The sequence below is a fragment of the Rhododendron vialii genome, chromosome 10a, assembly GCF_030253575.1.
Source record: "Rhododendron vialii isolate Sample 1 chromosome 10a, ASM3025357v1".
Lineage (NCBI taxonomy): Eukaryota > Viridiplantae > Streptophyta > Magnoliopsida > Ericales > Ericaceae > Rhododendron > Rhododendron vialii.
In genome coordinates, this window is record NC_080566.1 from 35,097,898 (window position 1) to 35,169,986 (window position 72,089).

Below are 72,089 nucleotides of genomic sequence, written 5' to 3' on the forward strand. Positions count from 1 at the left end.
CCCCCCAACTTGAACTATTCAATGTCCACATTGAAAGCATGAAAAATAAAGATAGGACATAAACATAAAAGAGAGGATTGATATCACCTCGAAAAAGAGGGGCTAAGCAGAGTAAACTATAGAGAGAGGGAGACCCCCCAACTTGGATCGAACAACCTGCAAAATGTTAGCCTCCAAGACAGCAAGAAAAATAACTAAAAGAAATAAATAAAGCAAGAAATAAAAGGAAAACAAAAAAAAATTCACTTTCTTCACGCGAAAGACACGGGTATTACTTTTCTCCCCATTTCTCAAGCGAGAAACGGGTGGCTATACCAGACCAAAAAAAAAAAAAAATTCATATACGAACAGCCAAACGCAGGTACCGAATATATGTATTATGCCAACGAGAGCTAAGACAAAGAACATAGCATTCCATTTTACACCTTTTATCAAGAATTGAACTCGGCCATGCCACAAGATAAGATACTTTGAGTAGCGCATTTGCTGAATTCGTTTTAGAAATTTAAGTACCACCAAGTGTACAGCCAAAACTATATCAATTTTCAAAGCGTTGACAAAGTCCACAGGATATGAATGACAAACTAAATTAAATTCATCAACACCAAGAAAATCAATTTGCTCCACATTTAAAAACTCTTGCAAAAGTGGAGATTCAGTAGCAGGAGTGGCACAATCTAGAGCTGAGAGTACTTGATTATTCAGTGCAACTATTGGTAATGACTCCTCAAAAGGCATATAACCTGGTGCAACTATAGGCAATGACTCCTCAAAAGGCATATAGCCTTCACTAATAACAAGCAGCTCTATTTCCTCTTTTTCTCTCGTATCAGAATCTTTAGGAAATGGCTCTATTTCCTTTTTTTCCCTTGCATCAAAATTAATATCCTCAGGAAGCGGCTCTATTTTCACTTTTTCTCTAGCATCAGAATTGGTATCTTCGGGAAGCGGCTCTATTTCCTCTTTTTCCCTATCATCAAAATTGGTACCCTCAGAACTTTCAGTCAATTTATAAAATTGGAGCTTTTGGGTTAATTCATCTAAGAAATCCCAAGCATCTTCAGGGTTTTTATCCAGGAATTCGTCAGTGGAACTAAAATCCACCTCGCATGGCTTAAGGTTTAAACCACGACAAAAGATAACCAGAAGACTGCCAAGTTCACAATTAAAACTCGACCAAGAGAATATAACAAATTTAAATCGCTCCCAATACTGTGACAAAGACTCATCATTATGTTGAGAGAAATCTGATAGTTCTTGTAAAAGCATATGAGTCTCATATGAGGGATTGAAATGATTGAAAAATTGTATTACAATCTCACCCCATGTCAATTTTGGACTCAAACAATCAAACCAATCTAGAGCACTATCACGCAAAGATGCTGGGAATACATGTAACATAGCCACTTCATTGTTAGCAAAAGCTTCCTCAAGGTCATGAATATGCGAAAAAGAATTTTCTGAGGCCAAACTATAAAATATAGGCAGTGACACTGAATAATCAAATTGGTTTGTATAACCTCCATACCACCTTGCAAAATGGGCCATTATTTTTTTTGCTTTTCAACAATTAAAAATAAAAAATAAAAAATAAAAAATAAAAAACTAAAAAGAAAACAAATAAAAAATAACAACCCGAATTCTTTAACACACGTTACCGTCCCCGGCAACGGCGCCAAAAATGCTTGACCGATTTCTAGACCTAAAATAATGGGTTGCCCCAAGCGTAAGGCTGAGACCGACGTAGCACAATATCCGGTAAGACCGGAGTCGAATCCACAAAGACGGTGATGTGTGCTGACTAAAAACTCGGGTTGTTAGAATTTAAACGGGCTCTTAGGTAGCCACCCTTTGACGATTGATTGAGATTAACTAAAACCTACTAATTGATTGAACTTTTCAAATAATTAAAAGAAGGTATGGTCGTAGGGTTCATAGCACTTGTAACTAGTTCGGATTAACCTGCTCTGTTTGAAGTTCTTAAAAACGTTTAATTTTAGATTGAACAAGATACCCCGCAAGATGCGACACCCTATGGTCGCCGTATACCCATGCGCAGCGAAGAATGAGTTTTGGACCCCCATTCTCCCGTTCACATGAGCTCCGACGATGCCCGGGTTCGTCCGCGGGAAGTATTTTCCAATCTAAAATCATTTTTTCATTGTTCGAAAATAAGAGCAGTGCCCGGACTAGCCACGATGTGCTAATCATCCCGCGACCCTACCTAAACGACTACTCACTAATCATTGAACAAGAAACACAATAAACCCTAACTTGAAACATGCTTATATTACTTGAGATGAAAAATAAACGAGAGATCAATACTAAACAAATACAAACGAATAACTTTAATAAAGAACATAAATTAAAACGAATTACCGAAATACAAGTAGTTGAACAAAACTTGTAAACTTGGAAGGAAGAAATCTCAGAAGAAAAACTATTGGAATCAAAAGTATCGCAGCCTCCGTTCTCTATTTCGTTCGAGGGAAAAAGTGATGGTAGCCCCCGATCCCCTTTTTCTTTCAAAAGCTGCCGCAGTCAAGACCTTTTTCCAAAAGCTGCTGCCGACTTCAGTAGGTTTTTTAAACTTTTATATGAATTGGCAAGTTAAATCACACAAAGACCCTTGGACTTCATGAAATAACAAATCAATAATCCATCTTTAAACACTTTGCATTTTGATCCCAAGTTTCTTGCATCTTCCGCTTTAATCCAAAATCTCGAACAACGAGCTCGAACAATCTATAAACAACAAAAGAACACAATAAATATTAATTAACAAAAATAAATGAATAACAAATGTAGTTTGGAGGGCCAAAATATGTATATTTTGGCACTTATCAGACGGCCAACTGAGAAATTTAGTTAACTGGCTACTTAACATAACTACGGCTTTTTAACTGGAGGCCAAACTAAAGGCTAGGTTTAGGGATAACTAACACCCATAACACAAGGATAAGCTCAATTCTTCTCTTTTGAACAAAGGAGTTAAACATGGCTAAGACTCTTTTGGTCCAGCTTGACAAACACGAAGAGGGACATAGCTCAAAGCATCAAATGTGGCAAATTGCTTAGCCCTTGCCTACATTTGATCAAGGAGATTAACACCTCTAAGTTTTGATACATAAAATTGGTCCTTGGTCATGTTTAAATTAGAAAACGAAATTTTATAAGAGAAGATTCAGCCACACCCTCAGTTACGGGATGTTAACCATCCTGCAACCTAGCCCCACTACACTACTCACTCATATTCAAAGGAGAAACAAAATGAACAAGGATGAACATAAAGGAAATACTAAACATTGATTAAACTTGAAATAAATACAAGATCCTTGAAGAGGAGGGAATTCCTTACAACTTTAATGAAGGCAAAATGCTTCGAAATTGAACGGATTTTACTTAAAATCACTCCTTAAGACATGAATGAGGTGAGAGGATGGAGCTCCATTAATGGAGGTAGAGAGAGAAAGTGCAAAAAGTAAAAGTGCCCTACATTCGGACTAAAGTTGGTATATATACCCCATTTACAAAAGATTTACAAAAATGCCATTAAAATGCCCGCGCAGGAGTGAGGGATCGATCCCTGACAAGAGGGGGATCGATCCCTGAGGCACTGGATTTGGCTGCTGGATTGGGGGATCGATCCCTGGTCAAAGGGGGATTGATCCCGGTGCTCTCTGGACTTGGCAGCCTCTTTGTGCATGCTTTTGGTCCACGGGCTGCTCCAAGTCTTCCTCCATTACCTTGGACACTTTGTTTGGAACTCGAAATGACCTCTTGAGGCTCCTCAAGAACATCTAGCACATCCGGACTCCTCCGGAGATTATTGGAAGCCGCGAAAAAATCCATAATTACACCAATTATCTGTCGAACAACAAAAAACACCCTTGCGCGTAATATCAAACAAAAACGGACGAATATGCATGCAAGAGTGACAAAACGGAAGGGGAAAAGCCTATCAATTTACACTATTCAAGGCTTATCACACCCCCCAACTTGGTTGATCGCTTATAATGGCCCGGGGCGTTCTGAACCGTGACAAAATATGCTCCTTGAGAAAATCAAGCACCACTGCGTGATCGTTGGTGCGTGTAGCCGCGGCTTTAACCCATTTGGACACGTAGTCCACCGCCAAGAGAATATAAAAGAACCCATAAGAATTTGGGCCCATAAAGTCAATTCCCCAACAATCAAACACTTCCACGACTAGGATATTGGTGAGGGGCATCATGTTCCTCCAAGTCACCGCACCTAGTTTTTGGCATTGCTCACAAGCCCGGCAAAATGCATAAGCATCCTTGTGAAGATTTGGCCAACAGAATCCACATTGGAGAATTTTGGCGGTGGTCTTTTTATGAGAGAAATGGCCACCACATGCCTCGGTATGGCAAAATGAGAGAATCTCCCGTTGATCGTCATCGGGCACACACCGCCGGATAATTTGGTCCGAACAATATTTGAAAAGATAAGGATCATCAAAGAAGAATCTTTTCACCTCACTAAGAAAAAGCCTCCGGTCTTGTGGGGTCCAATGGTCTGGAATTCACCCGGTGACAAGATAGTTGACGATGTCAGCGTACCACGGGCAACTTGAAATGGCAAAAAGTTGTTCATCCGGAAATGAGTCAACAATTGGGAGCTTAGAGAATTGATCCTTGAACTCAAGATGGGACAAATGATCCGCCACCACGTTCTCAACCCCCTTCTTATCCTTGATCGTGATATTGAACTCTTGGAGCAATAAGATCCATCGAATGAGACGTGCTTTCGTATCTTGCTTCGTGAAAAGGTACTTCAAAGCGGCATGATCGGTGTAGACAATAATAGGGGACCCCACCAAATATGACCGGAATTTGTCTAAGGCAAAGACGATGGCAAGCAACTCTTTTTCCGTGGTGTAGTAATTCATTTGAGCTTCATTTAGAGTCTTGCTTGCATAATATATGACGTACGGATTTTTGTCCTTTCTTTGCCCGAGAACCGCCCCAACCGCATAATCACTAGCGTCGCACATGAGTTCAAATGGCAAATTTCAATCCGGTGTTTGCACAATGAGAGGAGAAGTGAGGCTGGACTTCAACTTTTTAAATGCCTCCTCATAGGCCGGAGTCCACTCAAATGGGTGTCCTTGGAAAGGAGATGGCACAATGGTCGAGATATTGCACTGAAGTCTTTGATAAAGCGCCGGTAGAAACCGGCATGACCGAGAAAAGAGCGGACGTCCTTGACACATTTAGGGGTCAGGAGGGTGGCAATAAGATCAATCTTGGCCTTGTCGACTTCGATCCCCTTTGATGATACAATGTGGCCCAAAACGATACCATGAGTTACCATGAAATGGCATTTCTCCCAATTGAGCACCAAGTTTTTCTCCTCACACCTCGCCAAAACCTTCTCTAAATTTTCCAAGCAAGCGTCAAATGAATCACCGAACACTGAGAAATCATCCATAAATACCTCGACGATCTTCTCAATCATATCGCTAAATATGCCCATCATACACCATGAGAAGGTTCCGGGTGCATTACACAAGCCGAATGGCATGCGTCGATAAGCAAACGTCCCAAATGGACAAGTGAACGTCATTTTCTCTTGATCGGGTAAGGCGACCTCAATCTGATTGTACCCCAAATATCCGTCTAGAAAGCAATAATAAGCATGTCCCGCCACCCGCTCCAAAATTTGATCAATGAAAGGAAGTGCGAAATGGTCCTTCCGGGTGCTAGCATTAAGCTTCCAATAATCGATGCACACACGCCATCCGGTAATGACTCGAGTAGGGACCAATTCATTGTTGGCGTTGGGTACCACTGTGACACCGGATTTCTTGGGAACTACTTGAATGGGGCTAACCCACTTACTGTCGGCAATAGGATAAATAATTCTCACATTCAAGAGTTTCAAAACCTCCGCCTTTACCACATCTTTCATTATAGGATTCAACCGGCGTTGGGGTTGGCAAGAAGGTTTGACATCATCTTCGAGGGCAATGTGGTGGGAACAAATTGAAGCATCTATCCCTTTAATATCCGCGATAGACCAACCAATGGCTTTGGTATGCCGCTTTAAAATTTCAAGGAGTTGGGATTCTTGCGAGCCGTTGAGAGAGGAGGAGATCACTACCGGATAGGTTTCATTCTCGCCTAAAAAGGCATATTTCAATGTTTCCGGAAGGACCTTCAACTCAAGCTTGGTGGTTGAATGCTCGAGGGAACGGTCTTGCACTCAAGAGGAGGCAACTCTTCAAATTTCGGAGACCATACGTCCGTCCCACAAACATCTTCAATGTCAAGCAAAGAACACAAATACTCCACCTCCGGTGAGTCTAGAAATGTCGCCTCTTCGGTGGTAAGACATACTTCCAATGGGTCCTTGTACAAAATAGTGTCCACATGCTCTTGGACCAAAGAATCGATAAGATTGACTTTATGGATGCACTCATCGTCCCCCATTTGGCTCCTAATATTGAACACATTCACCTCCATTTTCATGTTACCAAAGGTAAGGTTAAGCAAACCACTACGGCAATGGATAACGGCATCAACTGTGGCTAGGAATGGACTCCCAAGAATGACCGAAGTTGACGTTGATGCTTGTGAGGTAGGTACCGGGCAAGTATCCAATACGACGAAATCCACGGGATAGATAAAATTGTCTACTTGCACAAGTACATCTTCCACCATTCCTCGTGGAACTCGAACGAATGCTTCTATCGGCCAATTGAAGTGTCACTGGTGTTGGCCTCATCTCCCCCAATCCAAGTTGTTCATAAACAGAATACGGAAGCAAATTCACACTAGCCCCCAAATCGAGGAGGGCTTTCTCAATCTTCTTATCGCCAATGGTGATGGAGATGGTTGGACAACCCGGATCTTTATACTTAGGAACCACGTTGGTTTGAATAATAGAGCTCACTTGTTCCGTCAAGAAAACCTTCCTTTGAATATTCAACTTACGCTTTTGAGTGCATAAGTCTTTGAGAAAGTTGGCATAAGTGAGAATTTGCTTGACGGCATCCACCAACGGGATATTGATTCTCACTTGCTTGAAAAGCTCATAGATCTCGAAGTTGGTATTGGCATGGGCCGGCGCCTTCAATCTTTGGGGAAAAGGGGCCGAAATTTGGAAGATGGGGGCCTTCGGCTCTTCTGCTTGAGATTTTTCCGGATGTTCACCAACGGGAGAGGGCTCCAAGGTTGGTGAGTCAATAGGAGGATCCGGAGCTTGCAAGACACTTGGTGTAACCCGTGACTTGATAGACTTTGGAGGAATGACCTTATCAATCTCCTTGCCACTCCACAATGTTGTAATAGACTTGGCTTGCTCGGGACTAAGCACCGAAGAGCTCGCCACATGGTTCCTTGCGGATTCACTTGGGGTTGAGTCGGAAGTTTCCCTTTTTCTTGTTGGAGCATCCCCACTGTATTGGTCAACTTTGCCATTTGATTTTGATCTCCCCGAGCGTTTGAGTGGTTTGCTCATTGAGGGACGTTTGGCTTTGCATGAAAGATGACATAATATCCTCCATTGATCGCTTTTGAGGTTGGAATTGATTTGGCCCTTGAGGAGGTCCGGGAGGTGCAAATCCCGGAGGTTGTTGATGTTAAGAGAATCTCGACACTCCTTGAGATTGAGGAGGCCGAAAAGCTTGGTGTCGTTGTGGTGGTGGAACTTGTAGAGGTCCGGGAGGTTGAGAATCGCTCCACCAGAAATTAGGATGCATCTTCCACCTCAGATTGAAAGTTTGAGAATACGGGTCAAACCGTTGATTAATGACATTGACCTCCGCTTGCCCGGTTCCTTGAAGAATATCCTTAATGACAGGGAGCATTTGGCAATCTCCCGTAGCATGACCTGCAATTTCACACAACACACAAATTTCCTCCGCCTTGGCCACAGAGGCCATCCCAGCAACTTTGTTGAGTTGTAAAGTTTCAATTTGGCGGGAAAGCTGGGCGACCTTATGAGCTAACTCATTTTGCTCATTCAATTGAAATTTACTGGAATTGCTCGGAATCGGATTAACCACGTTCTTTTCAGAAGGGTCTAAGCAATCCCAGCTTTGAGTTTTTTCAGATAACTCCTCAAAATAGTGTCACGCCGCATCAGGTGTTTTAGCCATGACTCCACCCACACACATGCTATCTATAAGAAGTCGAGTGCTTGGAAAGCATCCCTTAACAAATACTCGACTCTTTGAAAAATCGGTAAGCCATGATGTGGGATGGAGTTAAGCAAATCATTGTATCTCTCCCAATATTGATAAAAAGATTCCCCCTCTCTTTGTTTAAAAGTTTGAATTTGATTCATGAGTTCCTTTGTGAGATGTGGGGGAAAAAATTTCATGTAAAAAGCTTTTGACAAATCCGCCCAATTTGCCAAGAATTGGGGCCTCATGTTATTCAACCAAATCTTGGCTTTGTCTTTCACGGAAAATGGGAAGACTTTGCGGATTCAAGCTGTGCCGGCGTGGACACTATTGTGGAAACCAATTCCTCGAATGCCCGCATATGAGTGTACGGGCATTCTTTATCTTTTCCATAAAAAGATGGCATCATGTTAATGTGATGCATTTTAACGGTGAAAGTATTCGCCTCGGTTGCGGCGGGAATGACTATAATGGGCCGCGGAGTAGTACGGGCCGGATTTAGATAGTCGCTCATAGTCCTTTCGGGTACAACCGGCAACATCTCGCCTTCACCGTTTCCAGCCATTCATTCTCGATGAGGAGTTCTTATAGAAAAAGGAGTTCTTTGGGGTGGTGGTGCCCTTGCTCGAACCCGACGAGGAGTTTTGGGTCGAGGAGGAGAAAAGATCTGTGAAGTCTTTTAGAATTCGGGCACCGAAAGGCACCACGATGACCACCACGCATACACTTTAAAAAAAATAAACTTTCTCGAGAATTCATGGACAACAAGGATAAAGTAAACAGACAAGAGGGCTATGCCGCCACCTCCTAACAACAGCTCCGAGGGGCTATGCCGCCGCCTCGATAAGAAAAGACAATGAAAGAAAAAGGTAATCTGTACTTACTCTAGCTTCGTTAAACCTCACGTTTGAGAAACTCAAGTTAGAGGTATCCGCTAGATTAAGTACAAATCACGCAAAGTAAAAATTAATGAGATACTTACAATGGGCTGGCGAACCTCCAAAATAAGCTATAAAAGAAAGCGCTCCCCGACAACGGCGCCAAAAATGCTTGCGACCATAATGTGTGTTAGAATAAGAACACCCCAAGCGTAGGGCTAGGTCGGTTGAAAGCATGATAATACCCGGAATTCCAGGATCGAATCCACAGGGAGCACATCCATACTTTGTTTTAGAGATTAGCTTGCGTAGATGTTTTAGCGTTAGGACCGCCAACCAAACTTCGGCGTTGAGACGGCCAACTGAGAAATTTAGTTAACTGGCTACTTAACCTAACTACGGCTTTTTAACTGGAGGCCAAACTAAAGGCTAGGTTTAGGGATAACTAACACCCATAATGCAAGGATAAACTCAATTCTTCTCTTTTGAACAAAGGAGTTAAACATGGCTAAGACTCTTTTGGTCCAGCTTGACAAACACGAAGAGGGACATAGCTCAAAGCATCAAATGTGGCAAATTGCTTAGCCCTTGCCTACATTTGATCAAGGAGATTAACACCTCTAAGTTTTGATACATAAAATTGGTCCTTGGTCATGTTTAAACTAGAAAACGAAATTTTATAAGAGAAGAATCAGCCACACCCTCAGTTACGGGATGTTAACCATCCTGCAACCTAGCCCCACTATACTACTCACTCATATTCAAAGGAGAAACGAAATGAACAAGGATAAACATAAAGGAAATACTAAACATTGATTAAACTTGAAATAAATACAAGATCCTTGAAGAGGAGAGAATTCCTTACAACTTTAATGAAGGCGAAATGCTTCGAAATTGAACGGATCGTACTTAAAATCACTCCTTAAGACATGAATGAGGTGAGAGGATGGAGCTCCATTAATAGAGGTAGAGAGAGAAAGTGCAAAAAGTAAAAGTGCCCTACATTCGGACTAAAGTTGGTATATATACCCCATTTACAAAAGATTTACAAAAATGCCATTAAAATGCCCGCGCAGGAGTGAGGGATCGATCCCTGACAAGAGGGCGATCGATCCCTGAGGCACTGGATTTGGCTGCTGGATTCGGGGATCGATCCCTGGTCAGAGGGGGATCGATCCCGGTGCTCTCTGGACTTGGCAGCCTCTCTGCTGCATGCTTTTGGTCCACGGTCTGCTCCAAGTCTTCCTCCATTGCCTTGGACACTTTGTTTGGAACTCGAAATGACCTCTTGAGGTTCCTCAAGAACATCTAGCACATCCGGACTCCTCCGAGGATTATTGGAAGCCGCGGAAAAACCCATAATTACACCAATTATCTGTCGAACAACAAAAAACACCCTTGCGCGTAATATCAAACAAAAACGGACGAATATGCATGCAAGAGTGACAAAACGGAAAGGGATAAGCCTATTCCGAAGGAGGAGAGCTTCAGTGGATGGAGGAGAAGGCCCTTTTAAAGCTAGAGGAACAGAGCAAGAGACTGAACTGGAGCACAGTCAAGCGTAAATGGAGAGGTGAGAGAGAGAAGGAGAAGAAGTAGTGGGGAGAGAGAAGAATCTATTCCTACTTTGGTTAGTTCCCGGTGGTTTTCATTCCATTTTTATATGCGAGATGACGGTGAAAATCTCACTTTTTTACCACCAACTTTTTTAGTCATATCGTGTATTTATTGTTGATCTGAATCAGTTATCTTGTAAATCTCATATAGTAGTGTGTTCATGCAAAAAATAAACTTGATCAGACATTGATAGGAGTATCAAAAAATTGATTTTTTTTTTTATAAAATAGATAGTTTATCTTTATTATTATTGACAAAAATTAGATGTCCATTTTATAAACCAAAATCCAAATTTTGATATATCTATCAACTTCCGATTATGATGTAAAATATGTGGAGGCCCAATTCCATAATCAGCTGGACCAAGCTAAGCCCTGAAAGTCCAAATGTTGTTTAATTTCAGATTACCCAAATTGGCTAAATTTGGACAAGCTCGGAATAGGCCCAAACTTGGTGGGCTGACTTATTTTCGCGCTCCGGTCAATACTCATTAACCCTAAGTTAATGATCGATGGTGCTTTTCGGCCTAATTCCTTCGTTTAGGCCTTTACAAACTACTATGTATGGATCCCACATGTATGTAAGAGATTGTGTAAGTTGTTATGTTTAGATTATTGTGTGAATAGCATTGTTGCGTCGACATAGATTGGTCTTACATGACATCAGCATTAGTAGTTTGTGTGGAGCTCACATGTATGTGAGAAGTTGTATTTAATGTTGTGTTTGAATTGTTATGTGGGTATCATTTTTGAAAGAAATAGATAAGAAACTTCTTCGTTCTATATCAGTATGACAATCACTTTGTTTGGTTTACATTTTAGAAAATTATTTTTGATATAATGAGTGATAATGAGTGGAGAGAGATAGAGAGAGATTTATTAGAAATTGTGCAAAGAGTAAAAAGTTACTCTAAAAAATAAGAACCAAGCGGAGTGAATATGTTCTTAAATTTTCTTTTGTAAATTACCAAAACCACCCCCAAGGTTTTTGTCAAATACAGTCGCGTCCTAGCTGAAATCTTGGAAATTACAAGTACCCCCTTGTCTGCAAACGGCCTTAACAGAACAAGTGAAATTCCACATTTTTTTTTGATAAATGTGAAATACACATATTTGACCTTGTTACCTTCCTAAATTACAACTTCTTTGTACTTTGGATGTATTGATCATGTTGTTTTCAACACCGATGGAAGACTTAGAATTCTCTGAAAAATGGGTGTGCTAGCTATTGTTGTTGCAAAAATGAGAAACTTGTCCTAAAATGGGTTGGCTCCCAACAACTCTTTTTTATCCAAGTGGTTCTTTCTGAGCAATGCTACATACATTCCTACCGATCTTACATATGTGTCAACTCTACACATTTAATTGAGGGATGAACCACACACATATGCAAAAAAAGAGTGGTCGAGGAGTGACCGGTAAGCGTGTCCGTAGTATTATTGATTCTTTTGCAACAGCCAAGCTCGGGTGTTGCCCGTTGAAGTTGCTTTTCTTGTGGGGTCTGATAGATTTCGTGACTTTCGTCAAATCCCTAGAGGATGCAAGAACAGGTAACTTGAAATGTACAGTAGTTTTTCTACATAACACTAATCATCTCACAAGTTTACAATTATTTGACAATGGCATATTTGGTTCTCTTAAGCATTACTCTCACCGTCCCCTTTTAAGTGTCCTGCTTCGTAATTTCAACTTATTAAAAAGCCATCATCATTATATTTTTCACATCAACTTTTTCCTCCACTTTCCCTACTTATCCATCATCATTACACTTTTACTCACTTACTTTTTAAAATGGAATCTACTTTTAGGGACAAAATAGATAATTCACCAACTTTTACCCACTAACTTTATAAAATGGACACTTATTAAGGGACAGCCCAAAATGGAATACCGAACTATAAATAAGGGACGGAGGGAGTACATGATTTTGGATGACCAATTGACCATAAGATACTGCAAATAGATAGTAAATGTAAAGCTACACAGAATAAAACGTTGTATCGAAAAAGGTACAGAAGCCAAACGTGTCCCATAGAAATGTCACTAGATTTAGACTTGCAAAGCTACTTAAGAATAAAACATTGTTCTAACTCAATATTTGATGTCTCCGTTCAGTCTCTGAACAGAGACATAATTTATATATTTCTGTCGACAACTCCACTGCATCCTTGACGAGCCAATTTAAATTCGGGGCAATCGTTCCGATACCAATCACAGTGCGACTTCTTAGCTCCATCCTCGCTCATGCACTGCATCATTCAAGAAGACAAGGGAAAAGCTAAAACAAAAGGATCAGAAATTTTGAACCACCACATAGCTACATTACACTACGGGGAAAAACCCAATGCTCATCTACACAATTCAAAAAAATCTCTCACAAACCTGAAGCCTTTGGCTGGTAAGGACATTTTATATCTCAATAAAATAAATATCCACCCCAAAGTGCACAAGTTTAATGGAGGAATGCTTCAGGCATATTATGTGACCTAGTAGAACTTTAAGGCCAGCAATGCTTTATACTAGCACATAATATTAGGCAACTAATAAACAATACATGAGTAAAAATGAGTGTTGTGAAGAATACGATGCTAGGATAAGATTAGGAATGCCTACGTATGCAAAATATGAAAATACCACCAACAGAAGATAGGTGGAGAGAACAACTACATCCTATAAGTATATATGCACTATACAGGCCAGCAGATTGGTTGTCGTATGTGCACATACTAAATGGTTTTAGTATATGCACTGTATAGGCTGGAGAAAAGAATGGAAAGATGAGAGCTCCCCAGAAACACTACCTACGATAATCACCACACACACAGAAGATCTGCAGATGCAGGAGGGGATAGGCTTGTAAACTGCAATGTAGCCACTGTTTATGTGGAAAAGTAAGCAATTGAGAATGAGAAGTGTAGCAGGCCGAGCGAGATTGCTCGTGCCGTTCCGGATATGATCCTGTGGTCCAATTTAGCCCATGACATTTTACCTTTGACATTTGGCATGCCGACGGTCTCATAGCTGATGGTTCTGTCAACTACGATTCGTTTAGTCGGCTCGGTCTCCGGTCCCCTTTACGGACGGGAAACATATTCGGTCAAAGACCCTCTGACGGTCACACACCACGCTCAGTACTAAACGAGCGTGGCCATCACTCCAGTTTACCCGCGTGGGAACAGCAACCTTGGCCGTGGTGACGTTCGTGACGTCATTGGAGCGGTTATCAAGACAAGGATAGGGGCACGTGAAGGTGACAGCTCATCCTACAAACGGTTGCAAAACCCTAAATGTGACGCAAGGGTGACATCAGTCGACGCGTGTTGAGCATTGATGCAATCTTGGAGACCAAGCTTTGGGGTTCTCTATAAATATCCCATTATGCCTCATTGGAAAAGGTACGTACAAGAAAACCCCCTAAAATCCTAGTTCTTGTTTCTTCACTTCTCTCTGCAAGTGTACTGATTCTTGCACCGGAGGGCCATTCCGGAAAGCCTCCAGTGTGGTCTTTAGTCGTACTTCATTTTGCAGGGCAAGGATAAGGCTAGGAACAAGTCTCAAAATCTAGATCCAAAGGAGCGAACCATCTTGATCGGAGCCCCACAAGAGGGATGTTGAGTGGCTTCGTCAATAATTTAGAGGATTTGGTTGGTGAGTGATGCCTTCATACCAAACAAAGAAGTCCCAGATTCAATATGAAGTTTGGTTTCGTTAGGTTTGGGAGCACGGACAAGGCTCAAATGGCTATTCAACAGGTTCAGGGACTTCTAAAAAGGAATTTTTAAGGTAGACGGTGACACGTGCAAGATTTCCTTTTTCTAACAAATCAAACAAATCACCTCTGATAAACGGACAAAGCGATGGAACTTTTACAAACATTGTTTAAGGTGAGGTTAGCTACAGACCCTAGATGATTGGATCTAAATGGATTGGAGTGAGGTGGTTGGAAGCGAGTGCAGTTGGCAAAGTTATCCAATATTGTGGTGTAGATGAATCCAACAAGATCCGTGGGTGGTTGTGACATTCTATTCACTATGGAGTCGAAAGAATATATGGAGTCCTTTTTGGCTGAGAACAAAAAGTGCTGATCTTTACAGTTCTCGTCAGGTTAAATATGAAATAAGCAGATGACTAGGCTGTTTAGACGGAGTTGGATTTCTTGCTTCGGGGTACCTCTAAATGCTTGGCATTGCCAAACTTTTCTGAGTATCCGTAGTCTATGGGGTGAAGTTGGCAAACTTGATGAAATCATGTCTAGGAGGATTGCCTACGATGAAGTAAGCATGTTTATAATACCTGAGCACGTATTAATGAGACAGAAAAGTTGAAGGTTAAGGGGAATGCCTACACTTCGAAAATTGTGGAAATAACTCCTGCATATTCATCACAGGAGAAGAAGGTGACTAAGAAAACCAAAAACCGAAGGGCCAAAATCAAATACTAAGTGACAGTGAAGATGTTAATGCAGCTTTTATGGTCAGTATGGATGCCGATTCAGAAATCTCTGTGCAGGAGAATGTTAAAGAAGAAGATGATGACGTAGAACTTTGTTCGAATAGAGAAACATGTGTGGACAATGGCATGAGGTGGATACTGGTTTTCACAGTCAAGATGTTGAGGCAACTGAATCAGTTATTGGGTAGACAATTTCGGTAGAAAACCGGAATACCATCAATGGAGCTATGGTAATTGCTACATTTGAGGACCACAATATGCAACCTAATTCCAATGAAGATGAGAAATCTAACAGTAATAAGGCTGGGGTGATTATTTAACTCGATTTCGAAAAAGCTTACGAGTCTATGACAAGCTTAACTGGAAGTCTGGAACTATATGGAATCTAATAGAGCAATTCGGTTTTGGAGTAAAATTGTGTCAATTGATCAAGGCATGGTGTCAGTTGCTGAATGGGCCATACTCTCCACATCTCCTTTCCTCAAAGGGATTGGAGCTGAGGGTTTTAATATCTGATGGAAAAGAAATGTTGAAATGCTTAATTGAATCAATTGTCGTGAGGATGTGTTGGTATTTCATTGCTGTATTTACCATTCACAGATGACACCACTCTCTTTGTAAAGCTGGTTGGATGAGATTCAAAATAAAAAGAGAATTCTACGTTACTTTGAAACCATATCTGATGTGAGTATTAATTTCCAGAAAAGTAAAATCTGTGGTGTGAGTTGGATCTCATATTTAAAGAGAAGAAACTCAACCAAGGAGATTTTGCCACGCAAATTGGGTATTTTCCATCATAGAATAGGATTTGCTGGTCAGTGTCAATCCAAACTCAATCAGTTGCTGGAAACTGTCAACTATGGGATCACAAAAGAAGCTTCTTATCTTTTGGTGGTATATAATCCCTAATTCTAGTCCTATTCGTAGAATTTTCATATTCTGTCTTGTTCAAAATACCTTAAATTGAGGCTAGTGAAATTGAAGGACTTCAAAGGAGGCTTCATCAGATATCTAGAAGGCATGAAGAATTGGAAGAGAACAAGTGAGTTGCTCTTCCGAAAATGTTTTCTATCTTATGATACTGTGAATATAGGTGGAAGGCTAAGCATCTTATGAAAATATTGTCTTCCAACATCGTCTGTTTCACGGTCCCAAAAAGCAGTAAAAGGGGTGATATCGGTGATACGGCCCGGTAAAAGTAGGAACGTCGAAAATACTGGTATGTGTCAGCCGCTAAGTCTGATTCTTAATTCATAAAGCACTTTTGATCCATATGCACACCAGACAACAAATAACTTTGCAAAATGATTCACATTAAAAATCTATTTACACCATAGTCCTAAAGCCTTAAGCTACAAACTTCGAGCATAAAATTCCTAATAACTCAAAGTCGAGCATAAAAGCAAGAGACAGATATTAAGTCACATAAGCAATTTGTGGTAGTTTGTGAGAGATAAAACAATTCACCTGATTGTATAGGTCATAAGCCACGCTGCACAGTCTACGGTTTTTGGCAAATCTGTGGTTTAAGTACTCAGTGGTATTAGCAAAACCTGCAGCAGTTGCTTCCCTCTGGATAGATTCTTCCAACTCTACAATAAATGGCAATAACCAGCACAACTAAATCACACAAAGACTTTTTAACAAGAAAACACGATAGAAGTTTTTAATAAACACCAGCACCAAATCAAAAAGGGTATACTTACCCTTGAGTCTTTCAACTTCGTTTTGATGACCTGGGACTGCATACACGATGCATAAGAAAAGATGAGCGTAAATAATGAAATTATGATATCTATTAATTTCGACTGGTCCCTCATTTAGTTTGTCATGCATCAACTGGATAAATGTTAATGAAAACGCAAAATCTTTATTGCAGCTTAGGGAGTTCACCTGCACATAAACAAGCTTTTCCATATTAAGTTGTGAATCAAAAACAAAACTAAGCCAATCAGGTTAGGGAGTCCACCCCAACCAATGTTTGCTACAGATTTCATGAAAATAAGAACTACCTTAATTCTTTTTAGTGGAAAAGTTACATTTACAACTCCGCCTGTTTCTACTTGTCTTATCTTCTACACAAGAGGTCCCAAGCCCAGAAAAGGAGGAGGGTTGTGCATTACGTAGCTAAAAATACCCCTTATGGCATGAATCCGATTATGACTATTACTTATGCTAGGGTGTTCCCCTCCATGCAACACGTTGTGCCTGCCTCGGGGTGCTTTGAGAGAATACAGGGGGCACTGCACCTGCCTCGAGGTGCTTTGGAAAAATTGCTAGGGGCATTGCATCAGCGCCTCAGTGTAGCTATAAATCAGCAAGTGTTCTTGCTTCTACCTGGACATCAGCAAGTAAAATTGTAGGCTTAGGCGAGCTAACTGTAACATAGGGTCGTTGACCGTTAAAATCATGGAGTTAGTATAGCTAGCTTACAGAAGACTAAGTGGGTTGCAGAGAGAGCTAAGGAATAGAGAATACCAGATTCAAGCCTTATTCTTATGTACTCGGATTGGTAACCAAGCAATGTGAAGAATTAGGAGAAGACCAATGCCTATACTGGAGCATGCAAGATGAAAAAAAGTGTTTACTTAGAATGAAACTCATTTTGTAGCAAACTAGATCAACAATCGTGAGCATAAAATTAAGCACCATCTTAAACTCAAGTGGAATGTCTTCCAGAATTCGACAAGGATAGTTCACTAATAACCAAACCAAACCAAATAGAGCCTTAAGTCCCCATCAATTGGGGCTGCTACATGAATCTAATTTTCCATTCAACTCTGTCGAGAACATTGTGTTTCGAGATTTTCACCAAATCTAAATTCCTTGGAACTACTACCTCTAATGTCAATTTTAGTCCATCACCTCTAATGTCAATTTTATCTTCAACTGCAATCATATCACTTCTCTTTACTACAGCATCGTTTGATCGCAACGTGTACAAACCACCTTAATCTATTTTCTCTCATTGTATCTTCAATCAGTGCTACTCCTACCATTTCGCGAATGATCTCGTTTCAAGTTCGATCTCCCAAAGTCTTATCACACATCCATCTCAACATTCTCATTCCAGCTATCTTTCTTAGTAGGTATCTTGTAGATTCTTAGAAGCCCAACACTCTATGCCGTATAACATGGCAGGCCTTATAGTAGTACGATAGATTTTTTTCTTAACTTAGTGGGTATCTTACGGTCTCACAACATTCCGGAAGCACTCCGCTACTTGATCCAACCAACTTGCACTCTGTGTTACATCATCCCCAATCTCTCCATCCTTACTAACAATTGAGCCAAGATACATATTTCACAAATAGAGGAATAAAAAAGGCTATGACGTCCAATCTTTGAAACTTCAGCACCAAATTACATCCTCTTGTTAATTTTAGAGGCAAAAAGTGACACCTAAGGCCATCCACAGTGGTATAATCAAAAAAGGATAACCAAAAGTTGACACATCAAAGAGGTCAAAGAGAATCTGAAGTAGTACCTATGCACTTCCTCCCGGAAGACAAAGCAATTAAAGTTGCAGCACTTCTTGCAGCCATGAAGATAGAGAACACAACAGTAGACTAAGCACAACGGATTAGAAACATAAAAAAACAACTAAAGTTGCTGAAAAGTGACCATTACTTCCATTAGGTGAAAAGTTCCTTAAGGGTTTATTCAGATACATTATACATGAATCATTACTCAGTCACCAAACAAGGAAAAATGTAAATAGAACCAGGGGTGCGATTGAGCACTATTGTGAGGAGGAAAAATAAATTTCACACTTAGTGTTTGAATTTAAACCAAAAGAATCAGCAGAAGATGTTGCTAACAAAGTTAAAAGCCAAGTTATGTGGATCCCCCATATTGGACTAAGCATCCATGTCGACAAGACACAAGTGGGATATGTACACATTTTAAAGCCAAACACCGGTTTCTATGCATTTATCACTTATATGGGCCACATGGGCTATTATTCGCAAACGTATATCACTCCCTCCGTCCCAATTTGTTTGCTTGGTATTCTATTTCGTGGATGTTCTAAATTGTTAGCTATCCTTGAAAAATCAACAAAAAAGCGTGTAAATTTCCACAAACCTGTATAAACGATTAAAAGTAGTTTTAAAAGTAGAGGAAAAGGGGTAAGTGAAAATCTCATTAAACTTTCTAGGGAGACAGCATCAATTGCACGTCCCCGTAAAATTGAGTTTCCCGTAGAGAGCAAATACACCACAATCCAAACACAGCCCTTCACTTTACATTGTTGTGTATGTAACATTACTGAAACACTAGGGACGGAGGGAGTATATCTTTTCATGGCTCGGGCTGTTATGGTGTGGATTAAGCGTTGAGATATACAACTTGCTGAGGTTTGTAAGACTTGCAAAGATAGAGCCTCCACGCAAACAGATATACGGAGAGAAACGCCAATGACGAATCCAATTAATCATAAATACATCATTGAAAAAATAATCAATGCGTGTGTTTCCTTGGTGGCGGATATACATACGAGTGTGATTGTTATTCGCAAGGTAAGATGAAAACCGTCCGGAACTTAAAACCTCAGCTATTCCGGGCAGTGGTTTCAGATGACGCGACGGTGGAAAATAGAAATTCGGGAAAACATGTTAAGAGAGAGAGAGAGAGAGAGAGAGAGAAGGAAACAATTACTGACCCCAGCGGCGACCAGAAGAACGAGACATGATCCTTGATCAACGAGCAAAGTTGTCAATTTCGGATCGACAAGTGTGTTTGTTATTTAATTATTACTAGAGACTGGGCACACACGATGCGTGTGCGAATTGGATTTTTACAATATTTGTGAAAATTTGATCAAAGAATAAGTAAAAAACATTTTTATAAAAACGTTGTGAAAATCCGACTTGCACACTCATCGCGTGTGCCCAGCCTCTAGTCTCTTTTATTTTTCAATTCAAAATTTTACCATGTTGCCCGAAATTTTGACCCAACTTCACTAACTCAGTTCCAAACCAAACACACTCTCGAGTTAACTCACTTTCACCTCCCACCGTCTATGCCGCCGACCACCATCACCATTGACTCCGGCGACCACTCTTTGCACTTGTCCAACAAAATTAAAATCACTTATTTTTTCCAACTAATCTTCCCCAAAAGCAGTTTGCTATAATACAAAACAGTATGCTATGAAACATTGAAATTAGATGCAAGTTTCTCATGCTGATGCAGAAAAAGTTTTTCATTCTTCACTGCATAGTCACAATAATATCACGGAATCAACGAATCGACAATAATAAAAGTAAGGGCAATCGATCAATCACGAATATTCTCAATTATCGGATTGCAACGAATATCGAATTGTCAATGATAGATTGGCTCAAGAGGATTTCAAAAAAAGGAATCACATGCTTAACCACTCACCTCGATCGAAACGAATAGATCACCAAAATACAATGCTCACATACTCTACTAATCTGAATCACAATGAAGGTAAAATGCATAAGTATAAGTACTCACATTAAAGACTATCAGATAAAATGCTACTGTACGCTACTACTAATATGTCTACTAACAATTATGTACTTTATAAGTTTACCTTCCAATAAGTCATGACCCTACGAAGCCCATCACCCACGCGCACACAGCACCACCACTTCTCACAGCACATGCACACGCCACACATGCTCTCTCTCTCTCAAACAAAACCCACTTATTCACTTTCTAAAGAAACAAAACCCATATAATAGAAAGACTTTTTGCTGAACCATGTTAGTTGCCACATAGCATTTGACTACTGCTTTTGTGTGTGTGTGTGTGTGTGTGAGAGTTGTGTGTGTGTGAGAGAGAGAGAGAATACCTTAATTGGAACAGAGCTGTTTTGCATTGGAACTGCCGAAAGAGTGGTGAAATGAATGAGAGGGAACTGCTGGAGACTTGAAGGAAAAAGGGTGGTAACTGTTTTTTGAGAGTTTTTTTTGTGTGGTAAAATGTCTAATATATTCCCAAAATTAACTATTTTGTTTTTTGTGATTTTTTTCTTTAGAGGGTATTTTAGGAAAGAAAAATACATGACAAAGGGCGGAGACACCAAAGGGTGCTCTCCCTTTATATATTAGAATAGATACCCAGGGAAACGTCGGATAGGACTGAGAATCCTACGAAAGTACGAAATCCTACCAAAGACGGAACAAAAATGAGTCATTCAGTACTCCCGGAGCACCACGTGGCATGTGTCCTAGGTGGTGCTCCTGGCCAATAAGCACGTCAATCTTTGTCCAGCCAACCGCCCAACAAAAAAGGATGACTATGTGCTACCCGTAAAATATTTCTCTACATAATTGATTAGGAACACCACGTGTACAAGCCCCATGATAGTTCAGTACTATTGAATAATTACATTGCATGAGTTTGGATTAGAAAGTTAACTTACTTAATTTTGTCTTTATTTAAAATTTGGGTGAATTTCAAAAAAACCCCCTCCATCTACCATCAAAAATCAAGGACCCCCTCCATCTACCAAATGAAACAAGGATCCTCCTCCATCTTTTTTTAATTTGCAATGTCCCACTTTTTGAAAATTACCGTTAACGGAGAATTACCGTCAACTTACTTAATTTTGTCTTTATTTAACAGTTTTTTTTTATTACTATCACCCTTTCTACCTTTATGCCAGCATGCTTTCTTAGATTTTAAATTATATAGAAACTAGTTGGTTTAGTTTGGGATGACTTCAGTGTCGTGCAAAGCACAAGTACGTCTTCCATTTGTTTTAGGTATGATGGGTTGCAATCTTAGCTAATTTAGACGGTATCTTTATTGTGCTTGAAATCATGCACAATAGGTCCAGCCCAATTACCCAAATTTGTTCGCCAAATTTCATGTTACAATCAATCTCAACGATTCCTGAATCGTCCCATTCAAGTTTAGACTTAGGAGTATGATTCATGCCTTTTGGTAATTTGATAACCTTATAAGCTCTTTTTTCCTATATACTAGTTATTTTCCTCCTAATGTGGAAGAATTTCTGTAGCCTTTAAGCTTCAGATATTGTAGTACTTCCACCTCCTCAATGTTGTAGGAGACCAGGAAATGTATAATGCTCTCACGTTGGAAAAGGAAAATTGAATTTTAGTTGTCTATGAACCCCCTTCAATGTGTATTTTGCACAACGCATTTTTTTCTTTCTGGAATATTGTTTCCTTTCAAGTGAGCCATTGCATACAGACTTGCGATAATACAAACATAGCTTAGACCTGCACCTCTTGACTTGAAGGGAAGCAGCAGGCCTACCTTACCACGTGCCACCAATCACAAATTTGCTCTATTATGTATCACTAAGATTATGCATGTATACATATTTGTTTCTCCCTATCTTAGTGTTATCGAATCTCACCATTCACTATTCAAAAGATGAATTCTGATTTACAATTTGCATTGGGATTTAACTACGATGCTAGGTAGTAGGTAGTACTATGTATTGTGTGTTCCTTTATGAATGCCATTGTGAGTTTTTTTTTCCCACCTATTGTAGTTGTTGTTTATTCTTGGGGTTAAGGTGCTTAGTGTTGGTCACATGTTGAGCCTTGGCATAGCATATGATTAACTTTGGAGGACTGAAATTAATTTCAACCGACATGCAAATTGTCTTTAAGCAGTATGTGTATGGGTCATTTTCAATTGGAATGATCATTATGCGTCACGGACTGCATTTCTGTCAACCATTGTTGGGCTCAGGCTGGTAGAGTGGTATGCTATGAAGCACGGATACGCCTAAACCAGTCACGTACAGGTATCGGATACTTCCCAGATACGGATACGCACCCGATATGCCCCGATACGTATCGGATACGGCAAATAAGTATCCTGTAATTAAATTAAATGTTTTAATTTTCGGATACGCGAGAGATACGGCCGGATACTTTTGTGATACGGTGACAGTCACAGAGAGAGAGAGAGAGAGAGAATCAGAGACGAGAGAGAGAGAGAGAGAGAGAGAGAGAGAGAGAGAGAGAGAGAGAGAGAACCAGACGACGACGGCGGCAGCTAAATCGACGACTGATTTTTGTACCCCTTTCGATCGACGAAGACGGCAGCTAGATCAGATGTAGATCGTTTTTTGCTGGGTTTCTCTATTGTTCTGTGCTTATGTATATAGAATACAAAAATTACACCATAGCCCCTTAAGTTATTTTTGTTTTGATCATACCCCTTAAGTTCTTTATCACGACACTAAAGTCCCTTAATTTCTAAAAATTACAGTTTTATATCTCCCAGACTCCTAGTTTTATATTTATCTCCCAGTTTTACCCCTAACAAATATGAACATTACATCATTTTGACTTATTATGCCTAGTAGGAGACTAATAATTATGAATATATATAATTTGCACAGCCGTATCTCCGACGTATCCGTATCCTAGTTTTTTAGGTTTTGCCATATCGCCGTATCTGTATCGTGTCGTATCTGTATCTGTGCTTCATAGGTGGTATGTGTTAGCCACGGGGTTGAGCATGGGAGTATAGCTGCTTTTTTCGTCCAAAAGACAGTAATGTTTGAATGAAGGCGTTATGCTAGATATGATTGTCAATTCCTCTCCATATTATCAAGTAGTTTTTGTTTTTCCATTGATATTGGGCAAGGATTGTGGCTCTGAAAAGCAAGATATGTATTGATAGAATGAAAACAGCTGTTCAAGCAAATTTTCTAATCTAAATTGTTTCATGGATGTTAGGAGGGCGGGTTTTCCCATGATATTCCGACCACTCTGCATAGAAGTAAAGCAGATTGCCCAGTCCCAGAGGTTTGTATTTTCTGATTTCCTCTTAATGCGAATTTATAAGATGTTATACCACCTATTTAATTTTGATCATTTCACTATTGCAGGAAATGGTTACTGTCAGTGTTGATGGTTCTGTGCTAGATCGAATTGCTAAAATTATGTCATATCTCCGCCTTGGATCGTCTGGGAAGGTTCTCAAGAAAAAGAAGAAAGAAAAAGAAGTGAAAGGTACACTCTTTTCTTTAGCAAACACTTGTTGGCAGCTGTCACTTGGTTTTTAGTTTTTACTTGATTCCCGAATTGACTATTTTAATCCAAATCTGCAAGACTTTTGAAATCAATTTAAGCTTGTGTTGTAAAGCATGACGAGATCATTTAGACTCTGGTGTTAAGGAGTTTGTGAGAGTGTTGACTAGAGGAATATAAGTGCACCTGGCAAGTCAGTACGTGTAACCACCCGGTTTTTCAAAACTATGACACCACCAGCTGGCAATGCAAAATCACATAATACATATAATCATTACAATCATTGGAAAATATCTCAAATGTATTCTTCTCAGATGCAAGTTTTCCATGGCATGTATGTTACCATAATGCTATCATGTCAGCCGCAGTTTATACCAGATCGGGTGTTTTTCTTTCCCATAGAGACTGAGTGGTTTCTTCGATGCTGGATTTTTCATGCTGTCTTATTCTGCTTTCTGCAGCTGTGCTTTTCTCTGGGGTTGCTATTTGATTCTGGTTTCATGATGAGGGTAGTGTGTGTTTTTCCTGACCTCTGTAGTTTCCTTCGATGTTAAAATCATACAGGAAAGATAGCAGCTGTCGACAATTTATATGATGAGGATGTGAGACTGCCAAAGCCTGATGTTGAACTTTCTAAGTACAAAATTGATAGAGAAAAGCTCCCTCCACCTCCGCCACCTCTGAAAAAGGGACACCCTGATTCAAAAGAGAAGCAAGGCCCTGCCGTTCCCAGAGCTGAAGAGGATGACATATTTGTGGGGGATGGCATTGATTATTCTATTCCCAGTAAAGATATGAGCCAAAGCCCTATTTCAGAAGACATGGAAGAATCTCCTCGGAATAAGGAAAGAGTTGCCTACTTCAATGAACCTGCTTATGGTCCAGTCCCACCCACCGAGCCTTCCCATGATTGGCAACAAATGGTAAGTTGATTCTGAGCATGCTATTCTGTGCAATCTTGCTTTGAAGGTAACCTGTTTGTCTTGTTGTAGTATCAACTAAAATGTGAGGAGAAGTAACAGAAGCTACTAAGTGCTTGGTTGGCTACCGCCAGTGATTTGTCAATTTTTTCTTTGAACTTATCTATTTTTACCTATTTGTTTAGGGTGCTTATGATCCTATGCAAGGACAGGCCTTAGCTGGTGGATACCAGGGAGAGTGGCATGATTATCAATATGCTGATCAGCAGGCTTATCCTGAGCAATACCTCCAGTAGAACATTGAGAACTATAATGTGCAAACTGGTTTAAACATCCAACAGGACCCACCCCTCATGACTCAAGAAGAGAAGGATCGAGGTTTGGGTTCAGTGTTCAAGCGCGATTGATCAGAGGCTCCAGCAACTGAGAGAGAGAGATTCACGGGGAGAAGGATCCTAACTTCATATCCGACAGTTATTCTGAATGCTATCCTGGGTATCAAGAGTACAATCGTGAGGTTGTGGACAGCGATGATGAAGCTGATTTGTCAAAAATGGACATGGGTGGACGGGTAGGTGATCTTTTGTATTCTTTAATTGTTTATCTACACATAGATGATTTTGTCTAAATGAGTTTCTTTCATGGTTTCACATGAAAAAACACATGCTTGCTAGCCTTGTCATCCTCTTTTCACTTTAAGATGAATGCCTTTGCTTTAATATTAAGAAGCTAGTGTCCAAGCTTTTTTTCTGTGGTAATCTACCTAACTAAAAAATCTTTCTGTAATGGTGTCTTTAACTTTTATTGAGACCATTTAAATGATGGTTGCACAAAGGTGATGGATATATATTTGGTGCAGGCAAAGGGTCGACTTCATCGATGGGATTTTGAAACTGAAGAGGAATGGGCAAAATACAATGAGCAGAAGGAAGCAATGCCCAAGGCTGCATTCCAGTTTGGCGTGAAGATGCAAGATTGTCGGAAGACGCGAAAACAAAATAAAGACCAGAAGCTTACAAATGAACTGCACAAGATTAGCAAGATACTAACAAGGAAGAAGATGGAGAAGGAGACGGGTGAGATAGATGATGGGGGTGTCTATGACGATGAATCACATCCTGGGAAGAAGATTCGAATTTAGAGAGTTAAAAGTATTTTTCTGTTAAGTATTTGAAAGGTGGCGGTGCATTCAATCATGATTCACAAACATTTTGTGTCTTTCTTTTCTTTTCCTTTCCTTTCCTCTCCTCTCCTCTCGTGGTACTATGTTAAGTGAATCCTGGAAATTATGGTGCTTTTTTTTTATAAGAAAAACTTAAATCTCCTTGCGACTGGAACCATATGAAGCTAGATTTTGGTAAGTGGTAATACATCAACTATGAGCATGCTCAGAGTTAAAAAAACAAAATAGAGAAAAGATATGATACGAATCTCTGCTAGTTCTTATTCTTCCTTTTGTCCCCTTGATAAGTCGTCAAAAAGATCAGAACTTGCGTTTGCTTTTGAAGTTGGAAAAGAGATTAATTTTTGACAATTTCTTGATAAGTTTTTCTTTTAAAAATAAAACACGCAATTAAGCATAGTCTAGATCATTTTGGGTGCTATAGCTTACTAATAGTTTTTTTTTTTCCGGGTACTTCGGAATATTATTTTATAAAACTAAACAAACAAGAGTTTGTGCAATCGATGTGCGAGCATAAGGATTAGATTACACCCCCCAACAAAAGAGATCCCTATATAATCAAGAAATTTCCTTAGATTAAGGTTATTCCAAATCATAAACTCCCTAATCGAGAGCGGTTTGTTTTCCATTTGAGATTACCTTTTGTCCCTTGTTTTATCGTTTCTCAACTATTTCAATTTTATCCTCATCAATTTGATTAATTTGTTTATTTACTTTAATTAAATCATGAATAAGATACAAAACAATAAATATTCAAAGATTATCAAATGGAGAATTGCCGTAAGAATGCACCAAGTATGCATGTCGTATTCTTAAATAATTATAAATAAAAAAAAAAGAATAAAGTATGACAACAAATATACTAGACGGCTCGATACAAAGATTTGACAATTGAGCCAATGATTATGGAATAGTACCTGGTAGTTTGAATTTTGGGTTTAAAATTGTATCACTACAGAGTTCTTCTTTAGTATCATTTTTAATGATATGAAAATTCTTTCTTTACTGATAATAAATACTCCATTAGACATTAGTGAAAAAATGCTCTGTTTCGTTAAATGTGTCAAAGAAGGCGGGTTCATTTCGAACCCATACCATAAGTAAATCCGAAACGAAGGGTTTGCTTGAAACTTATAAAAAGAAAAGAAAAGAAAAAAGTTAGTATAAATTGTTTTCTCTTCCACTGTTTGATTTGGAAACAAAAAGGAGAAATTTTTCTTACATTTTCTTTAATGGTCCAATTGGTGATTTGAATGTGACAAACTTGTTTTTTCATCTTTATGAGAATAATTTATTTACGGAGGAGTTATGAATAAGTTATTCATGAAAATGCTCAATCTCAATCGTCTAAAAATGTTTTGGACAATCCAAATTAAAAACAATCTATTACGATTAATAGTTAATTTATTTTAAAGGCCGAAATTGAGGTGTGAAATAGTGACTTATTCAAGAGTGTTGCTACAGGTACCGAAATTGGGGGACCGAAATCGGACCGACGGCCGCCGGCGGGCCGTCTCCGGCCACCGGACGGCCGATCCGAGCCGTCCAAAAATTCTAAAAAAAAAAACCGAGGGGGCCCACGCGGGAATCAACGTCATCCGAGGTGTGTAGAGTGCTTGATCGGAGCACCCCTTTTCGTGTGTATATACACATATACACATATACACACGAAAATGGGTGCTTCGATCAAGCACCCTACACACCTCGGATGACGTTGATTCCCGTGTGGGCCTCCTCGGTTTTTTTTTTTAGAATTTTTGGACGGCTCGGATCGGCCGTCCGGTGGCCGGAGACGGCCCGCCGGCGGCCGTCGGTCCGATTTCGGTCCCCCAATTTCGGTACCTGTAGCATTTTTGTTCAAGTTATTCTCATGTATTTATACGTTCCTTCCTTTCTTAGCCAACGTGACAACGTCGGGCGGAAACGGAACGAAAAAAAGACATCGATCGAAGGTGTTCAACGAAGGGTCGTCTTCTTCTTCATCACCACCAAATACAAGAAGGTCGAAAGTCGAGCATATACAAACGGCGTGCAAAAAACAAGGTAAGATTATTGCGACTAATCTCTATGCCGACAACTCTTTTCTCCAATTCCTTGCTTGGATTGATTTTGGTGTTCTTTTCGTACGATTTGTGTTCGATTGGAGATAACAACCTTTTGAAGGAAAGTAACTACCCCAATTCCAAGGCCAAAGCTTTTATTTTCATCTTACATCGTGCTGATTACGCCTCCAATTTTTGTGGCCTGTAACCCTAAAATACACAGTTAGTGGGATTCAATTTAGATAATTTTTTATGGAGGCACATCCACTCAATTCAAGTTGGCATTTTTGTTTCGTATCCTGTTACATTATGTTTTCCAATAATAATTTTATTAAGGTGCTCCGTATCAGTCATGTTTGCTGGCTCGTGTTCAATCGTTCTAAGGAAGTCGGATAATTAATATAGAACTGGGTTCCGATTGTCGTATTAAATCTCAATGACGTTTAAGCTGCAAAAAAGTAGTTTGTATGTTATGTTTGTGTGTATTCCTCTGCAGCTTAGGAAAATAAGTAGAAATCCCACCTGTCTGTACAAACACGATACATGTATGCTCTCCTTCCCCATTTATTTGTCTATTTTCACTACTCTGAACATCTCAAAATTTCCCTATGTTTGCTAATCGTTAGGTTCTCTGATGAATTTGCCTGTGTTTGCTAATTGGGCCCATTTAATTGGTGGAAAAATCTTGATTTTTCTCATGAAAATACATTATTTGTTTTTATGATGTGTGATTTTGAATGGAGTGTGTGTACATATAGTAAATATGGATTGCTTGTGACATATAGTGTGGCACCTACAAATGATAACTAACAAAAAGATTAAGGCTCCGTTTGGAACTTAAGGAAAGGAATAGAAAAGAGAAAGAAAAAAAAAGGGAAATTTACTATTTACTAAACTTGAAATTGTTATTTTCTCTAATCTTTCTCTTCCAATCAAATAATAAAAGGTTTTTTTTTTTTTCCTTTATTTTTTTTGAGTTCCAAACAGAGCCTAAATGGTTAGATACGCAGCTCTCCAAGATAAGTTGAGTAGTGTGTATATATACATATACTCCTACATACATACTGTAGGGTTGTCATTGTTGAGAAATTAGAAGTCCTGTGACATTGAATTGAAAAGGTACAATTTACGGGAGTAATTTGACACAAGGATCAAACTGTAGGGTTTTGTTTGCAATCATGCCACATATATCCAATTACTCCTATGCGACTAGAACCAGCCCAAAATCGAGCAAGTACCCTCTTCTCTCTCGCAGTCTCCCTCTCCCTTTCGCTCGCTTGCCGTCTATGTTTCTCTTTGCTGGTTTCATGCTTAATTTAGGTGCTTAAAACATTGACATGTTTTGGGGCTTTGTAAGATGTGCGTTCCACACACCAGGAGTGAATCAATTTAACGCAGATGCACCAGTAACCATTCTTTCAGGGGGATTTCTTCTTAGCGTTTTTAAGAGGGGCCTGAAGCAGTTGCTTTCTAGGATTCTACCCAGGGCCGGCTCATATGGCGACGTCCAAGAGAAGTAGTAATCACAAAGAGAAGATAATTCGCCGCAAGTATGTCCTCTTTCTCTTTATTATTTAGTAATCTGTTGGTTCCACTTTTCGCTTTACCCGATTAGTTTTTCTATGTCAATGCTCGTAACCGCATATATAATTCCTTTTAGGATTTCTAAACATCTTGTACATCTACTTAATTAGCTATAAAGTTTGAGTCTTTTTGCCAAATTTTGTTGGTATATTACGAGGATCTGAAATTTTCTCACTTATGTTGGTTCTGGAAATATTTTGTCTTTTCGAGTGAAAATGGCTGACAATTGTTGAAGATTGGTGCACGTAGCTATGTGACTAAAAAGGTTATTCTTTTGTGCAGGGAGGAACCACCAGCAGAACCAGAGCTACCAAAATATCGAGACAGAGCTAAAGAACGTAGAGAAGATCAGAATCCAGATTATGAACCTAATGAATTGGGCTCTTTTCATGCCGTGGCTCCTCCTGGGACAGTGGATCTTCTGTCAGTTACCCACTTCCAATTCTCTTATAGTTTTTCACAGTTTAACATGATCGCATATTTTTAAGGAACTATATGTTCTTATCATTGTTGTCGTAATAAACTGTAGTGCTGCTGATGCCCATAAGCTATCAATTGAGAAGAGCAAGTATCTTGGAGGTAAATGTTGGGAGTCTTTTGATAACCAAACATTTGCTTATGTTTTTGGAATATTACCTACTGCTTACTGTAGCGCATGGATTGTTGTATCCTAAGTCAAAGTGTCCTCTTTAAGTGGTAATCCCAAGCTAAAAGACCTCAAACATGAACTTTACTAGGGATACAAGGTGTTCATCCTTCAAGTTCAATAATCTTGAATGTTTTCTGACTTTTAGTCGTCTATTACTTTAGCTTAAGTCCTCGGGAAGGGGTCAAACATTAAAGCCATACCTTTACTTCTTATCTTAGATTGTCTTAGATAAATAAATAAAATAAAAAAAAAAGAGAAAGGAAAAGAGGACGTTGTCATGACCAACTCATGCAAATATAAGCCTGCAAGGATGCAACTAAATCATACGGAGCAATATGTCTGCAACCTGCACCCACTAAAACACCTCGTTGTAAACATTGTGTATAACGAAGAGCATGATTCTGGTTACTTCCTATTCGGTTGTGTCCTCCAGGGCTTATGTCAGTGTACAGTTCTAATGCGCTTTTTGTATTTGTATCTTTTAATGTGGTGAGACATAATCAAAACTTGTCTTCTGCTGCCTTTTCCTCCATTAAATCTTTTGTTTTGGCTCGGTCAATGTAATTCAGGTGATGTGGAACATACCCATTTGGTTAAAGGCTTGGATTATGCTTTGCTTCACAAAGTGAGGAGTGAGATTGACAAGAAACCAGATGGTGGAGATGACGAGGAGGGGAAGTCTAGGTACTTGAGTTTGGGTTATTAGCTTTAAACTTGTAAAATGTGCTTGTTTTGATTTTTTGCAAATTATTTTTGCTTTCTTTGTATTTTTGTTATTTTTATTTATAGCCAAACATATAAAATCTTAAACTGGAATACAAATGATATACATATATGTAAAGTAGTAGAGAGAGAGAGAGAGAGAGAGAGAGAGAGAGAGAGAGAGAGAGAGAGAGAGAGAGAGAGAGAGAGAGAGAGAGAGATGATAGAATTGGGAACCCAAAAGATTAGGGTTATTTTCTCATTTTTTTTAGAATTATACAAGACTAAGAGAATAATTACACTGAGATCCTTATCTCCTAATCTAATTACACAAGGGCTCAATTACACGCTAATTACACATACACCCATAGCTTAACAATATATTACGGAGTATATAAGTAACTTGATTGTTTATCGATAAGATCTGACTGACAGAACTCCAATTTCAAATGGTGGTTGTTTTTTTTCTTCGTTGTAGCAACTTTTTTTTTACAGAATTGTGAGGTACTTAATGATTGATGGTACACCCTGGTTCACTAGTACTGCTTTTAGCTTTAGCCGAATAAACCTATCAGAAGAGCAACATAAATTTTATTGATGCTCTCTCTCTCTCTCTCTCTCTCTCTGTCTCTCTCTCTTAATGACAGAGCACCCAAGGAAGAGCAGCCAGTGTCATTTCGTACCGCAACTGCAAAGGTAGTTTACTTCCAATGAATTTTAGTGCAATCAGCTATTTGGGGAAAAATACACATGATTATTTTAGTAAGAAAAAACTGTGTCATGTTGGATCTTATGTTGCTGTTGCAGTCAGTCTATCAATTGATAGTGAAGCCTCAAACAGTGGTCAAGTCAAATGAGATGTTCCTTCCAGGCAGGATGGCTTTTATTTTCAACATGGTGGGTTCTTTACTCTGTCTGCTCGTATAAACAATAGCTTTCTCCTATATATTTCAATTGATTGCTGATCGCTACTGACCTAGAGTCCCTTAAGAAAAGAGGAGTTAGTTGAGCTGTAAGTAAAACCAGGTTATTTCATTTCAGTGACTTTGACCAGGATACCGGTGTTTGTCCAGACAAATGCATGATTAATTAGAGAGGTCTTATAAAAAAAAAAGAGATTGTCTTATAAAAAAAAAGAGATTATTTAGAGAGGTCATCTGGCATTTCAGGTGCCGGGGATCGGGCAATGATATGTTTGCTTGCCAAGTCCGATTTTCTTTGTTTGCGTCCATCTCCCCCAACCCTTTCATTGCCTGGATTAACTATGGTTTCTGGGCATAGTTAGTACTTGTTTTCATGCAGGGGTGTAATTATCACGGTTGGGGACCGTGGGCACGCAGTCACTAACTTTTAAGCGTTGGCTACATGAAGCTATATGTTGAGTTAAATTTTACAAATCCGTAGTCCTAAAATATTTTGGATAGTCGAACTGTTGATTTTGATTTATGCCGGCATACATTCTTATATTTTATGATACAGAGACTAGTTGGTTTAATTTGGGATGCCTTTGGTGTGGTCAAAAGAATAGTCATTCAATCTACTGTTAAGCTTTAGGTCCCAGTCGATTAGAGTTGGCTACATGAATCCTTTTTCATCATTCCACTTGTCAACTGGCTATATGTTCAGTTAAAATTTACGAATCCATACTGCCCTAAAATAGTTTGGATAGTCTTAACAGTTTTTTTTATTACTATCACCCTTTCTACCTTTATGCCAGCATGCTTTCTTAGATTTTATGATATAGAAACTAGTTGGTTTAGTTTGGGATGACTTCAGTGTCGTGCAAACCACAAGTACGTCTTCCATTTGTTTTAGGTATGATGGGTTGCAATCTTAGATAATTTAGACGGTATCTTTATTGTGCTTGAAATCATGCACAATAGGTCCAGCCCAATTACCCAAATTTGTTCGCCAAATTTCATGTTACAAGCAATCTCAACGATTCCTGAATCGTCCCATTCAAGTTTAGACTTAAGAGTATGATTCATGCCTTTTGGTAATTTGATAACCTTATAAGCTCTTTTTTCCTACATACTAGTTATTTTCCTCCTAATGTGGAAGAATTTCTGTAGCCTTTAAGCTTCAGATATTGTTGTACTTCCACCTCCTCAATGTTGTAGGAGACCAGGAAATGTATAATGCTCTCACGTTGGAAAAGGAAAATTGAATTTTAGTTGTCTATGAACCCCCTTCAATGTGTATTTTGCACAACGCATTTTTTTCTTTCTGGAATATTGTTTCCTTCCAAGTGAGCCATTGCATACAGACTTGCGTTAATACAAACATAGCTTAGACCTGCACCTCTTGACTTGGAGGGAAGCAGCAGGCCTACCTTACCACGTGCCACCAATCACAAATTTGCTCTATTATGTATCACTAAGATTATGCCTGTATACATATTTGTTTCTCCCTATCTTAGTGTTATCGAATCTCACCATTCACTATTCAAAAGATGAATTCTGATTTACAATTTGCATTGGGATTTAACTACAATGCTAGGTAGTAGGTAGTACTATGTATTGTGTGTTCCTTTATGAATGCCATTGTGAGTTTTTTTTTTCCCACCTATTGTAGTTGTTTTTTATTCTTGGGGTTAAGGTGCTTAGTGTTGGTCACATGTTGAGCCTTGGCATAGCATATGATTAACTTTGGAGGACTGAAATTAATTTCAACCGACATGCAAATTGTCTTTAAGCAGTATGTGTATGGGTCATTTTCAATTGGAATGATCATTATGCGTCACGGACTGCATTTCTGTCAACCATTGTTGGGCTCAGTCTGGTAGAGTGGTATGTGTTAGCCACGGGGTTGAGCATGGGAGTATAGCTGCTTTTTTCGTCCAAAAGACAGTAATGTTTGAATGAAGGTGTTATGCTAGATATGATTGTCAATTCCTCTCCATATTATCAAGTAGTTTTTGTTTTTCCATTGATATTGGGCAAGGATTGTGGCTCTGAAAAGCAAGATATGTCTTGATAGAACGAAAACAGCTGTTCAAGCAAATTTTCTAATCTAAATTGTTTCGTGGATGTTAGGAGGGCGGATTTTCCCATGATATTCCGACCACTCTGCATAGAAGTAAAGCAGATTGCCCAGTCCCAGAGGTTTGTATTTTCTGATTTCCTCTTAATGCGAATTTATAAGATGTTATACCACCTATTTAATTTTGATCATTTCACTATTGCAGGAAATGGTTACTGTCAGTGTTGATGGTTCTGTGCTAGATCGAATAGCTAAAATTATGTCATATCTCCGCCTTGGATCATCTGGGAAGGTTCTCAAGAAAAAGAAGAAAGAAAAAGAAGTGAAAGGTACACTCTTTTCTTTAGCAAACGCTTGTTGGCAGCTGTCATTTGGTTTTTAGTTTTTACTTGATTCACGAATTGACTATTTTAATCCAAATCTGCAAGACTTTTGAAATCAATTTAAGCTTGTGTTGTAAATCATGACGAGATCATTTAGACTCTGGTGTTAAGGAGTTTGTGAGAGTTGACTAGAGGAATATAAGTGCACCTGGCAAGTCAGTACGTGTAACCACCCGGTTTCTCAAAACTATGACACCACCAGCTGGCAATGCAAAATCACATACTACGTATAATCATTAGTCATTGGAAAATATCTCAAATGTATTCTTCTCAGATGCAAGTATTCCATGGCATGTATGTTACCATAATGCTATCATGTCAGCCGCAGTTTATACCAGATCGGATATTTTTCTTTCCCATAGAGACTGAGTGGTTTCTTCGATGCTGGATTTTTCATGCTGTCTTATTCTGCTTTCTGCAGCTGTGCTTTTCTCTGGGGTTGCTATTTGATTCTGGTTTCATGATGAGGGTAGTGTGTGTTTTTCCTGACCTCTGTAGTTTCCTTCGATGTTAAAATCATACAGGAAAGATAGCAGCTGTGGACAATTTATATGATGAGGATGTGAGACTGCCAAAGTCTGATGTTGAACTTTCTAAGTACAAAATTGATAGAGAAAAGCTCCCTCCACCTCCGCCACCTCTGAAAAAGGGACACCCTGATTCAAAAGAGAAGCAAGGCCCTGCCGTTCCCAGAGCCGAAGAGGATGACATATTTGTGGGGGATGGCATTGATTATTCTATTCCCAGTAAAGATATGAGCCAAAGCCCTATTTCAGAAGACATGGAAGAATCTCCTCGGAATAAGGAAAGAGTTGCCTACTTCAATGAACCTTCTTATGGTCCAGTCCCACCCACCGAGCCTTCCCATGATTGGCAACAAATGGTAAGTTGATTCTGAGCATGCTATTCTGTGCAGTCTTGCTTTGAAGGTAACTTGTTTGTCTTGTTGTAGTATCAACTAAAATGTGAGGAGAAGTAACAGAAGCTACTAAGTGCTTGGTTGGCTACCGCCAGTGATTTGTCAAGTTTTTCTTTGAACTTATCTATTTTTACCTATTTGTTTAGGGTGCTTATGATCCTATGCAAGGACAGGCCTTAGCTGGTGGATACCAGGGAGAGTGGCATGATTATCAATATGCTGATCAGCTGGCTTATCCTGAGCAATACCTCCAGCAGAACATTGAGAACTATAATGTGCAAACTGGTTTAAACATCCAACAGGACCCACCCCTCATGACTCAAGAAGAGAAGGATCGGGGTTTGGGTTCAGTGTTCAAGCGCGATGATCAGAGGCTCCAGCAACTGAGAGAGAGAGATTCACGGGAGAAGGATCCTAACTTCATATCCGACAGTTATTCTGAATGCTATCCTGGGTATCAAGAGTACAATCGTGAGGTTGTGGACAGCGATGATGAAGCTGATTTGTCAAAAATGGACATGGGTGGACGGGTAGGTGATCTTTTGTATTCTTTAATTGTTTATCTACACATAGATGATTTTGTCTAAATGAGTTTCTTTCATGGTTTCACATGAAAAAACACATGCTTGCTAGCCTTATCATCCTCTTTTCACTTTAAGATGAATGCCTTTGCTTTAATATTAAGAAGCTAGTGTCCAAGCTTTTTTTCTGTGGTAATCTACCTAACTAAAAAACCTTTCTGTAATGGTGTCTTTAACTTTTATTGAGACCATTTAAATGATGGTTGCACAAAGGTGATTGATATATATTTGGTGCAGGCAAAGGGTCGACTTCATCGATGGGATTTTGAAACTGAAGAGGAATGGGCAAAATACAATGAGCAGAAGGAAGCAATGCCCAAGGCTGCATTCCAGTTTGGCGTGAAGATGCAAGATGGTCGGAAGACGCGAAAACAAAATAAAGACCAGAAGCTTACAAATGAACTGCACAAGATCAGCAAGATACTAACGAGGAAGAAGATGGAGAAGGAGACGGGTGAGATAGATGATGGGGGTGTCTATGACGATGAATCACATCCTGGGAAGAAGATTCGAATTTAGAGAGTTAAAAGTATTTTTCTGTTGAGTATTTGAAAGGTGGCGGTGCATTCAATCATGATTCACAAACTTTTTGTGTCTTTCTTTTCCTTTCCTCTCCTCTCCTCTCCTCTCGTGATGCTATGTTAATTAAGTGAATCCTGGAAATTATGGTTCTTTTTTTTATAAGAAAAACTTAAATCTCCTTGCGACTGGAACCATATGAAGCTAGATTCTGGTAATACATCAATTATGAGCAAGCTCAGAGTTAAAAAAACAAAAGAGAGAAAAGATATGATACGTATCTCTGCTAGTTCTTATTCTTCCTTTTGTCCCCTTGATAAGTCGTCAAAAAGATCAGAACTGGGTTCCGATTGTCGTATTAAATCTCATTGACGTTTAAGCTGCAAAAAAAGTAGTTTGTATGTTATGTTTGTGTGTATACCTCTGCAGCTTAGGAAAATAAGTAGAAATCCCACGTGTCTGTACAAACACGATACATGTCTGCTCTCCTTCCCCATTTATTTGTCTATTTTCACTACTCTGAACATCTCAAAATTTCCCTATGTTTGCTAATCGTTAGGTTCTCAGATGAATTTGCCTATGTTTGCTAATTGGGCCCATTTAATTGGTGGAAAAATCTTTATTTTTCTCATGAAAATACATTATTTGTTAATCCAGTAAAATGGCACAACTACCAACAAAGGACAAAATGGGGACGGGGAGCATACATATGTATTACTGAAACTTTGCTTCTGGATGAAGAGATCCCCTATTGGCCATCAAATACAAAAAGACACATTACATACTTGATGTTATTTGACTGGGCAAATATTTTCGGCCTTTCCTTTCAAGTCAAAGGACCTTTTTCCTTGGTTCAATTTTTTTTATCTGTTTTGACGATGCAGGGAATTTCTGGTTGATTTTAGACAGTGGATGCGTACACCATAATATATGGAAAAATCTGAAGGAAGGGTTTCATATTCCTCACTGTCTAAAGTAGAAAAGGAGAACACCAACTTCCACTATATTGATGACTATGGTGATTCTGGTTGGGTTTTGCCGGAGGACAAGAGTACTTGTCCCTCAGGCTCAAGGTCTTTGGAACAAGAATATCCTCATCAATACCCCCTTGAATCTGACGAATTTCTCGAGGGAGGATACGATTCTGGTGAAGATCGTTATAGTTATTCTGGGAAACAAAATATGCCTCCGGAAGTGAACTTGAAAAATTTCTTGACCGGAATTGTTGCAATTGTGACTGGCCCTAATAAAGATTCAGGTCTTGATGCAGTTCAGCAATTCGCCAGTTCAAATGTTTCATTTCTTGGGGCTCAGCCAAGAATGGAGAAACTTTCTTGCATTCTTCAGTGTATATACCGAGTGCTCCACCCCTTCTTGAGCGAAATGGGATTAACTATAGTGCTTACAAAGATGTGTTGGAAGCTGAACCCCCTGAGTGGCTTCCAGACAGTTCTACTACAGTTTGCTTGCAGTGCACTGCTCCTTTCACTGCCTTTACCCGCGGCAGACATCATTGTCGATTTTGTGGAGGGATATTTTGTCGGATATGCTCAAAAGGGAGGTGCTTGTTACCTGTTAAGTTCCGAGAGAGGAATCCAAAGAGGGTTTGTGACACCTGCTACGATAGGCTTGATCCTTTACAAGGTGTACTCATCAACACCATCAGCAATGCTGTGCAGGTTGCAAAGCATGATGTGATGGATTGGACCAGCGCCAGATGTTGGCTGAACCTACCAGTGGGTCTGTCCATGGAACATGAAATATATAAATCTTCTAATACCTTGAGGAGTTACTGTCAGGTGCTGTTTACACTCTTCCGACGCATAACTGCTTTTGTTCGTTACCCACCTATCTCTGCGTCGAAGTTAGTTCTCTCTCTCTCTCTCTCTCTCTCTCTCTCTCTCTCTCTCACACACACACACACACACACACACACACACACAAGTTCCTGACCTTTGACTTGCTACAAATGGCAGTTCTAATTTAGTAGTCGGTGAAATAGACAGGCAATTACCCTTCTATTTAATGATTTCCGGGTGAGGTTAGTTGATATCTTTCAACAGCCAGCATTTCACCCAACCCAGGTCAAGTTAAATTTATGAGTATTTCATCTTTTTATTTGGAAACTGTTTTTGGAATGAACAGGTTGCCAGATTGAACCCTGAGAGATCCATACCCCCTACAGTTCTAAAAGGAGCAAAAGGTTTGGCTATTTTAACAGTTGCTAAAGCTGGAATGGTAGTTGCCCACAAACTGGGCTCTGGTCTGGTTGTTACGCAGAGGTCAGATGGATCATGGTCTGCCCCATCTGCTATAGTTTCTGTCGGTTTAGGATGGGGTCACAAGAACTAGCAGGCCTAACACGGCCTGGGATTAGGCCGAGTCAAGGGGTGCACTATGTTGAAACCAAGTAGCGTCTTCTCACTAGAGTGCCCCATAGCAAATGCCATGTGGTATAGCTCGGTCACGTGGCACCTGACTTACGTAGAGAATGTCCGATTGAATGATGATGCAAGTGTGAATGTGTGTTTTCACAAACACGGCATAGGCTCCAGGGTAGTAGCTGATGTGCCGAGCAAGTGAGGCTTGGAGAATCTAAGGTACAAGACAACTTTGTGAAATTCACTCACTCTGGTACTAATAGTCTCGTTTACTTGTCTCTGGTGGATTCTTAGGCATCAAAGTGCTTGCACTAACTTAGGTATCATAGTGTTTTCTGGTCATGCAAGCGCTAAGTGCTAACATTGTTTTCTGTTTGTTTATTAAGGTCGACAAAATACGCTCACTCTGGTACTAATAGTCTCGTTTACACATTGTTCTCTATTTGTTTATTAAGGTCAACGAAATACACTCATTCTAGTACTAATAGTCTCGTTTACACATTGTTTTCTATTTGTTTATTAAGGTCAACGAAATATGCTCACTCTGGTACTAATAGTCTCGTTTACGCATTGTTCTCTATTTGTTTATTAAGGTCAACGAAATACACTCACTCTGGTACTAATAGTCTCATTTACTTGCCTCTGGTGGACGCTTAGGCATTAGAGTGCTTGCACTAACATTGTCCTCTATTTGTTTTTTAGCTCGACGGAGAGAGAATGTAGACCAGAAGGCGTTAGAAGCTTACCCAGGGATAGTATGATCCTACCCACTATACCAGGTAATAAGAAGCAATCCTTCTTTTCTCGTTATGAAAATGTTCTAGTCGGAATGCAACTTGAAAAATTTGTGCATTGCTTCATTTACGAAATGAATACGCTTGTTCGAATCAATTAACGACATCTAACACCCATCGGAACAAGCTAAAAAGAACCCAAGAAAAATGAAAATGAAACAAGAACACAGCCCAATTCTCTTCCACTCCTTCAAAAGGATTTTCCTCTCCGTGGATTGCTCTGATCCTACTTAAGCTACTCCTCTGCTATAAAAACAGCAATCCCATTTCACCCTTTCCCCACCCAACAATTTCCTATGTACACGAATTGGGTGGATGAATTTCCGGTACTAGCATAAAGTACAGGAAGAACACGGTCCGACTACTTCAGCCTCTTTGATCTTCTGTTTTGTTGATCCGAGCCGGCGTACGAATACGTCTAGGGCTTCCTTCATCCACCAATGCTGACATGACTCCTTCGCTTCGGTCACACTCATCTGCAGAACAAACATATACGCACGTCAAATTTCCGATTCTTGCAAATGTTGTTTTGAAAAAAAAGATAGTACTTCGCCGAATAATATCTTAAGCGACTTGAAGTGCCTTTTTTTTTCCTTCTTTCCTCATGGCTTTAGACTAGCACAAAATTCAATGCTTTACAGAATCATCTTTCGAGACCGTTAAAACGCAAAAGTTATTTTTGGCTCAAAAGCTAAAGTTGAAACTATGGCAACACAACTTTAGACAAATCGAAATGTTATCGCAAGCACCCCTGTGATCTACATCTATGATCAGCAATTCTTCGTCGTGAATTGGGTATTTTGTGTTTCTTGTGTGAGGATCAAAATCAATGGAATGTTTGGACGCACCCAAATTCTCTGGCGAAAGGCTTTTTCGGGCCAAAACTCGAGTTGCTTCTCAACGAGCAACGGGAACATGTATCCTTCGTAGTTGGTGTCTTGGTTTTTGCTCTCGAAATGCCATATCCCCAACATGTGCTGCCAAAACCAAAAGGTACACACATTCAGGAAATCGGTAAGCATCTATCAAATTTTCCAGATTCGTGCATCAGTTGTAAAAACCCGGTGAGAGGAAGGGACGTGGAAGTAAAAAATATGCTGGTGACATTAAAATCAACTTAATATGATGGTCTTGTGACGAGAAAATGAGGATTATGATCGTCTATTCCAACGATCTCTGTCACAACGCTAGTTGCACGATGTGGTACGAATCTAGACGAATAGTCGTGCGATAGGAATGCATTCAGATACAAGGAGAAAGATTTTAGGTTCAAAAAATGGGTACCGGAAGTAAGATGTAGAGATGGAAACCAACCTCAGGATTGCCTAATACACCAGCTTCCTCCTCCGTCTCACGCAAGGCTGCCTCTATTATGGATTCGTCAGATTCCCAACCGCCCTGACGATTAACATATTTGGTAGGATGATCCAGATTAGAGACAATAACCATAAGGAAATCAGGACTGGAAACGTTCTAATTATTTAGAAATATCCGGGCACAGGGTGGGTGTTGTGACAAGATCATCTTGTACATCAAAATGACATCGTTTTGATGCCATTTTGACGTAGTAAACAAGTGATGTGTACCATAACAAATAATTATTTGTTAACGGAAAATGATAGATACACATCCACCGACACGGTGCTGTCGCAATAGGAGTGCTGCATAACACGGTGCTAACACAACACTCGCCTCGAACCCTCTCGAATTCACAATCGAATAACGATGAACACAGGAATATACGAACAATTCCGGTCCAGATTTTGGTATGGATCTGATTTGGTACCTTGGGGAACAACATCCCTTTGCCTTTTTTCTGTGAACTGATAACGAGGACTTCTAATTTCTTCTCTTCCCCCAAGGATGTTACTCTGTATCGATATGGAATGCATCTGCATAATCAAACAGAAAAGGAATAGCCATCACTAACCAATTATAGACCCCAAAATCATTTAATTTACGTAAAAATATTTCCCCAACTGACGTCAAATATACAGAATAACCTAATTTTCCATCAAATCAAGGAAGAATTATGTTTTTTCACCAAATTTTGGTAAGAAAGTTTATCTGGGTACATTTTATAAAATTTTCAATCATATATTACTTCCTTCATTTGATTCTTTTTCAATAACAAGCAAAAAACATTTTTCTGCGTGCATATGAATATATCTAGAGAGAGAGACGAACCCAACGACTTGGCGACGGCCTTGGTTGTAACGCTGCAAATGCCTACCGGTGCGAGAAACCAAAGCTACCATTATCTTCTTCTTCTTCTTCTTCTTCTTCTTCTTCTTCCTCCTTCTCACAATCTCCTCTGTTTTTTTCCCCTTTCTCTCAAATTAGGAATTTATCCTTTCTCTCAAATTAGGAATTTATATTCGAATATGTTCTCTCTGTCTACCAATATCTGTATGAAGAGAAATCTGAAGGGAGGAGCAAGAAATTCGATTGAACCCCTTGAAATGGCACACAGGAAACAGCTGGTAACAGCACAAAAACAGGGGAAGGAATGGGTGAACTGTGAAGGCCTTCCAATTGGGTTATCCTTGAGTATCTCTCTCCGTCTCAAGCGAAATGAGTGGGTGCTATATATAGTGGAGAGTTGGGGAGTTTACTCGTAAAAGCGACACTTTTCAACACTCTAATGAGAAGTTTTTGGGTGTCGGCCAGATGTCACACCTGTGGTACCCAATCGCGGATTCTAAACCATCCGAATTTTAGAAAGAGAAAAAGCGTAGAGAGAGAAAAAGAGGAGAGAGAGTGGTCGGGTGAGAGAGAAGGAAGAGAGAATATTTTGATCATTCAAAACACATTTGAACGACTAAGATCGCCAAAAAGTACCGCCACATAGTATCCGGTTGGCACCCAAGAATTTCTTCTATTTTGACAGTAGGATCTAAATAATGCAGCTGGCCACCTCCCCTTGTCTAGTCATGGACACCGAGTAAGAAGCCGGGACCATCTTTTCGACTATTAAAAAGAGAAGATTTGACTTCTCCGCGTTCTAACAGTAGAGAGGCCTTGCAGTATGATCTCGATATTCAATAGTTTAGATTTAAAAAATAATGATTTTGATAGACTTTTTTTATAAATCTGAATCATAATAAATAATTTTATGAATGACCAAGATTACACGAACGTCTCTTACAGTCCAACATCAGAATGCAGATAAGCATGCTCCTAAATTAATTGGTACGCTAGGACTCTTAAACGTTCATTGCTTTTAAGCCGAATATAGTTTATTCAAATAAATATCAGTGTTTAATTCATCTGATTTTTTCAGGAACGTAGCACTCATCAAAACTTACAAAATAAATTATTTGGACCCTCAAGTAAGACCATATTGGGTCTTACTATTATAGAGCATCTGAAGAATCACGTGGAAAAATATTGATTCCTGGTCACTGTCTTTTTTAGGTGGTTTTATTGCATGGCTAAATCACCACTTAAAATTGGTAAAATTTGTATCAAAAGAAAATATCCTCAAATGGACCTGACTGGATCGTCAAGTCTCTTTCAAGGACTTAAAAGAGGAGCAACTCTTCTAATTCCAAATTTTTTGGATTTTTTTTTTTTTGAAAAGGGAAATTTTTTTGGAATTAAATGGTTAATAGATAGTGTGTAGTGTGTACTATTTAAGCCAAAGGGTTAGGCTCAATCCTAAAATTTTAGATTCGATTCCATTGCCAACAACGTCGTCTGTAGGTCACTTTATCCACACAGACAAGAGCGTGAAGCGAGCTGGAAGAAATAAAAAAAAATTAATTCGAAGGGTGTACAAGCTAGCTTGAGCCAACCTGCACTAAAAAAGAAAAAAACATATTGAAACAAAGAAATAGAGATTCTCAACCCGGGAGCTCCGTTCAGTTGTCGAGAAAGTTGTGTGGAAAATTGGTTTCCAGAAAAAGTGAAGTGAGGTGAAGTAAAAGAAAAAGAAAATTATTTTCCTGTGAGTGTTCATTTGACAAAAGAATTTTGCAAGAATAATTAAGGTTTAGTTGTTCATTTGTCAGGAAAAATAAACTTTCGGGAAAATTTTGTGAATGTTCACTCATTTTCCTTTTCCCGCGACACAAAATCCTGTGTTTTTTGCAGGATCACTTTTGCAGGAAAGTAATTCCTGCAGGAAAACTTAAAAACATGTTTCCTACTACTTTCCTGCCAACTGAACACTACAAAAATCATGGAAAAGTTGATTTTTCCATCCTTTCCTGTACTTTCCTGGCAACTGAACGGGGCCTAAGAATTGGGCCTAGTTGTTGTCAGAAAGCAATAAGCGTTCATCTATGTGATCACAGCTTCTGTTCCCACGGTTGTCAAATATTCTTACTCTTCGAGTTTTAAAAAAAAGGGGTAATGATACACCCACCGCACGCGCGCCGGGCCCACTCCGGCCACCGGACGACCGATACGAACTGTCAAAAAATTCTATAAAAAAAAATGAGTGGGCCTTCGCGAGAATCAATAGCATCCGACATGTGTAGGTGCTCGATCCAAACTTCCAAAAATCAGATGATCCGAGCCGTTAAAAATGGAAGATTGGTTCGAGCACTTACACACGTCGGATGCCGTTGATTTTCACATAAGCCCACTCGGTTTTTTTTTTAAAAATTTTTGAACGATTCGGATCAATCGTCCGGTAACCAAAGTGAGCCCAATGTGCATGCTCTAGGTGGTGCGGTCGGTGAGTGGCGGAGGGTGCATCATTATCCAAAAAAAATGAGAGATTCTCGAAGAGAGAGTGGAGAGATCCGCGAATGCTCCAAAAGGGTAGGGAGGAAGTGGGGACAATGAGGCGAGTACGTGTTTGTGACTCGTCACTCGTGGACCGAATTATTCTAATGGCTTTTCTCCCACGGCGTGTGTCACTCTTGGTCCATCCAATTATGATCTCAACTGGTAGGCCGACGTTTATCTTCCCACATATTCTATCCATATTTTTTATATAATTGAAAATTCAAACATTTAATTATTTATTTTATTTATAATTAAAAATTCGAACATTTAATTATTTATTTTTTCGTGTCTACTTGACCAGGCCGGTGAAGTTTTGTTTATCACAGCTGTGTGACAACATATAGCAAGACCCACACCGATAGTGACGTGGATCCACCTTATACTATTTTCTATGTGGTCTTTACACGCATCGAAGTGGTCAGCTAGCCCACTTTTCAATTTTTTGAGAGTTTTCAACCGGATTTTTATTTTTATTTTATAATGAATGGTATTTCGGGTCAGCTTGCGCATCGCGGACTAATTTCTACAGTCCCTCCCACAGTAATTTTTTTGGTAATGCAGGGTGTCCCGGGCCGGCTTGCACATCGGACTAATCCCTATAGCCCCTCCCACAGCCGTTTCGCACGTTTACGCGCGGGGTGAGGTTGCCCCAAGAATTGTTGGCAAAAAGAATCGAACCTAAAATCTTAAGATGGAGCAAACTCTTTTTTCAATCGGATTAGTTATATGAACACAGATGTCCTACGTATACCGTTCGATGCAAGTGAGATTCACGAATCTTGCCCGTTATCTTCAACCCTTGACTTCAAATTGGAGATGTCAATTTTTTTTTGAAGGCTGATATGACATTTTGGCTTCTCTAATTTGACATCACAGCCCTCCTTTCTAACTCTTATGCTAAATTCTATTTATTTGACATCAAGCTATTCCTCTCCAACCCTTAATTTCAAAATCCAAACAGTTATTTTTAAAATTTGGTAGGCAAGAGATAGGTAGTCAAAGTTGGCATGCTTCTTCCCCCTTTCATCCATGTCAAATGCCACGTAGGATTTGACCTAATAGAAGGCATCTGAATTGGAAGGTGAATTGATGCCAAAAGCTACCGTTGCACTGTCCACGTCATGTTTGACATCTCCCATTGGAGATGCTCTACCGCTCTGAAAATATGTCCCAGTCATTTTCCAAATCAGAAACTCCGGCAATTCGATGTTTTGTGTATTAATACAACTAGCATGGGGCCATTCTGCATCCGTAACGAAATCGCAAGAACTGAGAAACCTGTCTTCAAATGCAAATTATTACCAACAAAATATTGGGCCAATCCGCCGCCGTCGGCACATTACGGTCTTTGTCCCCCGGCAAACAGTATGGTGGTGTGCTCTCATGATGGAGTTCAATATCCCGGGTATGGTGGTGGTGATTTGAATCGTTTACTTTGTTTGGTCCTTCAACTTTGTACATTCTGTTGGACTTCCGAAAAATCAAAATTCATCGCAAGTTGGCACCATGATGAATCGAACATGGTTTTCACGCCCCAATAAATTCAACGACTTCGACGAAATAAATTGTTGACCTAAAATGGGACCTATTTAAATATTACCACATTCTAGGGGGTTCAATCACATCTAAGGTCTCAGGTCGAAACTTCTCAATGTTATCAACTCTTTCACAACCGATTCATGCGGAGTTTTGCTCCGATTTTAATTGGACTCCCCCTCAAGTGAGCAAGGGAATACGCCTCAGGAATCAGTCGATGTGCGCATGAGCTGGAGACACTCGAGTTGTATATAAAATAAAATAAAAAAACAACGGCACTTTCAAGACGACTGGATTGGTACTTAGCTTAATTAACTCATGTTTCACACTGGAAACACCCTAGCAATGTACTGTCGATAAATTAAGAGGATTAAATAATCCCTTGTCAAACCATCAAAAGGCCGTTTACCCCAGCTATTTAAAATAAACAATAAACTAGCAGTAGGTCTACTGGTACAGCAAAATTTTGCGTAGTTTTGTTGTGGGTTCTACTATGAGTCTCACACAAATGATCCAAACCATTCATTAAATATAAAATATTTTTTCAAGGACACCAGCGAAAATCATCTCAATCCGATATTTATAGGTGCTCGATCTAATTATCTAACTTTTGATTTAGATTCCAAGATAATGAAACATTACATAATTGGATTGAGCATCTATAAGCATCAGACTGAACTGATTTTCCACGCGAGGGCCCTTGAAAAAACTGTTTTACATTTAATAAATGGTTCGGATCACTTGTGTGAGACCCATAATTGCCCCACAACAAATTTGTACGATTTTGTTGTACCAGTAGACTTGCTGATAAACGCATCGAGTAGGATTTAGGACTAGTTGTTGTTTTGCTTCAGATTAATTAAAAATGTTTCTTCCACACTTGCAACGTACTTTCCTTTTTCTGGTTCGTATAGTTTGGCATGCTTTTGACTCTAATTTCACGATAACCACGTTTTTTTTTTTTTTTTTTGTACTTTTGATTGTTCATTTTTCTTGCAGCAGAGCTCAGTCTATAAAGAAATGACAACCCTAATTATATACAATTGGAATCAGAAAGTCCACCCCACCGCTTTATTTCACTGCTCCCTCCATCGCTCTTAATCTCACCGTCCAAAAGTATTTCGAATTGAACGGTCCGGATTTTTAAAAAAAAACTCTTTTAAAATCCCAACCATTGATTACGTACCGAGACGGACAGTGAGATTGAGCGCTGCGATGAAACAGATCGGTGGGCGTACCAGTACCGCTGAATCGGAATTTATGTAGATAATTTCCAAACAGAATGATGTGGTATTTTATGGTCATTTCATTTAATATGAAAGCCCAGTAAACACACCATTATAAAGTATAATTAGAAAATGTCACAATAAGAAACTAATGACTCTCTCTGTCCGAATTTAATAGTCTCTCGTTCAATTCTAACCGGATAAAAAATAAGTTATATCTTTAAATTGATAATAAATTTTATATCCAATATAAATCTTGTTTGATAGATCTCAATTAGTTCTATAAGACAATATTTTTAAAATTACATAAATCATTATAAATTACAAGATATAATTAATTAAAAAATGACACAAACTCCCAAAATGGACTATTAAATCCGGACGGATGGAGTATATAATTTCATAGACAAAAAGAGTACATACAAATAACACTTTTCATCACATTTAAGTAAGGTACAAATCCTCTCCGAACCTTAAAGTTGTGTTATTATGGGGACTCTTACAGACACTTTCAAGGCTGATTCGAAATTTAGAACATCCATCATGTCAAAAACGCTATGGTAATTGGACATCAACAAGCACATGATCATAGAGTAATTATTTGTTTGCCTTTGGACCCACACGTAAATTTTTGGTGGAAAAGAGTCTGGAGACACCACGGGATAGTGTTTCAAAACCACCTAATAATTTTCCCATGATCCTAATATGTTTTTCATAAAATAAACAGATTTCTTTTAAGATACACGAAGAGTTTATCTCAAACTTAATAACCCAATTGTTGTAGAATAATATTTGGTCAAATAACCCAATTGTTATAGAATTAATCTCTTTTCTCAAGACAAGTTATTATTATTTTTAACGGCAAAAGAAGAATTTTATTAATCTTTGAAGTTTTTACAAAGATTTAAAAGACCAAGCAAATAGGCATCACTACAAAGAGAATGCATCCCAACTAAGTTGACACCCAAATTAAAAGACCAAGCAAATAGGCATCACTACAAAGAGAATGCATCCCAACTAAGTTGACACCCAAATTAACCCACTGGCGGCTGTACATGGACCATTCCATGGTCACATGAACACTCTAAACATTTTTTTTCCCTTAGAATATATATGAAAAAATTATGGGTTAGTCTTGTTTTGAACACCCAACTCAAATATCAATGAACACCCAATTTTAATAATCTTGAACATCTAACCCAAAAACAATTGAACACCCAACAACCCATTGAACACTCAATCACAATCCGATTACAGCCTATCAATCCAGACAATTCATACTTGAACACCTAACACATTATCTCAAACAAAGCTCACAATCCTAATGGAAAATATTATAAAAAAAATAAAGAGAAAGAAGAATCTAGTGGTTTAAGTATTATGCTCTGCATTCTCTATCCATCTCCACTGTCGATGATCTTAATGTGTTAATTTCGCATTTGTAACAATAACTACTTTATTAGTATTTTTTGTCTAGCTAGCTTGTAGAATTGCAGACAAAGCTTGAAAAAATTCAACTACATTGCAAAACCCCGTTAACTTAAATGATATTCCTTAGACTTTAAGGTTACGATAGAAAATATCATTGTGTCATCCAAATGAACAACATATTTTTGAAAAGGTCGGCCCCAATAATGTCTACTACGCAATACGACAACTTTAAAAAAGTTTAAATTTTTGTTAAATAATGTAGTGTATATTTTTAAGTTCTCATTTTGCCTCGTAGTTAATTGTTATAGAATAGAGGGTACACGTTTTTTTGTCCACACTGTTTATACTAATATACAAGGTTTTGCACATATATCATTGATCAATACACCAGCTAGTAGAGTTAAGGTAATTTCTGAACACCCTATTACAAATTTTTGGAGCCGCCATTGAATTAACCCTTGACAATCATATGCTAAGCAATGACCAAAAAAGGGAGAACAAAAAAAAAAAAAAAAGACAGTTAATAAAGTTGATATTCTCAATGAGCTGTGAGAGAGAAATTACAAATTCTATCAGTAAAGTAAGCCCGGAAAAGACTCACAAATGACCCAATTGTACAGTCTAATTAAGAGACTGGATCGAGAATCATGTTTCCTTTTTAGTTATAGATAGATAGATAGAATTCAACATCAAGAGTATATATATACACCTCTTCTTCTTCTTTGGTACGTGTGTGTGTACACACACACCCTGAAGTCATAGTAAACATGAAAAGTCTAAAACAACATGCTAATTAAATAGTCTCCCCGAGTCAAATTGGTAATCAGAACACATGATTTCCCAATTAAACACATGATTAATTTCCAAGTCCTCAAGTACTGAAATATTCAATAGTACTCCTATATACAAAGCTGCATGCGGACACGGTTAAATAATAGACCTGGCCGGGGGAGATGTAATTAAACTTTCTTCTAGTAATTTTCTATATCTCGTGAAACAATTACACCAATGCTATTGAGAGAAAGTGGCTTCATTCCACTAAAAGACCTTGGCCGGTCAAGCAAGGAGGTGGAATATTAGCAATTTTGTTGTAAAACGAAAACGTCAAAAAAAAAAGTTGGGATCAAGAATGAAACCTTGGTTTATGGTATAAAGTACTTTCACTGTGCTAGAGACAAAGAAAATTGCATGCCATAAGGACATCAGTTGTTAATGCATCGGTTGTGCTAGGGACAAAGAAAATTGACGAAGAAATGATCCTTAAAGTGTATAGTAAATCTGAGTCATTCATATCAACTTTAAGGGTCATTTCTTTGCCTATATTCTTTGCACTTAACATTTCTCTGAAATAATACATTAGCTAGCCTCAACACCGCACTTCATCAAACATAGCCATAGACAATTGCATGGAGAGAGAGAGACCTGGAACCAATGCCGTAACGCGCGACCAATTTGATACTATCATTTTCCATGTGTCTTTTTTTCTGGACGACAGAAAAAAAGTTCGATTTTTTTTGCTTCTCTCTCTCTCTCTCTCTCTCTCTCTCTCTCTCTCTCTCTCTCTCTCTCTCTCTCTCTCTCTCTCTCTCTCTCTCTCTCTCTCTCTCTCTCTCTCTCTCTCACACAGCATGTAGCTAGTTGTTTCAGCTAAGCTCTGCGCTGTCGAACGGTGCTCCGTCTCCTCAACGTGGCCATTCTGCGGTTTCAAGCATGCTCTGGTGTTGTGTCTGTCGTCACTGTTGTTGCGGTCACCCCCTATGGCTGGATATGCATGCATGTCTTTTCTTCTCCCCCGTTTGCTCGTCTCCCCATCTCTGATAGCCCCTCCCTGTCGAGCATCAAGGATTTCCCCATCTTTCTTCTGTTCACAGCCGATCGGCTCCCCCCTCCGGTCTCCCCTTCCCCTATCCAATCGGTTGTTCCTCTTTCATCCCCCTCTCCGATCGAACCTGGTTTTCCCTCTTCGTTCTCCCCTTTTCCGTCCAATCCGATCAGCTTTGTGCATGCATATCTGGTTTTCTTTTGGATTTGTTTGATCGTTCGTTGCAGGTTATGAAGACGACAGCTTAGGGGCTCTGTGAGGTGTTTGACCCACGTGGCTTGGGTTTCTTGCAAAGGCTAACTGATCTGTATCAACCGCCGTTAAATTGGGCGCGATCCGGCCAGCGTTTGGTCGCTTTTTATGGACACATTTCGGTTTCAACGGTTGCGGTTCTGGTCCTCGATGCACTGAGCTTAGTTGTAGTTTTTATTTTGTTTCTGTTGTAGCTTAGGTTATGCATGCATGTTTAGGTTGCCTCTCTATGTTCTGTACATGTTCCTTAGACTTTTATTGGTTTTCACTTGTTGCCGGCGTTCTTTTTCTTGTAGTGATAACACAGATAACACAGTTGTATTTCTCTTATTATTTGCAATGAATATATGATGTTCTTTTTTATGACAAAAAGAAAAAAGAAAAAAAAATTCAATTTTTATATACTCCCTCCGTCCCTTATTTATAGTCCGGTATTCCATTTTGGGCTGTCCCTTAATAAGTGTCCATTTTGTAAAGTTAGTGGGTAAAAGTTGGTGAATTGTCTATTTTATCCCTAAAAGTAGATTCCATTTTAAAAAGTAAGTAAGTAAAAGTGTAATGATGATGGGTAAGTAAGGAAAGTGGAGGAAAAAGTTGATGTGAAAGGTATAATGATGATGTCTTTTTAATAAGTTGAAATTACGAAGCAGGACATTTAAAAAGGGACGGAGGGAGTACTTATTTTCATTTCTAATAAAGTTGATCTTTTTGTAAATATAGACTAATCTGCAAGTCCTACAAGATAACGATTCATATTATTGCACCATACGCATGGTGGGGCCCATCATTGATGGTGGTTGAAAACTTGGGGATTCCACCTAAGGTAGATAGAATTTAAACTTGTTAGGACCACGGGCCACGATCTCTCCATATTGGCAAATTTCGAAACAAAACACACATTTAATTGTTTCCCTTATTATCGAGTTGTAAATTATTTATTATTTATTTCTAGAGTGTCTGTTTAGAAAGTGGAAGAAAATCGAATCTTTATTTGCAATTGAGAGTGATTGAATGGAATGATCGCATTTAGATCAAGTGGTCGGAGAGAGTTCAATTGGTATCAGAGCAGGTCGCTCGTAATATTAGATTTACTCCTAAAGCGGATCTTTATTATTTTTTTAATTTGCTATTATGGATTCACCAAGAGAAGGAAAATTTATTATCAAACCTTCGATTTTTGACAGCTCCAAATATGTAGCATGTGCTACAACTATGTTTCCCGGTGGTAATAGTGTTCTATCTGACAGTGAGAGTCCCAACAATATTTTTTGTGAGGTTGAGACTAACCGAACTAGCGATGGAGAAGATAACTATGATACGAAAGCTATGACTTTGGTTATGAAAAATTTTAAACGTTCTTTTAAGAAAAAAAAACCTGATTTAGGGTTAGCCACAAAGCTAAAACAATGTGAGAAAGAGAAAATTGATGCGTTGCATGAACTTGATGTGCTTAAGTGAAAACATATGAATGTTGAAAATGATATGGATAGCCTTATTAAGACTAACAAGCTTCTTGAATTAAAGGTAGCAAATTTGCAAGTTGAACTTGACAAGGCCAATGCTACTTTTAATAAATTAAATGCAGGTTCACAAGTTTTAGATCAAATTTTGTCATCTCAAAAGATGGCATCGGATAGAAGTGAACTTGGATATAAAGTAAAAGTATCTTCAAAGTCAAAGGCGGAAGGCAAGATTGTCAGGCCCACTGGAAAACAAAATGCCATGCCAAAAAATATAGCCAAAACAAGCATCAAGGAAATTGGTGACACCAATGTGTTCAAACAACCCACTCCTACCCATGTGAGGATTCAAATAGGCGTTAATGGGAAATCCACCATCAAGTGTGGTGAGGTAAATTTATTTAAGTTTATTCTTGTTTGTCATCATTGTGGTGTTAAAGGCCACGTTAGAACTCATTGTAGGAAGTTGCATGAACAAAATACTTCACACATTTAGCATATTCTCATAGTTATGACAAGCATGTGCCTACCTGTCATTTTTTTAGAGTGAAGGGTCACACTCGACCTAATTGCATGAAACTTCATTGGTACCCCGATGCTCTACTCCAATATCAACATGCTAGTAAAAATGAGGGTAAGGTGGTGTTCCAATTAAACTAAAGGAAGGTTTTGGAAAAAGGAAGGTAATTTCAAGCCCAAAAATCAGCTGTTTACGCAAATAATTTTTTTACCAATATGGATCTTGTTTGATAAATTTCATTGAGATCTTTTATACGGTGCAAGAAAAATCAAAAAATTATTTTGCATTTTCATTATATTTGAGTTTGAAAATTGAAGAAAAAAAAGTTTTAAAAAAGGAAGGTTACCTAGAACACCCCCTAAGTATCATCGTTATAGTTATGATTTTGATAGAACTCAAAGGCCTAGATATAGGATGACTTCACATGAAAAGAATACGAATGTGAATCCTAATCATTTGTGTAAAACTATTGAAAAAGTTGAGAAGATTAAGACTAGATATGTATGGGTGAGAAAGTCAGGCTTGAGACATCAAGCAGATTTAAATGCCAACCTTCTAGATGACACTGAATCATCTGGAGGAGTTGACCTTGCCTTTTAAAGGTTTGGTTTTGCAATCCATAGTCGAGGTTTGGTTTGGTTTTGTTGCTTCAGTTCTTACCACACTTGGCTATATTAGTGTTTTTTTTATGTCCTTATTTAAAATTCCAAGAGATTTTGTTCTTGATATAAGATTGCAAAATTCGAAAACATTCATATATACCAAAAAAATTTACAAAAAAAAAAAAAAAGGAATTTTCTTTTGCGTTCAGCATGCCTTTCGAGCATGAGTTGTCTGCTATGGAACTCATTAATATGCCCATCTTTGAGAATGCATGCACAATTTTTTATTGGTTCCACTCATGAGATGCATTTGGACATTTGCTGTGACATGCTTCTAGATTCTATGATCGTCACCTTTACACATCAGGATTTGAGAGATTTCTTGAAGAGGCTAGTTGACTCTCATGTACTTGGGTATGTCTCATACTTTTTCCTTGGCGATTGACTGTTTTGGCATCTTCTTGTGGATATGATATATTTGTAAAAAAAAAATTTGTGTTTTGTGTGAGAATTAAATTCTTTAGCCAGGCGTTCATTGAGTAACTGGACAATCGGGGTGAGGTATTGTCCCTCTCAGCGCTTGTGTCAAAAAGTGGATAGACTTTGTGAAGGCATATTGGACCACTTGCCTAGTAATCGGGAATTGGGTATGAGGTACTCTTACTCTCTTTCTTCGCGTCAAACGGCTAGTGGAGTAAAAGAGAGCACAATTTTGTGATTGTTAGAAACAAAAACAAAAAAAAAGGAGGTAAAAAATCAAATAAAATAAGAGGAGGAGGAGTGTTCCTTAGTTGGGGAGGAGTTGTGCTTAATTCTTGGCACATAATTCGTATCGATGAGTGCTTGGTTTGACTTCGTGAGGGGAGAGTGTTTGACAGTCCATTCGTACATGCAAGGACAAAACTAGAATTTCACCATAGTAGTGGCGAAATGTATATTAAAAAAATAAAAAGATGCATTATAATATTGGCTCATTGAATTTAGTTTCAGAATACTTTTTTGGGTCTTCTTTCTTGAAAAAAAAAATAGAAGATTTATGACTAGCATATAATAAAAATAACAAAAAAAACCTAGCAATGACAAGACTATATAAGTTGGGGATAAAAAAAAATTTCACATATAATAATTGTATTTTCTAAAAATCTTGTCGTAGCAGCCGCCGCCACTAGACTCCCCTGGTCCTATCCTTGAGTACATGAGAATTCTCGAATCCCTGAATGGTGATCTTATTATCTTATGACATGTCACAGACTCACTTTGTCATAGACTCATATCGTATGTTGCAACTTATTTCTAGATTCATTTATGATTGGTTCATACAAATTTGCTCATGCATGGCGTTTATCTCCATTAATATGGATAAAAAATACAACGGCACGGGATTTATCAACTCATTTTCAAAACCACAGTGGATTATGTGCACATTTTTTGAACCTTAGGAAGTGTTTTCGCACATGGCCAAACCCAAGGGGTTAAAATGGACTTTGCCAACGCCAATTGGTTGTAACTTTGAAATCATCAAATAATTAGAGGATGTACACCAATAAATAGATCAATCATTCTACAATCACAAACACAAACACAAATACAAAAACTCATTCATATTTACATTGGGACCCACATACACTACATCTCCAGTGTGTGTGAGACTCTCCCAAAAAATGAGTATGTGTATAAAATATTTGTGTGTTTGTTTGTGGTTATATAATAATTATAAGGAATTGAAATGTGATTTTGGCACTCTACTTTTAATTTTGTTTGCTCACATAATCAAGATACAAAATAGAATGTCAGTGGCTAAAACTAAAGTTCCAAAAGCAATTCCCTAATTGTACATGGATAAATTAACTCATGAACAGTATATATTTTTTGTTTAGCTAGAACTCTTTCTTTTCAACACTCTACCAACACTCCTTATTCCACCCATCATTTCACTTATTAAAACATTGGAGTATATTTTTATTTTTTAATACTTTCCCAATCTTAGAGGAGAGAGAAAACAGAAGAGAGATTAGAGATTAGAGATTGGAGAGAAAAGAAATAACAATTTGTATAATCTATGCCTATGCAACAGTTTTTCACCTGAAATACCGAACGACTGTAGTGAAATTAGTTTGCAATTTTTCACTTTTGTTCTCTACTTTACCTAAAACCAAGTAAATACCAGACACTGGTGCACGTGCCCTTTAGCTGCAATCAATTTAGAATCGGAGCAGTGAGAACGAAACATTTTTGTAGACCTTTTTGACACTCAAATCACAACTTTACAAAATTCAATAGCTGTCCTAAGTTCCTAACCCACTCCAACAAACAACCATACAACAAGAGGAAAAAGATCAGTGTTGAACGGACAATGTTCTCAAATGACAAACACAATCATTCACTGGACTGATCGGATTCACCGGAATCCTCGTCAGACGTCACCTCTGAGCCTTCTTCTTCTTCTCCGTCCTCTTCTATATAATCGTTGAATTTCACGGCTCTATGGGCAGTAGTCATCTTAGTTAGAGCTGCGGTCTTACTTACCCGCTGTGAGCGTGTGCTCGTTACACCAGGATTGGGTGTAGGGGCAACCGAATGGGTTGAACTTTCGTCGGAGGAAGATTCATCTTGATGCCTAGCTCTTCTCCTAGGACGGGCTGGCTTGGTTGATCGCGGTGCTGGTGTTGGTGGCATTTCCGTGGAATCATTTGGGTTGAGGTCAAGGTCTAGCTCCAACCTCCCTAAAACATGCATGGAAGGGTGAAAGGAGATCCACAGAGAGAGAAAAACAGGCAGAATAAAAAAACACAAAAATAGCTGGACAGGGAAAAAAGAAAGAACAAAAACACTGAACGTAAGATAGGTGTGCAGAAGATGGTAACTACAAGCGCACTATTTTCCAGTGGCAAGACAAAGCAAAATGCTGAAAATTTGGGTCATTTTGCTGTCCATGGATCCTTGGGTTTGGTCATTGCGGGATTTCATAAGCAAGTCCACTTATACCGAACATATCGGTCCACATTATAGACGTATACCTAGCCGGGGAGCATAGTTTACACTTATTTTCTGGACGGAATCTTAAAAAAGATAACTCTTCTGCAATGGGGAAGAATATACCAGGTTTAAAACCAAATTTCTACATGGTGTATTTGTGGTATAGTATCAAACCCACGCGGGGAAACATTTTCTTCAAAACTTCCACAAACAACCCAACTATAAGTAAAAGTTCGATAGATTAGCTTATGTGTCAACTTCACCTATTTGATGAACATTAGGAACCACTTCATGCATCTGGTGTTTTGACTAGGAAAAGTGATCCAAACAAATTATGTTTTGCATAATATTTATTGGGATAAGGAAAGAGTTTACCCAAGATAACGTTGGCTTCGTCAATTGATAAATCCTTATCTGGATTCTCATCTACTGCCTTAAGACGTTCAGCCATCCGCTTCAACTCCTTTACAATGTCCTTCTCTGTGGCAATAGTCTCAGCCACACGAGTCAAGAGCATCCTCATCAACTTTATTGCCCCTTGTTCGGATGAACGGAAATGAAGTTGGACAAGTATTCTACATAGTGCTGAAACATATGATTTCTCGGCCGCCTTTTTTGTCATGTGGAAGTTTGCAACCTTCAAAACAATGGAGAGCAATTGACAAATTTGTATAATCAGCACACATGCACCAGTTGCTCAAACTTGAGGAATATCGACAATTTCACTTGGTACTAGTTGACATCTATCTGTGCAAACTATGGGTTCAGGAGCAACTTGTGAAGTGTTTTTTTGGTACCAGGGCAAGTTCGACCCCCATCAGGAAACCGGAAGAATGGTAAGAAAATTTCACATTTTGTTTATTCTCTCTTTATGCTCTGCCATTGATGAGTTTCAGTACATTTCAATCAGTTATGAGATACAAAGTAGTAATACCAAGTTAGCTTCCTGATATACAAATACTTCTTCATCCTGTAAAGATATCTAGACCAACAAAAAAATAGCAGCTTAACCATTTACTCCCTGCGTCCCAAATGAGTATGCTACTTTCCACTTCTGGTGGCCTCAAAGTGGAAAGGTAAAAGAAGTTATTCAGTTTCTTTCCTGTGGCACTAACAATACATATCATAACAAAATATGCTATGTATAAAAATTATTGCTTGAATTTTTTAAGGGGAGACGCGGAATGGTACTGCAAAATATGTGATTCAACTTACATTTGTTCTTTCCTTGTTCACCTTTAAGTGCATTTTAAACTATGACACCTACTTTGAGAGGGAAGGGGTGGTAAACAGAACTCCAAACAAAGCACATTGAATGAAAGCAAGAAATAGAAGCTTCCGGTCATTCTATGGTATTAGCAATACCGAGTGAATTTCAGTACCGCAAACAAGCAATTACCTCGGTTGCTATGCGTATCGCCAGACCTTCGTTCCCATTCTCAAAGTCATGTGAAGGATGCACTGAACCATCAGGGGTTTCCAGACCATTCACTGTTTCTTTCTCTTTTTCGTATAAAGGAGCCTGCATCATCTGGAGCATAAAACGGGATGCTTGGACAGCACGTTTACGCATGTTGGAAATCATTAATGAAGATCCCCCAGCATTTCCATTAATGCCTGGCCATATGGAACGCATAACGGGAATAAAGGCTTTGGATAAACATCTCTGCGTGAAGACGAAAATGAATGCAATTAAAATGTTATAAAATCCACGCCAAGTAGGGTTCAAAAAAATATTGACTTATACATATGACACGTTTTCGGAGGTGCAACTTGCCTTGTGAGTAATCAAGAGGCATGGATAATGCTCAAAGAACACAGACAAACACTGTCTCAACCTAGTAAAGTACACGAGATATAGGTAGTTAGCTTCCTTCCAAACGAACTTTGAAACAGATAAAGGCATAAAAAGCATCTACCTCAGCAGTTTTTTAGTTTTGTCACTAAAATAAAGGCCAATGAGCTTGGCCAAAACTAAAGGATTCGAAGAAGCAGGAATGCTTGGGTAGTTCTCACTTAGGAGAAGAATCTTCGCAAAACCCTCTCCAAGAACAGCCTGAACCGACTCATTCTCATCTGGATCTTCATATTTTGCCCCGTCAAATCCAGAAAATAACAAATCAAGCAATTCGATATTCAAGTCCCCATTTGTGTCAGATATTTCAACAGGACAAAAAAATGTAGCTTGATCCCTTAGTTGGGATGAGAGATCCTGCCCCATGGCTCTGTCAACTTCCTGAGGACCATGCCACAATGAAAGATCAGACAATGCCTTGCAAGCCATCACACTTACAGGTGACGGTCCCCTGACAAAACAAACCCTTAACTGCTTTACTAGCTCCTCGCTTGGCTTTCTCTCTAACAATCCATAAATACCAAGACACCTGGTAGCAACCCTCTGAACATCTAGATGAACATGCTTCGCCTGCATTTTTTAGCTCATATAAACAGTAAAGAGCAAAGACTTCCACTAGAGTACAAAGACATGAGAATAAACATTACGTAGTACTCCGTCTGTCTCATTTTGCTTGTCCATTTCAGGAGCGATGCACTCAAACTTAAGTATAAGGTTTATTTCAACATTGTCCTTTATTCCCATGTCAAAAAAATTTATACTTTAAGGGATAGCTTTGGAAAACTGCATGTTTCATGCTTTTGACTTATTAAAATTTAACAAACATTTTGGAGCATCCCCAAATAAGAAATTGGACAAACAAAGTGGGATGGAGGTAGTAATCAGATAACATGGTTTCAGCCTCTCAAAAGAAAGGGGAATTAGCATTAACAAATATAACGCGGCAGAACTTAGACTGGTATATACCCCTGGAAGCAGTAAAGACTGCAGTAACTCTGATGGCTCAATAGACTTTCCTTGCATCCAACGGAAAGACTTTGCGTTTTCCAAAAGGAGGCCAGTCACAGCAAGGCAGTGCATCCACTGCATGAAGTCTGCAGTTCTTTCTCGGCAAGGTAGGACAAGCCCCTGCAAAACCCCTAAAACAACTTCTTCGAATTCACCGGAAGCAGAATGCACTCTTTTTGCTAATTGTGACACCGCATCTGCCCAATCTTTATCTCCACCAACATTGATGCCATCTCCTATTACAACCTTGTTTCCATTTTCATCTACTTCATACTCTAGAGGCCTGTGCAGTAACTCCTGCACGAATGAACTAGCAACTCTCCTGTTTGTAGAATCAGAAAAATCGAGCATGGCACCAAGTAATAGCAGCTGCCGAGATGAAAACCGGTAATTTGGTCCTGTAACATTCTGTTTGTGTTACACCCTATAGCTATATGGAAAACAACCAATGCAACCACAAAAAATTTAGCATACCAGCATCAAGATGAGCTTTAACCAATTCTATGTACTCTGAAATGGTTGCAGGAAGAACTCTCTCCAGAAGATCATTGCTGTCTGAAGCTTCTGCAGCATATACTTCTGCTTCAGTGCCCATCGTTGCAGCAGCATCAGAACCTTTTGCCTGTTTTTAGGTGTGGACTGATGAGATTCTTTGTGATTTGGCGAGCAAAACATTGTGGCCTCACATGCAAATCCATGTGAATTCAATGGCAAAGTGTTCCAAGATCATAGTCTAATAGATTTTTTCTTTGAACAAAGAGACCAGTAGAAGAATCTGGTATAGGTAAAAACATGCAGCAATATAATATACTACTATGAATATAATATGTCAAAAAAAATACTAATTTCTTTCACCTTGTTTGGTTCCCATCTCATCTCATCTCATTTTCTTCTCTACACGTTTCTCAATACCTTTTTCTCTCTATCTCTCTACACTCATTACCACTCATTACATCAAAAATAACTTTCAAAAATGAGAACCAAACAAGGTGTTGTATTCTTGATGAATGCATCTTCAGTGTACAATTTGTCGTAGTGCACCCTGGGATAGTTTGAACTTGAATCATGGAACACAGGTGTGATTGGTTCAGAGATATCTTCGTATAGTCTACACCCACTGGAACCAAAATCATTGTGTAAGAGCATCCCTTTCAGTGTATGGCGGGAAAGCGGCTTGAAGCCCTTCAAAACATGCGTGGGAATACACATGACAAGCTCCCCCACTAAAATACATTTTGTAAGAAACTCAGAAGTATCAGCTGCAATGGAAAAATAGCTCCGGCAAGACCTGGAAATATACATCCATATTTGCCCAACAAAAATGAATTTGCAGATTGAAAGCCATCCACTATGCATCTTTCCACTTAGGTTTACCAAGGCCCAAATGGAGAAAATGAATATTTAAGCAAGATAAAGTAGAAACTATAAACTATAAACTCTAGGCATACTTTTGCGTAAAGACCCTTTGTATTGGGTACGTTCTGACCCAATAATAGCAGAACAATTTTTGCTATTCTTTATGGAAAACTTTGCAAGTACGAAGCCATCTTTAAGGATCAATCCTGTGGGTAACAATATCAATCTTCAATGCTGTTTTCCGAAATTCACCGCATCATCAAAATTAAGAGCATTCTAGGATGTTATCTGGCACCTAATACATGGCACATGCTACCGGCATGTCTGTCACCCTCTCGGTGTACTCCAGAGCTACCAGCATGTCTGTACATATTTTGCAATGTTTAACCCCTAATCTCACCCTTGACATTCGAGACATCTTTTCTCATAACAGGATCCCCTTATCATTGCAGAGGAACCGAACATATGGGCAGACGATGGTCAAATCCCACTGATGTTCTCAATTTCTTAGCATTTGATGATATGAGTAGTTCAATTCATGCAACAGTTTGAAACTCAACAAGACAAAATCTATAAGACAGGTAGGAAATTAAGACAGGCATTCATCCCAACCTCAGTTAAAATTTCACAGAAACATGTTCAGGCCATCAATGCACACAGTAGATATTTCGGTGTACACAAATGACATTTTCAAGTCAAGCTCTGTATCACTCTCAGTTTTTAGGTTGTATGAAATAAACATATTATAACTACTTACTTGTGCTTCTTTCTGCAAGTGCATACAAACAATCCTCCAATAAAATGCAACTTCTGGTTCCATTAGCTGGATGCCTTGGTTCCGTTGCCCTAAAACATTAGAAATGCCACTAAGATTACAGATGGGAAACCTACAGGCTACAACCCTTGCCATTTGGATGAAAAAGAAAGGTGACTCAATAACCTAAGGAAAGGGGAAAGGTCCAACAGCAAAACGAAAATAATATATGGCCGTAGATGGAGAGATGTAAACTAATATTAACAAAGACCAATGTTCCACCTGTCCAACATAAAGGATTTATCAGCAGCGTTAATGATCAAAATAAGAATTTATGGCGCTAAAGACAGGTATTCTGATGCACAGAGTACGAACCAAAAGATGCTGTTTTTCACTTGATTGCAGATAACATTTAATTGTAGGTCCTTGTTAAAATTGAATAATAACTAGGAGAGCTATAGGATTGTTAAAATAATGGCAAGAAAGCCATAATATGCGACTGCATATGAAAGGGCAAGAAAAAACTGACATTATAAGTACAAACCTTGATTTTTAGTGCCACTAAGTACTATAAGTTGTCGGATACTTTGACTATCTTGTACTTTCACCAACTCAGCATTTAATAGAGCTGTCATTACTGATTCTCCAACTGATTCATAGGTTTCCACATCAAGGAATTTGAGGAGCTCAATGGGATCTCCATTGCAACATTTCACAAGCCAATCCTCTTTCAGTAGTTTTAGACACTCCTTTGTCACAGCTGCAGAACGATCAGCAAGTCCTCTCTGTAGAATAACTGTCCGAAGCTTGATGCTACCAAACAAAAAGATATAAGAAATGTGATCAATAAGATATGTGATATATAACTGTCCTCTTTCATATAAGATATGTGATGTGATCACTTTCCCAATCTAGAAAAAGTCAACTACGTTAGCCACCTGAAGCATCGGTATAAGACAGCTTCATTTCTTTAACAAGAAACTCAAGGTGTTAGTTGCATTTAACACAAGATTTGGTTACCTCCTCCAAAAATTTATCCACTGCTCAAAATGGAACTTAACTGGAATAAACAAATTTATTGAAGTTCCGTATAAATCACAAGATGATGCTCCAAATGATATCAAATGCAACAATATGACAATGTCCCTGTTAGGGAATAAAAAGACATGAAGGATGGTAAACAGCAGCCGTGGGATTACGACATCAACATACCTGAGACTCTGAAGAGGAAATTTAGAAGCCAAAACACAATATGCTGCTTTGCGAACAGACTCGGACACATCCAACGTGCAATTGATGATTGGCGTTGAAGTTGCTTTTGAAGGAGGCAAAGATAGCACGATAGCCTTACGAACCTCCTACATGCATTCCACAGTGGGGCATTCAACTTAAATTGAAATGCATGCATAGCAATAAAACCAATATTACAAGAACTTTTATTCGTCATATCCCAATTTTCGCAATGCTATGCTTTGTTTTTAGAAGGACTCCTAAGTCCTAACTATATGTTCTTCAAGTATGGCAAAAGCAGCAAATGGTATGTTCTACCATTAATTCAGGAGTTCCAGGAGTTCTCTCATGTTGAAAGCAAATGAAGTACACTATAATTCATCAGAATATTTAATCGCAACTGAATAGAAAGCTCACCGCATTTTGCTCTAGAGGCAGCAACTCAAGGAACAAGTCAAGGATGTCAACATTCTCAGAATCATTCACAAAGCGAGAGAGAGATCTAACTGCAAACGTGCGAATAACAGGGACCTTATCAACAGCCCGCGACTTCATGCACTCTATCACTTCATCCCAGACTTCATTGCTGACCTCTGCATCGTCTGGCAACCGCATTATGATCTACATGTGATAATCGAAAGAAGTTATTTTCCCATGTTTTAGCGATTCATTTCGAAAAAAAGAGGCAGTAAAACAAAAGATAGTGAGCATAGTGGGTAGCATTGTAGCGGGAAAAAAAATCATTTTTTACTAACCGCAAACTCTAACATCGCCGTACTTCAACCCCTAATACAGAAACGAATTCAAAACTTTACATTACAGATAATCTGTTGATTCTGTTCATCTCTAGCTAATCGACGAACGACTTACAAATCCAATATTTGAACTTCATCCATATCTCTCACAGGGCAGCTCCACCAATGTTCTAAAACAAGGAATTAATCAATGGCGGGGCCTATCCGACTAGATTTGACCAACGATAAGTCCCCAATTACTAACTAACATGCACCGATTAATCACTTGAAGGTGGCCGACCACCCGAGTAGTGCCTAGCGACTTTTAGAACATTAGGCTCCACTACGGGTTGAGGGAATTCAAGTGAACCCCCAGGGTTCAATAACTGCACTGATGGAATTCAAGTGAACCCCCTACGTTCAAAAACTGCACTAAAAAGAGTAGTTTCTTTACTTATACTTTGTTATTCTTTAGTATTTAAGCCAATTGTAAGAACACAAAAGCAAGGTAAAACCTACTTAGATGCAAAGTAGATAATAACCGAATATTAATTATAACAAGTTTTGTATCATACAGATAATGTGTAAATTTCAGAACCATGGAGCCGCCTTAGACCTTGCTCATTCTACAATGGTTTTCAATTTTTCATTTCAAAAAGTATTTCTTTCTCCCAAATTGCTCATTTCGCTTTCTAGATACGAATTTTGAAAATACTTTCGTAAATGTCCTTCAGTTCTACTTCTGTAGGGTAAAATCAAATTTGTGGTTAAATTTTTTTCCAATGTATAACTGTAAACAATCTAAATAAGAATTGATTGGATTTGGTTTGTAGAAAAAGGTGGCTCAGGAAATTAACTGAACGCAGCTTAATTTCTCAATGGCTAAACATCGATTAAAACTGAAGCGAAAACTAATACGTCCGAGGTAATTTGACACGCGTGAACCAATCAATTCTTCCCTTCAGCGAGATTTCACAAGTGTACAAGGACAACATCACGAGGCCTTACCCTTTTTTTTCAACTCAAACTCAAAATTTGACTAAAAATCCCCCTCTTAAGTTTTACCCAAATCAATCCCAAAATGAGTTTTACCAGGCCTTACACTTTTTTCTGATGAGTGTACAAGAACAACATCCCAAAATGAGCTTTATTAGTACTCAATTTTAATAAAGCCAACTCTACTCCTTGAATGAAATCTATCCCAAAATGAGTTTCACCCAAATTTTGAAAAGCTGTTTTCTCCCTCTTAAAATTAATCATGAAACAACAGGCTTGTGGCCCAATGGCAGTTCCTCACCTCTTCTACATGGAAGGTGAGGATTCGATTCTCGCCAGGAGCCCGAGTGGGCCCATCCCCTCAAAAGTAGGCTAGACATCTATGGAGTGTCAAAAAAAAATTACAATCATGCCATAATGAAGCTTTTTACTCAAATTTCTGCTTAGATTTGAACTTGCTCATTGGAGTGTTTCATACCAAATGAAACTTTTACTTCAATATTTACTCAATTTTGAGTGGAAAAAAGATGAACAAGGGCTGGAGATGCTCTTGCGCATTCAAAATTCGAACTTTTATCATATTTCTGGGCGACAAAACATAGATTAATTGAATTGAATTCATATTTATTACCTCGGAGATAATCTGACAGGCCCGAAACCTCGCCGTTTTGTTAGCAGCAGCCGTGGCGCCAAGGAGGAACCGAAGGAAATCCTCCAAGAAGGAGTCAGAAAGGGAGGCATTTTTCGAATCAGGAGTGACGGCGAAGGAGGCGACGAACCTGACGATGCGCTCAGCCGAGGCGACCCGGCGGGGGAAGTCGAAGATCGGGGTTAGGGTTTTGGAAAACGCGGAGAGGAATCGGGCCGGGGACGATGAGGATAATGATGATCGGAGGGCGGAGAGGTCCTTGAGCTTGCGGATGTGCGTGGCGTTTGAGGACCGGGTTTCGTCGAAAACCCTGGCGATTTTTTGCGCCAGTCGGTTGTCTTCTTCGTTGTTGGTGCCGATTGCCATTGGGGTGGATCTCTCTCTCTCTCTCTCTCTCTCTCTCTCTCCTGACGTCTGATTTGCCCCAAAAACGTTTCGAATTTGAGCGGGAGAAAAGTGCCAGTGTCCTAAAAAGGGAAAAATTATTCAATGCGCCTGGACCCCGGCCGTGGGAGCATATGCACTTTCTTCATCACATATTTGTGTGATTTCCCACAACAAAATATGTAAAATCCATGCAAATGTTTAAGAGTTTGAGCCACCGTCACATATTGTATTGGGACACTGAATAATTACTCCCTCAAAGCAAATTGGCATATGTGGAGTAAACAATGCTATGTATTCGTCCACAGATTCAAACATAAAGATCTTGTTTGGTTTGGAATTTTGGATATAAGAGGAGAGAGATATAAAAAGAAATTAGAGTAATAATTAAGAAAAAAAAAATTTAGGGGGAAAAGTTTTTGAAAACCGTGCGTAAAGACAGACTCAAACTGAATGTGGCAAAAAATGTCTGGAATGGCCCGAAGCATATACAGTAATTCTATGAACCCTGAATAGTTTTTCCAAAAATGTCTGTAAAAGTAAAATTAATGATTGAGATTCACTTTGAAGTGTGAGACTCAAGCATCCAAATGAATCTAAACCATTGACTTCTCTTTCAAGAACGTTTTCTTGAAAACTTTTCGAAGTCCCTAATATTGCTAATGCATGTATGTCACACATAATGAAGATGACCCCCACACACATCCATAAAGGTGAGAAATTATAATTTTTATACAAGTATTCTGAAAAAGTCCAATAATGTAGAGTATTTCTAGGAAATTTAATTCGTAATGTAGAGTATTTCTTGGAAATTTTTTACGCAATGGAGAGTAATTTTTGCAGTTCTTTTTTACCATTTACATTCCCTTGTTTTTTTCCTCACTTGAACTGTTTTTTACTACATTTATTTGCACTCTTTTCGGTAGCATGGCTTTTTTGACCTTTTCTCGATAAATGGCATTTTTGGGTTATGGACTGGTTATTGGCCCATATGTGAAACACCTCCATTTGGGCTAGGCAAAGTGTCCTGACTCCTGACCCCCAGACGATACAGGGCATTTTTGCAATATGGGCTGCATATTGGGATTTTCTTCGGGCCTGGGTGTTTGATGTAGCATCATATACTTTCTTTCTTTTTTGAACGGAGTTTTTTTTTTTTGAAAATGACAGCCCAGGACACGTATTTTAATAATTAATACCCGCCAATGACATGTTGAGAATATTTGTTAATGCTGAAAATATCTTTAGCGGATATTAATTATTAAAACACGTCATTGGCCGTCATTTTCCCTTTTTTTAATCTTTAAAAGATACAAGGACTAACAAGAGTAAGAAAAAAAAAGCAAAATGTGTTCATCCGAGACCCAAATCATTGATTGGCAATATGCCAACCAATGAGACATCCCAAGAGGCAACCCCAAATAAAATAATAAAAACGCAAAGCCCAATACCTAAGAGGCCTAAAAACCCAAATAGAACAATAAGTGCAGGTGGAATGCAGCCCAAACACCAAAGAGGCCAAAAAGCCCAAGTAGCCCAACAGTTAAAAGGCTAAATAAAAAACAACCAAACCTTAAATGAAGGGAAAATGACGGCCCAATACGTGTTTTGATAATTAATACCCTCCAAGGACATATTAAGAACAATTATTATTGCTGAAAATATTCTTAGCGAGTATTAATTATCAAAACATGTCATTGGCCGTCATTTTCCCTTAAATGAACCCCCAGCAGGCCAGCACCCACAGGCCTGCTCCCTGCCCCAAACGCCTTTGGCATTTTTGCTAGTAAAATTGATGATGTTTCGATATTTTTGTTCTTTTCTGTAATTCTTTATATGACTAACCCTTTTTCTTTCTTAGGATGAGTTCTCCAAAACTAACCAAAAAAAAAGTTAAGTTGTTTTGTCCTTATTTGAATTTTTTTTGTATTTGTTAGTTTTGCGCTTTTTTGTATTTGTTAGTTTTGCGCTCAACTTTTGTGAATTATTGATTCGTCTAGACGAAAGAAATCAGAAAAGTAAAATTTAATCCCATCTCTCTCCATATGCACATATGGACACATAACTTGGACTCTAGTATCAAGAACATTGTTTGGTATAACAATGTAGCCATGCAAAGCATCAAATGGAGGTTATTTTTGCAAGTCTACTCTTTAATCCAACAAGTATCGAAATAGTGTAACAAGGTTCTTAAAATGGAGATCACCTAAGCTGTAATTTTTTTTTTTTGTCAAGTAAGAGAGATCATTACATCATATATGAAGTACAAAGTATAAATCACAAGACACTACATCCATTGTGTAAGAGACTACGACATAACCAAGCCTAACAACTGAACCAACATGATAAATAAATCTATCAAAGGACCACAAATCACTATAAGCTCAACAACTGGTGGCAGGTTGGGCGGTGCTGTGTTTAATCTGTAAATGGTTGTTTGTGTCCTGGCTGGGTTGGCAGGTTTGGCGGTGGCGGTGGTGGCTGGCGTTTGGAGACGGGGGTTGGAGGGTTGTTTCTTGAGTTTGGTTTAGGTGTATAGGGTTGTATTAGGTGTTGGGCTATGCCCGTTTGGGTTTTGGGCTGTTTGTTTTTGGGTTGGTGTCTTTCCAACCTGGGCTTTTTAGGTGTTTTTCCCTGGTTTGGGCTCAGCCTGTTGGGCCTCAAATCAGTTTTTCCTTCATGTGGTTAGAAGATGAGGGTCATGGATGGTCAGGCCGGTATATCCATAATCCTATTAACTCTATACTTTGTGTTTAGAGCTAATAAATCTTTATCTTTTGCCGATAAAAAAAAAAAGCTCAACTCAACTACAAGTCTCATTATGGGGAGAAATAACCCTAACAAATACTCTATTAAGGGGACAAGTAACCCCAATAAATACAAAGGAAAGAACACCCATACGCAGTTGGAAAGACTTGAACTCTTGACCTTTTAGTGGGATACAAGAGCCATCGCCAACTAAATTAGCCCCAGTTGGTTCATCTAAGCTATATTACTTGCACATTTTTTAGGTATGGTACTCCCTTTGACAATTACGTGGGGTACATTGCCATAGAAAATGATTTCATTTAATTCACAGTTAACAATTAGATCCATTGAACAAAATTAACTGACGAGATATCGGTAATTCTTTTTTCGTAAGGAAGTATTTTTATTTTTTTTTAATTTCCGGTTGTCTAGGCAAAGTACTTATGCACAACTAGACTAATCATGGGGCATTGAAGTTAATGACTGGACAAATTTTTAGTATGTAAAGCCAATATTTTTTTTATTGGTAGTTAAAGTCAAACCTGCAACCTCCTCAAAATAGTAGCGCCCGGCCCGTTCTTGTCTTACGAGACAAGTCATACTCTCCTAATACATCACATTTACTTGTAGTCATGCTTCCACTCGACTGACCCTCGAGATTCCTAATGCCTCATGTGAGATGCAGAGCTTGAGAGCAACTTTTCCAACACCTTTGACAAATGTAGTGCATGTTTTTTGTATTATTCTCTGCATCTAATCCGTTGTCGTGTGGATCACTTGTGTGATTAGGAGTTCCCCATGATTTGGGTCACACAAAAAGTGAACGAAAACTCGAATCTGGATAAGATCCCCTGGCCTAACTCCTTTTTATCCATTGAAAGCAAAAAAATAAAGATAAGATATCCCAAGTACAAGTTACATGAACAAGGATAGAATACTGTACCGCGGAAAATGATGGATACGATACATATATTCGATCGAAATCGTATTTCCGACTAGATTGGCTAGCTCTCATCTTCAGAAGGAATAGATATTCCATAACTTCTTATTAGTTGAAATTACGGAGGCGGAATTAGAATTTTGATTTAGCACTGACCCGAACAAGAAGACAAAATTTTATCCAAAGAAATATTTATCGTCGTGTAAGATATCTTTTGTCTTCAAGTATTTAACATAGTAATTGTATAATATTAGAGATGATTTGGTTTAATGCATCATAGTAAAGTAACCGAGACGTTCATGTACTTATATTTTATATAGGATAAAAGATATTGAGGAAATTTTGTATGACGATGTAAAATTTACTTGAATTTTGACTGAATGAAAAATAACAATCTAGATACCAATGATATGAAAATAATAAAAACATAGTTAAAATTACACTTACTACTAGTTGAAAATCACAAAAATTTTGCCGATCAAAAAAAAAAAGAAAATCAAAAAATTTTGGGTGGGACTGGAGCTTCGGCCCGCCCCACTATAACTCTGCTCTAGAGTATGTTAGTCCAAACTTTTAGTAAAATTTGAAATTACACGGGTCATATATATGTTGCTTCATAAAAAATATTTAGAGATTGCGGCCCAAATGGAAATTAAACTACAGTGCATTTTTATATTGTTGCATTTTATCATAGTAATTGATTTTCAAGCAGATCTTTTTTTTATAATTACAGTACTCTTTTTGTTATCTTTAAATGTGCATTTACACTTTTACCCTTCCATGCCAAGTGTATAAAAATTCACTCGTGGAAGGCTAATCAAGTAAATCTACAAATCTAAACACAACAGAGGTGTGTGACTGTAAAAAATGGAATGCAAAAAATCATTACGGAGCAAATGTGAAAACGTGGTTCTCCGGAACATTTTATAACCACACATTTACGTGAAATCTACCACTAAGTGTATGAACCCCACAAGAACGTGTGATTGTAAAGCAGTCCGGAGCAGTACTCTATTAAATAATTACTCCTTTTGTTGGACCTATGGGAATTGCAACCCAAAAAGGAAAATGGAAAAGGGATTGAGAAAAGGTTTAAGAATTTTGAGGCCAAACGCACAAAAGTACTACTTTAGTATGATTCCACTGAAAAGATGTTTAATTCCAATTTTGAAACTACTCGATCTCCAACCAAACATGATCTGGGGGATTGATTTGAAATCTAATGCCTAATGCCCACTTGAGTTTTTTTCTCCAAAAAGCCCTACATTTCGTTTTGCCTCCCAATTGATTCCAGTGGAGGAGAATAGTGAGAGAGCATTTTCTTCCTCTAAAAAGGTTTTGGACCTAAAAATCAAGGGTCATGGACTCATGATACCTTTGCTCTAAATAACGGTCTGATCCAATGGAAACACACGCGAGTTTCTATTACTTCCAAAAAATCCGTCTGTCAAACGATGTCTATTTTTTAATATGACCGTTTAGTTTATAGAGGAATTTTCAAGTGAGAGATCTCTCATTTTGTTAAAATGAGGGACTTTCATTTTCCGATCAAATTTTAAAAATTCGAACCGTTCAATGTGTGCAGAACGTAATTTTAAGGGTCCCCGCGAGAAATCAGCAAAAAAAATGACCGGGAAGGGCGTCATTCGAGCAGTTTTTTTTGAACCGTTTAATGAAAACTGCTCGGATGAAGCCCTTCCCAGTCATTTTTTTTGTTGATTTCTCATTGGGACCCTTAAAATCACGTTCTGATCACTTTGAGCGGCTCAGATCATCGAAATTCAATCGGGAAGGGGAGTCCCGCATTTTAATAAAATGAGAGATCCCTCACCGGAACTTAACTCTTAGTTTTTATATATATATATATATATATATACACACACACACACACACACACACACACACACACACACTTAGGATCCAATGAGGGATCCCGCACGGCCTTACCGTGCGGGACTCCCCTTTCCCGATCAAATTACGACGATCTGAGCCGCTCAAAGTGTGCAGAACGTGATTTTACGGGTACCTGCGAGAAATCAGCAAAAAAAATGATCGAGAAGGGTTTGATTCAAGCAGTTTTTTACTAAACCATTCAATAAAAAACTATTCGGATCAAGCCCTTCCCGATCATTTTTTTTGCTGATTTCTCACGGGTACCCTTAAAATCACGTTCTGATCACTTTGAGCGGCTTGGATCGTCGCAATTCGATCGGAAAAGGGGAGTCCCGCACGGTAAGGCCATGCGAGATCCCTTAGGAGATCCGGACTTTTTATATATATATATATATATATAAAAGTACAACATTACCCTAAAATGGATCCCGATATAAAAAGAAATCTCTATTATAAAACAGAAGGGTGTGGGGACAAGTTGCTGGAACGGCTTAGATTCATTTGATCCAAAGGCTGTAATGCATCCTCCCACTTCCCGGTTAAGTGCCCATGGTTTTCACCTAAATCGCACAACTGTCATCTCCTTCCAACCGAGATATGCGTAGTGCCGTAGGCACGGGCTAATACTAGTATGTGTATACACACACACACACACACACACAGAGTTCGGATCCAATAAGGGATTCTGGATTTGGGCTTTGGTGCAGACCTTGCTCTTAGGCGTTGGATTGCGTTATCAATGGTTCGGATCCGCAGACGATCTATTCTCGCGAACATATTGTCCGTAAATCCCAACCATTAAAACACAATCCAACGGCTGAGGAAAGAAGTCCGCACCAAAGCCCAAATCCGGGATCCCTGACTGAATATACAATCTGGATCCAGTCAGGACGTTCGGATTTTGTGTTAGGTCCAAACCACGATCTCAGCCGTTGGATTGTGTTTTCAATGGTCCGGATGTATAGACTATCTGTTCGCGCGAACAAATATCTGTTTTGCGCGAACAGATTTTTCGAGGACTTGAACTATTGAAAACACAATCCAACCTAACACTAAATCAAGGCGTCTTGACTTGATCCTTAGTGTGTATATATATACACACACATACAATATAGTAAATCTTATGGCCCCTTGAAAATTTGAAGAATCTACTTTTGCCCCCATTTGTGAGTACCCTAATGTATAGAAAAGTGTTCCACGTCACAAACACAAGAAAATCTGTACACATTATCTGACATCTCAATCGAACT

General features: G+C 38.8%; 3 protein-coding genes, 1 non-coding gene and 2 pseudogenes across 4 annotated transcripts; 4 read left to right on the plus strand and 2 right to left on the minus strand.

The window, feature by feature from the left end:
* The first annotated feature begins 8,212 nt into the window (after nt 1–8,212).
* LOC131305760 (small nucleolar RNA R71) lies at nt 8,213–8,319 on the plus strand. Its single transcript, XR_009193321.1, has one exon. It is a non-coding gene; the product is annotated as a small nucleolar RNA R71 (small nucleolar RNA).
* A 10,268-nt stretch (nt 8,320–18,587) lies between these two features.
* LOC131303163 (suppressor of mec-8 and unc-52 protein homolog 2-like) lies at nt 18,588–26,437 on the plus strand (annotated as a pseudogene).
* A 1,677-nt stretch (nt 26,438–28,114) lies between these two features.
* On the plus strand, nt 28,115–38,907 carry LOC131303164 (vacuolar protein sorting-associated protein 27-like; annotated as a pseudogene).
* Nucleotides 28,231–36,749, plus strand: LOC131304414 (suppressor of mec-8 and unc-52 protein homolog 2). Its single transcript, XM_058331641.1, has 11 exons — nt 28,231–29,786; nt 30,103–30,243; nt 30,350–30,399; nt 31,039–31,153; nt 31,819–31,867; nt 31,979–32,068; nt 34,207–34,275; nt 34,359–34,482; nt 35,061–35,419; nt 35,602–35,985; nt 36,274–36,749. Exons 1-11 carry the CDS (start codon nt 29,734–29,736, stop codon nt 36,553–36,555), a joined length of 1,716 nt encoding a protein of 571 aa, XP_058187624.1. The 5' UTR covers nt 28,231–29,733; the 3' UTR covers nt 36,556–36,749.
* Nucleotides 38,908–39,772: 865 nt separating the features above from the next.
* Nucleotides 39,773–42,238, minus strand: LOC131304415 (nudix hydrolase 17, mitochondrial-like). The gene is made up of 5 exons (XM_058331642.1): nt 41,918–42,238; nt 41,517–41,622; nt 41,045–41,128; nt 40,579–40,707; nt 39,773–40,206 (listed from the first exon to the last, which is right to left on the minus strand). Exons 1-5 carry the CDS (start codon nt 41,986–41,988, stop codon nt 40,060–40,062), a joined length of 537 nt encoding a protein of 178 aa, XP_058187625.1. The 5' UTR covers nt 41,989–42,238; the 3' UTR covers nt 39,773–40,059.
* Nucleotides 42,239–55,501: 13,263 nt separating this feature from the next.
* On the minus strand, nt 55,502–65,316 carry LOC131304416 (uncharacterized). Its single transcript, XM_058331643.1, has 12 exons — nt 64,857–65,316; nt 62,913–63,116; nt 62,478–62,623; nt 61,810–62,078; nt 61,269–61,357; nt 59,630–59,777; nt 59,114–59,553; nt 58,212–58,717; nt 58,070–58,130; nt 57,692–57,958; nt 56,668–56,929; nt 55,502–56,039 (listed from the first exon to the last, which is right to left on the minus strand). The coding sequence occupies exons 1-12, from the start codon at nt 65,238–65,240 to the stop codon at nt 55,693–55,695; spliced, it is 3,123 nt and encodes a 1,040-aa protein (XP_058187626.1). The 5' UTR covers nt 65,241–65,316; the 3' UTR covers nt 55,502–55,692.
* Nucleotides 65,317–72,089: the final 6,773 nt, after the last annotated feature.

Bases quoted from the DNA above. Each gene is read 5' to 3' on its own strand.
- LOC131304414 (XM_058331641.1), top strand. From the start codon at position 29,734: ATGGCGACGTCCAAGAGAAGTAGTAATCACAAAGAGAAGATAATTCGC. The intron at 29,787-30,102 runs GTATGTCCTCTT...TCTTTTGTGCAG, and splicing joins GAGAAGATAATTCGCCGCAA to GGAGGAACCACCAGCAGAAC. The intron at 32,069-34,206 runs GTGGGTTCTTTA...CGTGGATGTTAG, and splicing joins TGGCTTTTATTTTCAACATG to GAGGGCGGATTTTCCCATGA.
- LOC131304416 (XM_058331643.1), bottom strand. From the start codon at position 65,240: ATGGCAATCGGCACCAACAACGAAGAAGACAACCGACTGGCGCAAAAA. The intron at 62,624-62,912 runs GTGAGCTTTCTA...GAATGCATGTAG, and splicing joins TGCCTCTAGAGCAAAATGCG to GAGGTTCGTAAGGCTATCGT. The intron at 57,959-58,069 runs GCAAGTTGCACC...GTCTTCACGCAG, and splicing joins GCCTCTTGATTACTCACAAG to AGATGTTTATCCAAAGCCTT.
- LOC131304415 (XM_058331642.1), bottom strand. From the start codon at position 41,988: ATGGTAGCTTTGGTTTCTCGCACCGGTAGGCATTTGCAGCGTTACAAC. The intron at 41,623-41,917 runs GTTCGTCTCTCT...TTGATTATGCAG, and splicing joins GGCCGTCGCCAAGTCGTTGG to ATGCATTCCATATCGATACA. The intron at 40,708-41,044 runs GTTGGTTTCCAT...TGGTTTTGGCAG, and splicing joins GTGTATTAGGCAATCCTGAG to CACATGTTGGGGATATGGCA.